Source organism: Monodelphis domestica, chromosome 5 (assembly GCF_027887165.1).
Source record: "Monodelphis domestica isolate mMonDom1 chromosome 5, mMonDom1.pri, whole genome shotgun sequence".
In the NCBI taxonomy this organism is placed as follows: Eukaryota; Metazoa; Chordata; class Mammalia; order Didelphimorphia; family Didelphidae; genus Monodelphis; species Monodelphis domestica.
In genome coordinates, this window is record NC_077231.1 from 293,273,213 (window position 1) to 293,345,301 (window position 72,089).

Here is a 72,089-nt window from a genome sequence, read left to right on the forward strand (position 1 = left end):
TTCTGTGCCAGGAAAGACACTTGAGTAGGTGCCCATGGGGAGAGTCTCCAGGGTAGTCCCCAGATTCTCCATCATGCAACCACACACTTACTGAAGTCCCTAGACCTTTTCATGATCTCCTCTCAAGACCACTGGTGAGAGATGATTCTGCAGTTGCAGTCAGTTTCAAAATAGCAATCCTCCTCTTTCTTAAATCTTCTGCAGCATATTGCCCTTGACATTTTGAGCCTAAAGGATAGAAGGAAGAAGGAGGGAAGGAAATAAACATTTATCAGTATTCATTATGTGCTTGGTCCTATGCTAAGCTCTTTAGAAATATCATGTCATTTGATCTTCACAACATTTTTGGGAGGTGATATTATTTTGGTAGGTGATCTAGTGAATTCCCATTTTACATTTGAGGAGACTGAGTCCAGGAGAGGTTAGGTGACTTGACAAGGCTCACAAAGCTAGTAAGTATCTGAGGCCGTATTTGAACTCCAGGCCCAGGGCTCCATCTGAGACATCAACTGCTGAAACATGATGGTATCCCTCACAGAAATAGCAAAGTTTGGCAGTACTTTATCATGAACTATAATTTCTGTTCAATACAACAAAGAATTCTATGTGCCAGGAGCTCCACTGGGCACTACTGATATGGCAGAAATGAAACAGCTTCTGCCTCAGGGATCTTTACTTTCTACTGAGGGATACATTATTCAAGAAAAGGAGATACAAAATTATACAAAAGAATACAAATAATTTCACAAGGAAATTGTGAGTGTTTGGGAAAGGACTTATGGAGGAAGTGCCATGTGAGTTGGACTCTGAAGGAAGCTAGGAATTCTGATAGTTGGATGGGAGGAGGGTGTAGATGGGGGGGACCCCCTGCACAAAGGCAGGTTAGCAAGGGAATGGACAGTCTTATACTGGCATGGGGATTTTGTAACTGATTTCAATTTTGGATTGGCTAATGTGTATATATGTTTTTGTCTAATGTCTATATTGATTATTTCTGCCTGTTCAGATAATGTTGATCTCTTATTTTAAGGCTCTAGCATAATCCTCTCTCTTTTTAAAATTTAGTACTTTGGGGGGCAGCAGCTGGGTAGTTCACTGGATTGAGAACCAGACCTAGAGATGGGAGGCCCTAGGTTCAAATCTGCCCTCAGACACTTCCCAGCTGTGTGACCCTGGGCAAGTCACTTCACCCCCATTGCCTAGTCCTTATCACTCTTCTGTCTTGGAATCAATACACAGTATGGAAGGTAAAGGTTTAAAAAAAATTTAGTGCTTTGCTTCATCTCCTGGGTGTGACCAGGTGGGGATCTGGTACCCCTAGTGTAACAGTTCAAAAGATTAGATTGTGGTTACTGCCTGGCAGATAAGAGGAGTTGATTCCAGCAATCTAGGCTTGCTATTGGTTTCCATAGGAAATCTGGCAGCCAGTATAGTACAAACCTTGACCCTTAATGACTTTTACTATTTTGTTCGACACTTGAAATGACAGAGATGGCTGGATGATGTTGTTTAGCAGCTGCTGCAAGATGTATGATTTGCATAAACAAATTTATATTTTGATTTACATAAAGACCAACCACAAAATCAATCAACAAGAATTTATGAAGTGTTCACTGTATGCCAAGCATTGGGCCAAATGCTGGGGATAAAAAGACAAAAGTCCTGGTTTCAAATCTGGCCTCAGACACTCCCTATCTTTGTGACCCTGTGCAAGTCACTTAACGCCTATTGCCTAGCCTTTACTCCTCTTCTGTCTTGGAACCAATATTTAGTATTGATTCTATGATGAAAGGTAAGGGTTTTTTAAAAGAGAAGCAAGCAAGCAAACAAACAAACAAACAAAAAAAAAACAAAGATGAAAGCAAAATAGTTTTTGTCCTCAGGGAGCTCATATTCTCATGTAATTTTCTTCACTGTGCTAACAGATCTGTGGTTTATGAATATAAAACATTTTCATCATGTGAGTATTTGGGAAACTCTGAAGATCCAAATACTATCCTGTTAGTGACTTGTTTCCCTTCAAATTAAATCTGAACCTTTTGGGTCAGCTTTAAAAAATTTGTGTTGAACTAGACTTGTGAGGAGATATAGTGTGACATGGGAGAAAAAGCACTGAGTCCTTGGGGATGCTGGGTTCAAGTCCTGATCTGGAACTTTCTAGGTATGTGGCCTTTGATAAGTTACGAACTTCCTTGTGCATTGGTCTGCACACCTGTAAAATGAAGGGGTTAGATTTGCTAGCCTGTGAGGTCCTTTGTGGTTCTAGATCTATGATCCACTTATTTGATTGGCATCAAGAACTCCTGCTGAGGAAGCTGTCTCTTCCCATGGAAGATGCAAATATTTTGTAATTTCTCATCATAGAATTGCCGGAGACATGGAGAGGTTGTTAGGTGTCAGAGGCAGTATTTGCCAGAGGCAAGGTATAACCTGGGTTTTCTGATTTGAAGGCAGGCTCTCTACCCACCTTATTGGGCTGACAAAGAACGGTCTTTATTACTGTTTTATTATTTTGTTCAATGCTTTTTATAATTCTTTTAGAGATTTTGAAATCCCACTTGTTTTTATTATAAGATTTCCAGCTCCATTTGTCCTTGTCGAGTCATTTTCAGAACCCTTTGATTTCATCAAGAGCTCACTGGTCAGGGTAGTGGGGTGGCGGTGGGGTGATATATACAGCTCTGAAGAGAGACCTGGCACACACTGGACTGAGAACTCCTTCAACCAAAGAGTAACTCTATGCTATTGTCAGTGATTAAATGGAGGGAGGGCATTTTATGGCTTTGGAAACTGGAACTGCTTCCAGGAGCTGAACAGATAGTGGCTTTAAATCATTCAAAGTGGTTTTCATTACATTCTGGCCATGTCTACGCAACCAAAGTGAATCACAGGTGGATTTGGGCCATGCAATTCCAGTCAGAAATTCATTGTTGGTTTCCAAGTGGTTTATAACAAAGGCATCCCACTGAAGGAAATCCATTTAAGTGAGTAGGGCTGGCTGTCAACTCAGCTCCTGTTTCCCAAATAAGTGCTTAGTTCCCCGTTAACCACACCAGAAGGCTCCAGCTAGAAAGCCAACTGATGCTTTAAATACACATTAGGATGTCCCTTTGGAAGCCAATCAAACAGTTGCTATTTGGAGCTCTTTTTTCCTTTTCCCAGACTGAGGTGGGTTATATTACTAATCTTCATTCCATGGGAAGATGGTCAACTGCAGGATAGTCAGGGTTCTATATGTGACAATAATGTAGCATGATTATTTTAAAATCTGGATATGCCTTGTTTTAGGGTAGCTAGGTGGCACAGTGGATAGAGTAGTGGTCCTGGAGTCAGGAAGACTTATCTTTCTGACTTCAAATCTGGTTTCATATATATATTAGCTATGTGACCCTGGGCAAGTCACTTACCCCTACTTGCCTCAGTTTCCTCATCTGTAAAATGAACTGGAGAAGGAAATGGCAAACTATTTCAGTACCTTTGTCAAGTTAACCTCAAAAGGGATCACAGAGAGTGAGACATGACTGAAAAATGACTAAAGGACAATAACAATTTAGCAGGGCACTCCACCCCAGGTATTTGATTTTCTTCTAAACATTCACCTACTGTTCCATGAACTTGAAATGACTCTGTTCAGCTTTTTCATGCCTAGAAATCTTTTTTGTTTCATGTTCATGCCCCTCTGTATGCTTTCTTTCCTTATTCACAAGCAATTTTACTTCTCTTTGTGCTCAGGTGGTGATGCCGGGAAAAAAGTTATGGTATCAAGCATGTTGATTTTATGCCCACATATGTGATATTTTTGGATGTGTAGCCAGGAAGAGGAGGGAATTCTATGGAATTAGGCACACCTCCAAAAAACTCCTCTCCCTTGTTTGTATTTGGAAATATATCCCAATGTTTTGATGCTGGTGCAAATCTCATTGGCATTTATTTACACATGGCCTAGAAACTTAGTGAGCAGTTGTTTGTTTATGGCCCCTATTTCTTATTATCTGTGGTTGGGCTTCCTGGGCCACATGTGGGATGCAGATAGTGCTTTTGGTGCCAGAAATTGCTACTGTTCCAATAATAAGAGATCAGCAGAGGGGGAAAAGAAATTAATTAGATAATTTTCAACCTTACATAATGGTTGTTGGATTATTGATGGCCCTTCATCAAATTGCAATGAACAGGGCAATGGTCTGGAGTTGCTAATTAACAACTGGAACCCTGGGGAGGAGAGGCATTTGGAAGCATTATTTTGTTTGGGAATTCCTGGATTTCAACTAGAAGTTGGCTTCAGGTGCCAGGTAATAAGCTGGATATCAGGCAGTGGTCTGGGTTGTGCTCAGATATATGGAGTGGTATCAGACAGCTGGGATTTTCAGACTCTTCAGCCCAGGAAAGATGGGAAGTTCTCTAGAATGAAATTCTGCAATTCAAACAGAAGCAATTGTGATGGAGTCAGAGATTGAAGATTCATAGTGAATGTGAATTCATGGGGGGAAAAATCAATCAACCTAGATTGCTAAGGAATACACTCAGAAGATAGAAAGGAGAACAGGTAACTAGATAAATACAAAAAGGGTGGCCCAGTTCTCAAAGAATAGGGGAGAATAAGAATGTGGGGAAGTTAAATCTCACAGGAGCTGCAGTTGGCAAAGAAAGCTAAAGGCAAAAAGACTTTTTTTTTATTAGAGAAGAGAGGAGAATCAAAGGAGAGATGCTTAGGATAGATGATAATGGATAACCAAGAGAAGGCAGTGCTCTTCAATTCATTTTATTTCTTTTATTTTTCTGTGCTAAGCAGAAAGATCTTTGGGCTGGAAAGGATGGAACAAAATAGCTAATAGGGAGTTGATAGCCAAGGTAAGTAGGGATATAATAATAAAGCCAATAGCTGCCTTTGTTGGGTTATATCAGTCAATTAACAAACATTATTCAAGTTATCTGGCTCAGATAAACTAACCCCCAGGATACTGATAGAACTCCATAATAGGATTGATGGGCCACTGTCAGGAGTCTTTAAAGATGGTTTAGAATGAAAGAGATGCAACTAGATTGAAGAAGGCCATAATCCTTGTTTTCCAAAAATAAAGGGAAGAGAATAGAATCTAAAAACTATAGATTGGGAAGCTGGAATTCAATTCTTGGTCACATATTTAAAAGATAGAAAGAGAATAGTTGGAACAGGACATGATGAATGAAGGATAATGGTTTCAAGAACAGGGCATCCTGGACTGACTCTGTTTCCTATTGTGACTGGATACTAGGCAGATTAGGAGAATTCGTGTGCATATTTATAATATATATATGTGTATATATATATATATACATATATCTCTGTGTGTATATACACATAAAATATACATCACACAAACACATATACATATACTCATCTAAACACATATGCATCTACATATACACTTGCATAGATAAAATACACATATGTACATAGTTTGCATAGATTATAGAAAAAAATTGACAAAATGTCTCATGTTCTTATGGAATAGATGTAGTGATATTTGGACTAGAACAATGGTGTCAAACTCAAGTAGAAATGGTTCCCTGTAGGTTGCATATTGACTTAGAAAACTTCAATTTAACTTTATGATTTATCATATTTTATATATTTTGTTAAACATGTCCCCATTATATTTTGATCTGATTTAGACTGCCTTTGGGAGTCTTCTGGGAGTTTCAAATTTGACACTTCTGGACTAGATGATAATACTCTTAGGTGAGTTGAATAATCATACCCAAAGAATGGTTCCTCCTGTGTCTTGGAAAGAGAGCTTTAAGTGCTTTAAGTGCTGCTTAATTTTTTTTTTTTAATCAATAACTTGAATGAGGCCATAGATATACTTTTTGAATTTTCAGACTTGAGAGAGAAAGTAACAAAGATGACATGGACTCCCCAAAGGTCCTGACAGCCCCAAATGGATCACAACAAATAGAGTTAGTTCTATTTGTACGCAGAAGGCCAAGCTCAGGGAAATGACAGGAAGTTAGTTACAAAAAGAACAACTTAAGACTTGATGTCAGGAAAAACTTAATTGTTCAAAGGAAGAATGGGCTACCTCAGGTTATGACTGTTTATTATTAGAAGTCTTTCTGGACATTTCTGATTACATCTTTTATGGTATATTTAGTACCTGTAAAATATTTCCACCTTTCAGGAGGCCCTAGGTATGAACCATTATAAAGTTCATTAGAATAAGAATTGTTCCCAAATTTCTGGGAAGGGAAACTGAATGAACCAATGGGTAAGAGAGAAGGGAATCCCCCTACATTAGAGGCAAGATGCCTCATGATTTAATTCAATACCACCCACGTACAGGACATCACATGTACCTGTGGGCCCAACTTCAGTGTTAGACTTCTATTTACTCAATAGAAGAGATAAAAAAGTGAAGGACTTGTCTTGTTGAGTATCCAGAATATTTCCACATTTTCTATTACTGATTAACCAAACTGTCAATTAGAATCAGGCCAATGCCATTGCATGGAAAACAATTCAAACTGGTGCTGCATGGCCTGGTGCTGATTAATAGTTTAATGGTATAAGTACCTATAACTGTTTCTACATATGTCCCTGACACAGGCAAAGGACCAGATGGCTTGCAATCAGAGAAGGTTACTGTCTAGGTATTTTGAATTTCAAGGTAAAGCTCTCTCACCAAACTGATTCCCTACCCATGCCTGTCTACCAAAAGAGTCATGGGCACAGAAGTAAGGTGGATATATTCCCCCCACTCCCCAGTTTAATGCTGGGGTTTTTTGTTCATGTGTATAGTGGAGAGCTGAGGTATCAAATAAGAGACCTTTGGGTCAGATGTGGCCCACAACCCTCCCATGTGTGGCCCCGATCAAATTAAAATGCATTGGGGAATTATTTAACAAAATAAAATAAAAATACAATAAAGAAGAGATACCATTACATTTTAAAAGTAAGTCAATATGTGGCTCGCAGGGAACCTTTAAGTCTAATGGCCCTCATTTCTATTTGAGTTTGACTCTATTAATATAGATGATAGTTAGCTGATGTTAGAGTTAGAGAGAGACCTGGGTTCAAGTCCTGTCTCTATAATATACTGTTGTGCAACCATGAGCAAGAAAGCCACTTGTCCTCTCAATACCACAAGTAACTAACATCAGAATCACCTCATTTGATATATGAGGAATTGAATTTCAGAGAGGGTAAAACATTGGTCAGAGTTAACATGATAGCATCAGATCAGATCTAGAGTTCAAATGTAGATCTTCAGATTCCAAGGTTGAAAGGATGGCCATTTAAAATACATTCATTCCTGGAGGCTGGATTGGACTTGCTCTACTAAGATAGAAGGCAAAATCAGGACAACTAGGTCTAGGAAAACAACTTTGATTCAAGATATTGGAAAACTTCTTAAGAATCATCCACCTCCAAATTCAGTTGGCTGCCTTGAATTAATGAGTGCTCATCAATAGAGGTCTTCGAGCAGGATTTAGAGGTTCTCTTGTTAGGGTTGTTGAAGACTGATTCATGCTTGGAGTCGGGTTCAGCTAGGGAACATTGAGTTCTCTGTATTCAATGGCTCTGGGTTTCTGATTTTTTGTTAGTTTGATGTATAGTTCCTAGGCATCTTTTTTTTTTTTTTAAAAACCCTTACCTTCCGTCTTGGAGTCAATACTGTGTATTGGCTCCAAGGCAGAAGAGTGGTAAGGGCTAGGCAATGGGGGTCCAGTGACTTACCCAGGGTCACACAGCTAGGAAGTGGCTAAGGCCAGATTTGAACCTATCTCTAGGCCTGGTTCTCAATCCAATGAGCTACCCAGCTGCCCCCCCTAGGCATCTTTTTTTTAAATGTCTTCCTAATACTGTAAAGTAGGTAGCCTAAATTTAGAGGTCATAGATTTAGATTCAACAGGGACTTTAGAATTCATTTAGTCTAACTCCCCTCCCACCATTTTTGCCGCTTCTCCCCACCAACTGCTAACCCCATTTTATGGCCTCATATCTATTTTGTTTGTGCTTTTATATACATATTGTCTTTCCTAATAGAATACAAGCTTCTTGAGTTCAGAACTATTACACTATTATTTAGGTAGTTTGAGTACCTAGGACAGTTCCATGTATATAGTAAGCATGTAATAAATTCTTATTTACTCATGGTATCCTGGGCTCATAGATTTAGAGCCAGAAGGGACCTTAGAGGACATGGAGTCCAGCATCCTAATTTTACAGCTAATGAAACTTATTCTAAGAGAGAAAGGTTAATCAGCTTGGTCACATCACTAGGAATTGAGGTAGAATTGGAACATGGCCCTTCCTGACTCCAAACTCAAGGTCACGCAGGTTAGTAGCAGAGCTGAGATTCTTAGAGAACCTTTTTTTTCTTCTTTTTTTCAAGGTTGCATGAAAACTGCTTTGGTTGTGTTTAATTAAAAATATCTTCAGAATTAGTAGATAGCACTAATAAAGATTAGCAGAGCAACCAATTTACTTCATCCATCAGGAATGGGTTTGTTTTCTAAATTGCTGACTGTTATCAAGCTGCTTTTCTCCTTTGATGATTCAGATAAAAGGGTTGGTGTCACATAACAGTGCCTGGAAATGTTTCTCCATCTGCCAAATTGATTGCATAGTCCTAGTTATAATTACCTTGCTGTTATAGTAACTTCGATGTATCCATTAGCTATTGAAGCAGTGATTAATTAACTCATTAATGGTATTATTTGGGTGCAGTGCTTTGCATGCAGTAGGTGCTTAATAATAAATGCCTCTTGAATGGAAATGAAGATATACGAGGGGATGACCAAAAGAATCACAGGTAAGATTCTGACCAGTCATTAGCAGCTCAGGTTTCTTCTGTTGGTTAATTTTGTGGGCAACAAGGTGGCCCAGTGGATAGAGCTTTGGACTTGGAGTCTGGAAGATGTGAGTTCAAACCTGGACTCAGACACATACTAGGTATGTGACCCTGGGCAAGTCAGCCTTAACTTCCTCAACTGTAAAATGAGGATAATAATAGCCCTTTCCTTTTATGTTTTTGTGAGCATCCTATAAGATAATATTTGTAAAGTGCCTAGTGCAGTGTCTAGCACAGAGTAGGCACTTAATAAATGCTTTCCCCTCCCCTTCCCTTAATCCCCTGTCTGGTCTCAAGCAGGGAGCAGGCCTAAACTGTGTCCGCAGTAGAATAAATAAATCATTTATTCAGCAATCACTCTGTTCTTAGAACTGTACTAAATGCTGGGGAATATAAATAACAAAGGCAAGATAGTCTTTGCTGTTAAGAAGCCCCCATTCTAATAGGGAGAGATAATACATATAGAGAACTCAGCTTCAAGTCAGAAGGAAACGCTAAGTGGACCTCAAGGTGTAACAAACAGCAAAGCAGATGCAAATGCACCTTCTTTATTGTCATTTCCATTGCTAAAATATGAATGACAGATGCTGCACCATGTGATAATACCAAGAGCTTTGGTGGTCTGAATTTTCTTTTCTGGGGCCTCTGTAGTTGTGGCTGCTGAGAGGGGGTAGTGCTGAATCACCAGAAGAGGGAATTGGCATATAACATGTGTACAAGGACACAGGAAGACCTGAATTCAAATCTGGATTCAGATACTTACTAGCTGTGTGACCTTTGGCAAGTCATTTAATACTGCCTGACTCAGTTTCCTCATTTGCAAAATGAGGAGAAGGAAAGGGCAAACCACTTTAGTATCTTTGGCAAGAAAATCCCAAATGGGGTCAAAAAGAGTCAGACACAAATGAAGAATTACTAAACAACAACAACAATATCTTTGTGATAGGCCGTAAGGAAATATAAGGAAAAAATAAGGAAATAATTATGAAATAATCCCTCAATATTACGTTTTAAAAATGTAAATAATTTGTAGTTCTAGGTTGTTTTTTATATTTTTATTACATTTTACTTTTACCAATTACATGCAATAACAAATTTCCACATACATTTTCTGAAGTTATATGATCCAGACTGTTTCCCTCCCTTCTCCTGGAGCTGGAAAGCAATTCAGTCTGGGTTATGCATGTATTATCACACAAATAGGTTGTTTATTTCAATGTTTGTTTTATTCTGTAACATGGCTACAGCTGAATAGATCTTAATAAATACTTTGTTGACCAGTTGTGTCTGACTTTTTATGATCCCATTTGGGGTTTTCTTGCCACAGACTGAAGAGGTTTGCCATTTCCTTCTCTAGCTCATTTGACAGATGGGGAAACTGAGGCCAACAGGCCCAAGTGACTTGCCCAGGGCTAGTAAGTGTCTGAGGCCATATTGGAACTTAAGAAGATGAATATTCTTGACTCTAGATTGGCCCTCTATCTACTTTGTTACCTAAATGTCCACTAAATGCTTACTGATTAATTTGTAGTCTATGGTGGTAAGGGTGCTGGATGTACAATCAGAGTACTCTAGACTTAAGTCTCCTGCTCTTCCACTTTTTAAATGTGTGGTCTTTATAAGTCAATTAAACTTCAGGGCCTCAGTTTCCTCTTCAGTAAAAGGAAGGAAGATTTACTAGAGGACCTCCAAGTTCTCTTTTAGCTCTGTTAATTAGCTTTTGATTATAAGTCATGACCCTTGTTCTCATTAAGTTGATAATCTAGCTGAGAAGGCCACAAAAATGAATGCATGAAAATTTACGTATTTACCTGCTTTCAGTGGCAGTAACATAAGGGTATCTGAAGGGCCATTAAGGTAGTTGGCTAGGTGGCACAGTGCAGAGAGTGCCAGATGCAGTATCAGGAAGATCTGACTTCAAATCTAACTTCAGACGCTTACTAGCTGTGTGATCTTGGACAAGACATGTAATCTATCTGCCTTAGTTTCCTCATCTGAGAATAATAATAGATAATACTTCCTAGGCCTTTTGTGAGGATCAAATGAGATAGGAGTACAATGGACGATATTTGGAGTCAGGAAAACTTGAGTTTGAATCCTGCCTCAGACACTTACCACTTGTGTGACCGCAGGCAAGTAACTCAAGACTCTCTGGCTTGACCTGTAAAATGGAGATAATAATAGTACTTACATCCAGTGTTGTAGTGATGATCAAAGGGGATGACATTGTAAAACTCTTTGCAAACCTCAAACTACTAACTAAATCGAATAATAATAATAAATACAGTACACTGCACACCTAAAACTTTATAAGTGCTAGATATTTTTCTTATTATTTTTACTTGCGAAGAAGATATCCATAGGCATTATTTTTTCCAATGCTATATTTGAGGTGAAGACAACAAGGGTTATAAACACAAAGGAGGGAAAATTCTCATTGGGCTGGAGCAACCAGGGAAGGCTTAATAAATGAGAAAGAATTTGAACTGGACCTTGAAAAATAGGTGGTTTAGTTAGGGCAAAAGGGGAAGTCATTATAGTTTGTGAACAAGTCATGGGAAAAAAAGTAGAATTGGGATGCCACTTCAAGCATCTGGGATAGATTGAGTTCAATCTAGACTGGATAGAATAAAGTATTATCCAGGAGAACTATGGGAGATAAGTTGGAGGCAACATTTTTAATTAGTAGAGGAATCAAGAAGAGAAATTCTGTTCTAGATGTGATATACACTAACAGGGAGGAACTAATTGCTCGGCTGGAAAGAAAGGGAAACCTGAGACAAAGTGACCACCCATTCCTAGAGCTTGTGATAGAAAAGCTGAAGAAATACAGGCATTGTCTGACACAGATAACAGGTGTTCAGAAAATGGACTTCAAAGGCTTCAGAGGAAAGATACATAGGAGTCCAGGGACTAAGATGTTCCAAGGGAGGTCAGCTTAAGAGTGATAGAAGATGTCCAAGAATGAAATTCTGAAAGCACAAAGAGAAACAATTCCAAAGAGGAAGAAAAAATTGGATTTGTCTCAAGAGACTGATGTGGATGTACAGGAAACCTACAAATCAACTTAAATTTGAGAAAGAAATGTATAGAAGATGGAAACAAGGCCAGATAACAAAGGATGAATATGAGTAAAAATAATGTCAGCAATGGTAAAGCTCAAAATGAGCCATGGCTGTCAAGTGGAACTAAGAATGAAAAAAAAAAGATTATCTTTAGGTATAGGGATAGGAAGGATAGGAAGTGGATGTTATTTTTTTGATATAGCGAAGTCTTAGATGAGAAAATTCCATCCAAATTACCAGTGCAGGTTCTTCTCTATAACTAAAGAGCTGTCTAGGCATTAAGAGATTAAAAGACTTATACAGGATCACAGAAATAGTAGATGAGAAGAGGTGGGAATCAATCCCAGCTTCTTCTGATTCTGAAACTAGCCTTCTATCCATTACATTTTTCACTACAATGGTGGCAAAAGGACAATGATAGATGAAAAAAAGAGAATGTAGAAGTGCTCTTTTGATCTCATTTCATTGTTTCTCTCTGTGGAAAAGAATTATTCCCTTTGATGTGGAAATGGTGGAACAAGAATGTCTATCAACCAGAGGTGATACCCCAAGAAGTAAAGAGAAAGTAAGAAAGCATGTAGCTATCCATGATGAATTCTTGTCACCTGTTCCAGGTAAATGACATCCTTTGGAAAACAAAAAACTGGCAGATGTGATTGTTGAATCACTAACAGTAATACTTGAAAGATTATGGAAAATGGATGTGGGGATGGTGGTGGAGAGTAACTGCTTACCTAACCTTTTAAAAAAGATGGAATTCACATATTGTAGAGAAGTGAGCTTGACATCAACTCTTGTGAAAATTTTATAAGGGAACCCTAAAATGATGATTGGCAGACATCTCTAGAAAGGGAAGCAATAATTCCAAAAGAACAGCATGGCTTCCTAGAGGACATATTAGTTAGATTAATTTTATTTTATTCCCTTCCTTCCTTCCTTCCTTCCTTCCTTCCTTCCTTCCTTCCTTCCTTCCTTCCTTCCTTCCTTCCTTCCTTCCTTCCTTCCTTCCTTCCTTCCTTCCTTCCTTCCTTCCTTCCTTCCTTCCTTCCTTCCTTCCTTCCTTCCTTCCTTCCTTCCTTCCTTCCTTCCTTCCTTCCTTCCTTCCTTCCTTCCTTCCTTCCTTCCTTCCTTCCTTCCTTCCTTCCTTTTCAGAAATGAAGATAATGCTATAGATAGCGTTTAACCTCAAATTTAACAATTTTTTTTTTTTGGCATGGTATCTAATGGAGGAGATGGAGAAATGTGGATTAGATGAGAACATATCAGATGAATTCAGGGCTAGTTGGATGGCTGGACACACAGAGTAGTTGTTAATGGTTCAGTGTCAGTGTGGTAAGAGTTCTCCAGTGGACTGTCCCAGAGAATCTGTGCTTGGCCCTGTGCTTTTTATTATGTTTTATGAATGACAGTGACAGAAGTATAGATGGAATACTCTTCAAATTTTCAGTTAACCTAAAGCTGGGATAGGTCGGGGGAAGCTAATGCCCAAGATGGTAGAGTTCAGATCCCAAGGGGATAGGCTAGAGGTGGTTTGACTCTAATATGAAATTCATTATTGATAGATATAAAATTTTCATGTGAATATCAATAATGAACTTCTCAAGTATGAGATGGGGGAAGACTTGGTTAGACATAATTTTTTTTTTCTGAAAAAGAAAAAAGATTTTCAGATTTGGTAGGCCACAAGTCCAATAACTCATAACTCAATGCCTCAATGGAGACCAAGCTTTGAGGAATAGAGAGGTGACTGACCTGTAATAATCAGTCCTAGTGAGGCTTCTTCCAGTGTTGTGTTTAGTTTTGGGCTCTGGTTTAAGAAGGACATTAATAATCTGGAGAGGGTTCAGAAGAAGGCAATCCAGGATAGTGAAAGGCATTGAGGAGTTTATGCCTATGAGAGTTGGCTGAAGGAACTATGCCTGTTTAATCAGGGGAAGAGAAGAATAAAAAGAAGATATGATATCTAATATTTGGATATTCGGAGGAAGATTCATATTTGGCTATAGAAGACAGAATTATAAGCACTGGATAGAAGATTCAAAGAGGTTTATATAGTTTTGATGTCAAGAAAAGCTTCTTAACAATTAGAACTGTTTCAAAGTACCTAGAAAATGGTGGATTCCTATTACTTGCATCTTCAGGCAAAGGCTATATGCCCATTTGTTATATGTGTTATTGAGGACATTGCTTTGGTATTTCTTAGTGTATGGGATAGATTAGATGGTTACTAAGGTCTGTTCCAACTCAAAATCTGTACTTCTGTGATTCTGTGTTTGATTCTTGAATGCTAAGTTTGGAATTTATCCTGTAACACAATAATTTAAGAAATGAAAATATGAGTTTAATATAATATATGAAGCCAGCACCACTGGGGGACCACAAAAAAGTTCCTCCCCTCTCTTTTACCATTTTTCTTATCTCTTTTTTACCCCTATTGATAGGATGCCCATCTTTTTTTGTAGGGTGTCTGGACTTGTGATTTTATTGACACATGAAACTTTTATTGCAGAAACTCCCTCTATCAATGAAGTTTTGCAACAATTCTTAACAATTAGAAGTTGAGAGTGTTAATTTTTATTTGTTAATTTTTAATAGAATTTATTATCAGGCATCTCAACTCATCTATCACCTTCCTGCAGCACAGAAGGCAACATTTAATTATATATAATAATAACACATATCTTTTATTTTTCTATTTGTCAGTTCTTTTTCTGGAAATAGACAATTCACAAGTCATTCTTCAAATCCTAATTCTGTAGCTGTACAAAATGTTATCTTGGGTTTACTCATTTCACTCTTCATTATTTCATGTAGGTCTTTCCAAGCTTTTTTAGATTAACCTGCTCATCTTTTCTTACAGCATAATAGTATTCTATCACAACCACATGCCACAATTTGTTCAGCCGTTCTCCAATTGATGGGAATCCTCACAATTTCCAGTTTTTTTTGCCACCACAGAGAGAGTTGCTATAAATACAAGACATATAGGGTTCTTTTCCTTTTCCTCCAATTTCTCTGGGAAACAAAATCAGCAATACTATTGCTGAGTTTAAGAGTATAAACAGATTTATAACTCTTTGGGGATAATACCAAAAAGCTCTCTAATGGTTAGATCAGTTTGTAGTTTCATCCACAATGTATTTGTGTCCATATTTTCTGTCTCTGACAGTTCTCATTTTGAACTTTTATCATAGGCAGTCTGACATATGTTAGATGATATCTCAGAATTGTTTTGATTTGTATTTCTCTAATCAGTAATGATTTAGAGCATTTTTTGATTTTTCTTATCCAAAGCTGTCTGTTCATGTCTTTGTCCCATTTATCAATTGGGGGATGGCTCTTATTCATATAAATTCAACAAAGTTATCATTTAGTATAGATACAAAATCTCTATATGAAGAACTATCTATAAAGTTTTCCCTCAATTTTTCTGCCTTCCTTCAATTCTTGGTTACACTAGTTTTATTTCTACAAATACTCATTAATATAAAGTAAACAAAATTATCCTGTTTATATCTCACATTGCTCACCAACTCCTATTTACTCATAAATTCCTCTCATTTCCATGAATCTTTATAGGTAATATATTCCTTCTTCTTCTAATTTGCTTATATCTCCTTTTATGTCTATACCTAGTTTCTGCCAAAATAATTTTTAATTGTCCCAGAAGTTATTTTACCAAAAAGTGAGTTCGTATCCCCAAAACTTAGACCTCTAATTCTGTCAAATGCAAGGTTACTATAATATTTTATTACTATTTGCTCTTTGTTATATTCCATTGATTCACTTTTCTATTTCTTAGCCAGTATTTGATAGTTTTGATAATTACAGTTTAAACTGGTGTTGCTAGACCTTCTTCCTTTACATTTTTTTCATTTCCTCATTTGATATTCTTGATATTTTGTTCTTTCAAATAAATTTTGCTATTTTCCCCAACTCAATAAAATAATTTTTGATAATTTAATTGGGATTGCATTGAATAAATAGATTAGCTCAACTAGGACTGTTATATTAAATATATTGGCTCTACCTTCCCTTGAGCCATTAATATTTGTTCAATTATTTAAATCTGAATTTGCATAAGAAGTATTTTGTAATTTTGTAGTTCCTGGGTTCCTTTTGGCAGGTATACTATTTTATTCTGTCTGTGGTTATTTTATTTTTTTATTTTTTAAATTTTATAATATTTTATTTGATCATTTCCAAGTATTATTCATTAAAGACAAAGATCATTTTCTTTTCCTTCCCCCTACCCCCCGTAGCCAATGCGTGATTCCACTGAGTATTACATGTGTTCTTGATTCAAACCCATTGCTATGTTGTTAATATTTGCATTAGGGTTTCCTTTAGAGTCTCTCCTCTGTCATGTCCCCTCAACCGCTGTAGTCAGGCAGTTTCTTTTCCTCTGTGTTTCTACTTCCACAGTTTATCCTCTGCTTATGAATGGTGTTTTTTCTCCTAGATCCCTGCAGATTGTTCAGGGACATTACACCGCCACTAATGGAGAAGTCCATTACATTCGATTATACCACAGTGTATTAGTCTCTGTGTACAATGTTCTCCTGGTTCTGCTCCTCTCGCTCTGCATCACTTCCTGGAGGTCGTTCCAGTCTCCATGGAATTCCTCCACTTTATTATTCCTTTTTGCACAATAGTATTCCATCACCAACATATACCACAGTTTGCTCAGCCATTCCCCAATTGATGGGCATCCCCTCGTTTTCCAGTTTTTGGCCACCACAAAGAGCGCAGCTATGAATATTTTTGTACAAGTCTTTTTGTCCATTATCTCTTTGGGGTACAGACCCAGCAGTGCTATGGCTGGATCGAAGGGTAGATATTCTTTTGTCACCCTTTGGGCATAGTTCCAAATTGCCCTCCAGAATGGTTGGATCAGTTCACAACTCCACCAGCAATGAATTAGTGTCCCTACTTTGCCAAATCCCCTCCAGCATTCATTACTTTCCTTTGCTATCATGTTAGCCAATCTGCTAGGTGTGAGGTGATACCTCAGAGTTGTTTTGATTTGCATCTCTCTGATTATAAGAGATTTAGAACACTTCTTCATGTGCTTATAAATAGTTTTGATTTCTTTATCTGAGAACTGCCTATCCATGTCCCTTGCCCATTTATCAATTGGAGAATGGCTTGATTTTTTGTACAATTTATTTAGCTCTTTATAAATTTGAATAATTAAACCTTTGTCAGAGGTTTCTATGAAGATTTTTTCCCAATTTGTTGTTTTCCTTCTGATTTTAGTTACATTGCTTTTGTTTGTACAAAAGCTTTTTAATTTGATGTAGTCAAAATTATTTATTTTACATTTTGTGTTTCTTTCTATGTCTTGCTTTGTTTTAAAGTCTTTGCCCTCCCAAAGGTCTGACATGTATACTATTCTGTGTTTACCCAATTTACTTATGGTTTTCTTCTTTATGTTTAAGTCATTCACCCATTTTGAATTTATCTTGGTGTAGGGTGTGAGGTGTTGATCCAAACCTAATCTCTCCCATACTGTCTTCCAGTTTTCCCAGCAGTTTTTATCGAATAGTGGATTTTTGTCCCCAAAGCTGGGATCTCTGGGTTTATCATATACTGTCTTGCTGAGGTCGCTTTCCCCCAGTCTATTCCACTGATCTTCCTTTCTGTCTCTTAGCCAGTACCAAATTGTTTTGATGACTGCTGCTTTGTAATATAGTTTAAGGTCTGGGACTGCAAGGCCCCCATTATATGTGTTTTTTTTTTCATTATTTCCCTGGATATCCTTGATCTTTTGTTATTCCAGATGAATTTTGTTATGGTTTTTTCTAAATCAGTAAAGAAATATTTTGGGAGTTCGATGGGTATGGCACTAAATAGATAAATAAGTTTGGGTAGGATGGTCATTTTTATTATATTGGCTCATCCTATCCATGAACAGTTAATGTTTTTCCAATTGCTCAAGTCTAGTTTTAGTTGTGTGGAGAGTGTTTTGTAGTTGTGTTCATATAGTTCCTGTGTTTGTCTCAGGAGATAGATTCCTAGGTATTTTATTTTGTCTAAGGTGATTTTGAATGGGATTTCTCTTTCTAGTTTTTCCTGCTGAGCTGTGTTGGAGATATATAGAAAAGCTGATGACTTATGTGGGTTTATTTTGTATCCTGCAACTTTGCTAAAATTGTTGATTATTTCGATTAGCTTTTTGGTTGAATCTCTAGGATTCTTTAAGTAGACCATCATGTCATCTGAAAAGAGTGATAACTTGGTCTCCTCCTTGCCTATTTTGATGCCTTCAATTTCTTTTTCTTCTCTAATTGCTACTGCTAGTGTTTCTAGTACAATGTCAAATAGTAGAGGTGATAATGGGCATCCTTGTTTCACTCCTGGTCTTATTGGGAATGCATCTAGTTTATCCCCATTGCAGATGATATTAGCTGATGGTTTTAGATATATACTGTTTATTATTTTTAGGAATGACCCTTCTATTCCTATGCTTTCTAATGTTTTTAGTAGGAATGGGTGTTGTATTTTATCAAAGGCTTTTTCTACATCTATTGAGATAATCATGTGGTTCTTGTTGGTTTGCTTGTTGATGTGGTCAATTATGTGGATGGTTTTCCTAATATTGAACCAGCCCTGCATCCCTGGTATAAATCCTACTTGATCATGGTGGATGACCCTTCTGATCACTTGCTGGAGTCTTTTTGCTAGTATCCTATTTAAGATTTTTGCATCTATATTCATTAGGGAGATTGGTCTATTCTCTGTTTTTGACCTGCCTGATTTTGGAATCAGTATCATGTTTGTGTCATAAAAGGAGTTTGGTAGAACTCCCTCTTTGCTTATTATGTCAAATAGTTTGTATAGTATTGGGATTAACTGTTCTCTGAATGTTTGATAGAATTCACTGGTGAATCCATCAGGCCCTGGGGATTTTTTCTTAGGAAGTTCTTTGATGGCTTGTTGGATTTCATTTTCTGATATGGGATTATTTATTAATTCTATTTCTTCTTCTGTTAGTCTAGGCAGTTTGTATTTTTGTATATATTCATCCATATCACCTAAATTGGTGTATTTATTGCCATATAATTGGGCAAAGTAGTTTTTAATGATTGCCTTAATTTCCTCTTCATCGGAGGTGATATCCCCCTTTTCATCTTTGATGCTTTTAATTTGCTTTTCTTCCTTCCTTTTTTAAATTAGATTGACCAGTACTTTGTCTATTTTGTTTGTTTTTTTCAAAGTACCAGCTTCTTGTCTTATTTATTAAATCAATAGTTCTATCACTTTCGATTTTATTAATTTCTCCCTTAATTTTTAGGATTTCTAGTTTGGTTTTCTGCTGGGGGTTTTTAATTTGATCATTTTTGAGTTTTTTTATTTGCATTTCCAATTGATTGATCTCTGCTCTCCCTAGTTTGTTGATATATGCACTCAGGGATATGAATTTACCTCTGATTACCGCTTTGGCTGCATCCCAAAAGGTTTGAAAGGATGTCTCGCCATTGTCATTTTCCTCGATGAAATTGTTAATTGTTTCTGTGATTTCTTCTCTAACTAAAGGATTTTGGAGTATCATATTGTTTAATTTCCAATTAGTTTTTGATTTGGTTTTCCATGTACCATTACTGAACATTGTTTTTATTGCCTTGTGATCTGAAAAGGCTGCATTTATTATTTCTGCTTTTCTGCATTTGTGTGCCATATTTCTGTGACGTAATGTATGGTCAATCTTTTTGAATGTGCCATGTGTTGCTGAGAAGAAGGTGTATTTCTTTTTATCCCATTTATTTTTCTCCATATGTCTATTAATTCTAATTTTTCTAAGATTTCATTCACTTCTTTTACCTCTTTCTTATTTATTTTTTGATTTGATTTATCTAAATTTGATAATGGTTGGTTTAAGTTTCCCACTAATATGGTTTTATTGTCTATTTCTTCCTTCAATTCTCCCAGTTTCTCTATTAGAAATTTGGGTGCTATATTATTTGGTGCATACATGTTGATTAGTGATATTTCCTCATTATCTAAAGTCCCTTTTAACAAAATATAATTACCTTCCCTATCCCTTTTGATCAGGTCTATTTTTGCTTTGGCTTCATCAGATATCATGATTACCACTCCTGCCTTCTTTCTATCAGTTGAGGCCCAGAAGGTCTTACTCCATCCTTTAATTCTGACCTTGTGGGTATCAACCCGCCTTTTTCTTGAAGACAACATATGGTAGGGTTTTGGATTCTAATCCATTCTGCTATTCGTCTACTTTTTATGGGTGAGTTCATCCCATTCACGTTCAAAGTTATGAGTGTCATTTGTGGATTCCCTGGCATTATGATATCCTTCCCTAATTCTAACCTTTTCTTCTTCAGCTTTACCTTTTAGCCCAGTGATTTACTTTAAATCAGTCCCCCTTGTCCCCTCCCTTGATATGTTTCCTTTTTTAGTCCCTCCTTTTTTATTCCCTCCCCCTCCTCCCTCTCTTTCCCTCCCCTTTTGTTTTCCCTACCCCCCTCCGTCCCTTGGTTTTCCCTTCTCCCTACCCTTGTTTGGTAAGATAGCATTCAAGATCCCAATGGATCTGGGTGTTTTTCCCTCTCAGAGTTGATTTCCCTGAGATTAAGGTTAAGTAAAAATTCTCTTCCTCTCCTTTTTATAGGAGTTTCCTTCCCCTCCCCTTCCCATGTGAATCTTTGTGTGAGAAAGATTATTCTATTTGGTCTTTCTTTCCCCCCTATTTACACATTATATTTTCCCCACATGTAAGTATACATAGATTGATATAAATGTAGTCCTTATAGAAGAGAGTTTGAGTAAAAAAAGAAGATAACATTTTTCTCCTTTTCCCTTTCCTTCATATTTACCTTTTCAGGTATTCCATGCTCTTTGTTTTTCGGTGTTGAACTTTCCACAGAGCTCTGGTCTTTTCTTTGCAAAAACTTGGAAATCTTCTATTTTGTTGAATGCCCATACTTTCCCTTGGAATTATATAGTCAGTTTTACTGGATAGCTGATTCTTGGTTGAAGACCCAGCTCTCTTGCCTTTCTGAAGATCATGTTCCATGCCTTATGATCATTCAGAGTAGAACTTGCAAGGTCTTGTGTGACCCTGATTGGCATTCCTTTATATCTAAATTGTCTTTTTCTGGCTTCTTGTAGGATTTTTTCTTTTGTTTGAGAGCTTTGGAATTTGGCAATTACATTCCTGGGAGTTGTCTTTTGGGGGTTTAGTGTAAGAGGATGTTCTGTGAGCTCTGTCAGTGGCTGTATTGCCCCCTTGTTCTAGAATCTCTGGGCAATTTTCTTTGATTATATCTTGTATTACGATGTCTAGTTTGCTGTTTATTTCTGGCTTTTCTGGAAGTCCAATTATTCTTAAATTGTCTCTTCTCCCTCTATTTTCCAAATCTGTCACCTTGTCAGTGAGATATTTTATGTTCTCTTCTAATTTCTTGGTCTTTTGGCTTTGCTTTATTAGTCCTTTATTTAAAGCCTGGTTTTCCTTTTCAGTTTGGTCAAGCTGGTTTTGTAGATGCGTGAATTTCTTTTGCATTATTTCCCACTTTTCCTCCCAGAAGGCTTCCATCTTTTTGATCATTTCTGATTCATATTCTTCATGGGTTTGTGGAGAGTTTCCATTTCCTTTGGAAGGTTTTGGAGCATTTGCTTGTGTTTCCTATTCTATCTCCTCTGTGTTTTGTATTTTTTCTCCATAAAATGTGTCCAAAGTCGCCCCCTTCTTCTTGTTTTTTTTTTTTTTGGAATTTTGGGTTTTTTGTGCTTCTGTGGAGTTTGCCATCTGTATCTGAGTGGGGAGGATTAGCTTTTCTCATCTCTGTCTGGCATTCAGAGGTTTTAGCCCTAGGAAGATTGTCCTTTCTATGGCTTGGCCCTTGTTTCAGTGCCTCAGCAGGCCAGAAAAGCCATCACTCTGAGGGGGGAGGGGCCGAGGCTTCCCAGAGCTCTGAGGGCTGGTGATAGGATTAACCTCAGACTGAGTATGCCCTCAGGCAGCGACCTTCAGTGAGACCCAGATGGAAGGTTCTGGTCAGGGGTCTACAGGCTCCCCCACCCCCCTGATCTCTCTCTGCCTCCCTGCTCTCTCTGGGTGCCCCCTCGACTGGCTCAGGTTGTTTTCAGGGGGAGGCCCTCAGAACAGCCAGCTCCTGAGGCCCCCCTGCCTGCCCTGAGGTTCCTGCTGCTGCCTCAGACTCAGCACTCTGGGTTGGGGGGGATGGGTCCTGGGACCTTCCCGTTGCCTTCCCCTTAGATCCGAGTGATCTCGGGCTACAGCTCTTGGGGGGCTGTACCTTTTGATCTAGGTCCAGGAGGAGTGTTTCCAGGGTCTATTCTGCTGTTTGTTTTGAATTTCGATGCCCTAGGAGCATTCCATTTGAGATTGGTAGGGAAGGGTTTCTGGAGCTCCGAACTTTAGCTTTCTCTAAGCTGCCATCTTGACCAGAAGTCTGTCTGTGGTTATTTTAAATGAGTTATCTCTTTCTCTTCTTACAGGTATTTGTTAGTAATATATAAAAATGGTGTTGATTTATGTGGTCTTATTTTATATCCTGCTACTTTGATAAAATTATTGATAGTTTCAACTAATTTTTAGTTGAATACCTAGGATTTTCCATATATACCATCATGTCATCTGCAAAGAGAGTTTTATTATGTTTTTTTGCCCATACGGATTCCTTCAATTTTTTCTTCTTTTGGCATTTCTAATACTTTATATATGTATATATATATATATATATATATATATATATATATATATATATATATATATACTCTATTGCATTTTTGTTGTTTCCAGGATGCCTTTATTTGATAGAGAAAATATATTTTGATTATATTACCTTCTACCTTAGAAGCAATAAATGGTATTGCTTCTAAGGCAGAAAAGTAGTAAGGGCTAGGCTATGGGGGTTAAGTGACTTGCCCAAGATCATATGCCTAGAAAGTATTTGAGGCTAGAGTTGAACACAGGACCTCTAAATCTAGGTCTGGCTCTCAATTCACTGAACAACAGAGCTTCTCCTATTTAAATACTATATTAAATAATGTTGTTGATAATGGACATCTTTGTTTCACTTTTGGCCTTATTGGAAATGGGGTTGTTACTTGCCCACGATTCTTTAAAAGAATTCCTCAAGGATATTATTAAAATGGTGATTCACAGAGAGGGAAATGGTATTGCTATGAACCAACATAAGTTCAGCAAGAACAAGTCATGTCACACTAGCTACTCCCTTCCTTTTTTAATTCAGAAGATTTTCCCATGGTTACATGATTCATGATTCCTCTCCCCACTCTTCCCTCCCACCTCCTGGAGCTGACAAGCACTTCCACTGGGTTATATGGGTATCATTGTTCAAAATCCATTTCCATGTTATTCATATTTGTAGTAAAGTTATCTTTTAACATAAAAATCCTAATCATATCCATATTAAACTACATGATTAATCATATGTTTTTCTTCTGCATTTCTGTTTCCACCGTTCTTTCTCTGGATGTAGATAGCATCTTTCTCATAAGTTCCTCTGGATTGTCCTGGATCATTGCATTGCTGCTAGTAGAAAAGTCTATTACATTCAATTGTGCCATAATGTATCAATCTCTATGTACAATGTTCTCCTGGTTCTTCATCAATCCTTGGAGGTCTTTCCAGTTCACATGGAATTCCTCCAGTTCATTATTCCTTTCAATAATATTCCATCACCACTATATATAACAAGTTGTTCAGTCATTCCCCAATCGATGGATACCCTCTCATTTTCCATTTTTTTTTGTCACCACAAAATGCATGGTTATAAATATTTTTGTGCAAGTCTTTACCCTTATTATCTCTTTGGGGTACAAACCCAAAAGTGGCATGGCTGGGTCAAAGGGAAGGCATTTTTAAAAAGCCTTTTGGGCATAGTTCCAAATTGCCCCCAGAATGGTTGGACCAATTCACAACTCCATCAGCAGTGTATTGGTGTCCCAATTTTGCCACATCCCATCCAACATTTATCACTTTCCTTTGTTGCCATATTTAGCCCCCCCTTTTTTTTAACAAGGTTACTATATTGGTTGATCAAAATAATGCAACTGATAATGTATACTTGGATTTTATGAAGGCATTTGAAAAAAGTCTCTCAGATAACCTTGCAAAAAAAGGGGGAGCTGAATAATAATATGGTCAATTCAGAACTGATTGAATGGCCAGGCAGAGAATAGTGATTAATGAATTGATGTCAACCTAGAAAAAGGTTTCTAGTACACTACCTTGGGGAACTGTCCTTGGTTCTGTTCTATTCAATATACAGTATCTATCACTTGGGTGAAGGCATAGATAGCATGCTAATCAAATTTGCTGATAACATGAAGCTGTAATGGTTAGTAAACACTAGATAACAGAATCAGCATATAGGCATGTCAATTAGGTGAAGTATTATAGGAATAAATTTTAGCCACACTTGAATTAAAAAAAATATAAAGTTAACATTTATATTCTGATTTAAAATTTGCAAAAAAAAAACCATTTTATTTTATATTAACTACTCAAGTATTGGTTGTTGAAAGTAGTGCCTGATGATTTTGGAAGAAATAAATCTGGGTATAGTAGCAGCCAAAAATGCTATTCTGAACTTAGGATATATTGAGAGGGAGAGTGTTCAGAACATGGAATGTGTTAGACACACTGCATATTACTAAAGTTAGATTACAACTAGAATACTGGAATCAGTAATGGGTACCATATTTTAAGGATTTATTTTAAGAATTTAAGAATTGATCAATTGGAGTACTCAGAAGAAGGGGAAGTAGGATTGTGGGAAGATTAAAGACCCTGTCATATGAAGATTATTTGAAGGAACTAGAAATATTTGACCTGAAAAAAAGGGTGTTGGCATGGACAAAGATATTATTTCTGTCTAAGCTTTTGAAGGATTGTTTTGTAAAGGATGGAATAGGCATATTCTTTTTGACCTCTGATGACAGGGCTTGGAGCAAAATACTAGAGATACTGAGAAACAGCTTCTTGATATGAGGGAAATTTTCTTAGTAATTTTTCTCAACAATGAGATCTGTCTAAAAAGTAGAATAGACTGTAATATTAACAATGATAATTATGGTAACTAGCTTTTATATAATGCTTTAAAGATTATATAATACTTTATATATGTCATCTCATTTGATACTCATATCAACCTTGTGAGGTAGATATGGTTGTTAATCTTATAAGAAACTGAGACTAATAATGGTTATATGACTTGCTTAGTATCACAGAGCTAATAAACAGCTGAGGTCATATTTGAACTCAGGTCTTATTGAATTCCACATCCAAAAATCTATCTACTCTTTAACCAAGTTACATGATGAGTTGGTTATGATAGTGAGAGAAATTGCTGGAAAAGCCTGGAGGCGATGGAGTATAGAATATACAGAGTGGTTAGTAGTAATTATTAGACTGGAATAAATGAGGAAATAGTAGAGGATGATGTGAGAAGAGGAGAATGAACTTGGGATGAATGGCTTGACAAATAATGTTAAATTGAATCTTATGAAGTCTTTGATTCCGTCTTAAAAAAAAAAAAGTCAGAGACAAAGATGTGATGTGGCTCATTTCCTATTAGCTTTCCTAGTTTTTTTACACATTAGATTCACCCCCCTCCCTCACTCAGCTTTTGCAAAAGTTGTTGGCCATTCCAGAGAAGGTAAGTAGAGATCAAACCTCTTGAGGAACCCAACAGAAAAGTAAGGCACCCTTTTGCTATGCATTGTTGGAAGTTTACAAATTAGATTGTTCGTAATAATTTTAAAAAACATGGTAGTGCATAAAAGCAGGCAAATTTATTCTGCTGGACTAATGGAATGCTTTTTAATGGGAAAATAAAGGGGGAATGACAGCAGGGATAGAGTTTGTTTTCTATCCCTGCAGGGTTCTGGCAGAACCTTAAGTATCCTACAGCTGCTTTAGATTCAGGTGATTTTGTTTTAAAGCTTATACTATGGTGACCTGATATTATCCAAGACTCTCTTTATCATGGGCATAAAACTATACACACAATGGGGTGTACATTTTCAGTGTCATATTCATGTTAATGGGAGCCCTGGGCCTGGCCTGCACTAATGGTGTGGTGTGGCCCTGAATGCCAATTCCATCTCCCCAAGTAGCAGCAGTGATATTATCCATTTCTGCTAACAGACTGAGCTTGTCAGTTTGGAATAACTTGTTTCAGTCCCATCAGCCCTGGCTTGTATTCACTATGGAGAATTCTATTATGTTTCCAGGGGAGGGCCCGGTTCCTAGTCACAAAGGCAATTTTGCTTGCCCACCCCCAAAGCTATGGAAATCCCAAGTTGTAAATGTTAACATGTCTTTTGGCATTTTGGAGATGAAGAAAGACATTGCTGTTTGATGACAATGTGTAAAAGCAATGGCTGGTAGCTTTGCAGGACTCATTAGTTGGGTGTCCATGGGGGAATCATGTTACCTCCTAAAGCCTCAGTTTTCTCATCTGTAAAATGGGGAAGAAGATACCATTTCCCAGCACTATTACAAGGAAAGTTTTAAAGCCATGCAATTTAGTGTTAATGTCACTGTTTTTAGAGAGAAGCTCCCTCTGAATCTGAGAGTCAATTTATAGTTTTATTTTTCCAGTTTTGTAAGCCAATGGATTGGGGTTATAAGAACCCAATTCATTCTTTGGGGTGGCCTCTCAAATCAGTCTTTCTTTGACTCATTATGTCTCCACCTAGATTGTAGCCCTTATATAGTACTTTAAGACTTGTAAAATGCTTTACATATATCATCTCATTAGATACTCCTAACAACCTGGTGAGGTAGAATCTGAAACATCTGAAGTGTCTGAAAAATCTCTAAGTATAAGCCATATCTAGGTCTCTACCTAGGTGGACAAAAGGGTTCATAAGAAAGGAGAGCATTGTCCACTGAAAGAGAGCTGGATTAGGAGTCAGAGGACCTGGGTTTGAATTCTACCTCTGATAGTTACTCCCTGTGAGACTTTGGCTAAGTTATTTAGTTTCTCTGTACCTTAATTTCCTTATCTGTGAAATAAACAGATTACACTAGATGAACTCTAATGTCTCCTCAAATTCTTAAGCTCTAAACTACAATACTATAGAAGCACTAATGGTAATAATGCCTAGACTAGGGATAGGACATTGTTTGTTACACTCCACAAAAGAATATAGAAAACACATAGAAAACAAAGCAGCTCATTAAATAACCCAGGCAGCATTGCAGCCACAATCAGAGTAGCCTCTATACAATTAAAACAATTCTCCCCACTATAGTGACTCTTTTGCCGAGGTCTTACATTCCTCCAGCCTCATAGCACAACCCATGTACCAGACTCTACTCAGAATGGAAGTAAACATGTGGTCGTTAGTGGAGCTAAATGGACATTTCTAGGAATTTTCATCTTTTTTCTTCCAAGGCTTTGTTTAATTCTTCACACACATTGTATGTATCATTGAGGATTGGAATCTTATCAAAGGAGAAATATACTTTGGGCTGTGATGCAGGCAATTGTCTTCCTATTGGAGTCACACCACCAGAATAACACACTAGAAGCTGAGGGCAAGTTTCTCTTGTCTCCTCCCTGAAGCCTTAGTCCCTTTCTTCTTCTCCAGTCTCAGAGGGTGTGTGTAGTAGAGACTTACACTATTCAGGAGCTCTCTTTCTTTGCTATAAGGCTGGGTTCTGGAATTCTAAAACTCGGGATTGCTATAGAAGTGATCCTAAATAAATGCCCATTCTCTGACTCAAAGACCAAATTCTAAGGTTGAGATGCCTAGGAAATCCTCCATTGTGTGTGTAGGTATCAAGGGTTTAAGATCTCATTAACTGGATTATATGACCACTTCTCAACAGCTGGTCTGGGCCTGAGAAATAACCTCATAGTCTTATCCATGCTGGGGATAGGATTGTTTCCCTTGGGCCTTATGGGTAGAGATTATATAACCCTCAGATTTTAAGTGCCTCTATCTAGGGCAACCACGAATCACTCCTATCAATTAGTAAGGATTTTAGAGATATGTACTCTATTCCAGGTACTATGCCAGAAGCCAGTGATACATATATAAGGAATGAAGCAATCTCTAATCAAGGAGAGGCACAGTAGAGTGCAAGACTTAGGGAGTCAGGAAGATCTGAGTTCAAATCCCAATCCAGACATTAGTTGTATGAGCATGAGTAAGTCACTTAATATTTGAGTTAAGGATGGTGGATTAGAAGCAGTATTCGGCTTAACTCTCTTGACATTGCCCTTTGACTTTATTTTATTTTTAAAAAAATCTTCATTTTCTATCTAAGTAACAACTCTAAGACAGAAGGGAAAGGGTTAGGCAAACAAGGTTTGGTGATACAACTAGGAAGTGTCAGGGGCCATATTTAAGCCAAAATCCTCTCAAATTCAGACCTAGTATTCTATCTACTGTGTCACTTTTTAAAAAATCCCTCACATTCCATCTTAGAATCAATACTGTGTATTGATTCCAAGGCAGAAGAGCAGTAAGGGCTAGGCAACGAACGGGGCCAAGTGACTTGCCCAGGGTTGCAAAGCAAGGAAATGTCTTAGACCACATTTGAATCCAGGGCCTTCTGTCTATAAGTCCGGTTCTCAGTCCACTGGGTCACTAGCTTCTCTCTAGTTGGCACTTCTAAACAACATAAAAATAATTCCTCAAATAAAACTTTGGAGTGGCAGAGTCAACAAAAGTTGAGTCTGAGACATTTCTTTCTGGCCTAAAAAACTTTGGAGGTCCATAGGAGAGATCTATAACTCTAGGTTGAAGACATATATAGAATGTACACACCTGATGAATGCAACAGCAGCCACAGCAGTAACAACAGTTTTGGAAGATCTCAGAATAGAGCTGGTAAGTGGGTTAGATAAATTGTCAGAAAGACATTAAAAGGGAACCACTGCTGTAATAGGATACATTTGGAGCTGACTGGCAACACTATTTTCTTGGTCATAGTTCCAGGGCAGAGAAGAGGAGGTGTGGTTGGCCACAGAAGAGCAAGGGTCATGGTCACAGTACTAGGGATAAGAGAAGCACTAGCTCTTGAAGTTGTAGAGGGACAGGAGACCTGGTTACACTTATAGGGATGGGGAATGCTAGCATTCGCAGCTTCAGGGGAAGAGGGTACCTTCCTGGGTAAAGACCACAGTGCAGATCAGTAGTGACCATGTATGCCCCTGGATCACACTTACTTAGAAGCACTGAAGATCTGCAAAACTCCAGAATTACCTCTGAAAACTGTAGCATGAAAATGCCTGAAGATTGGGACATTCCTTCCCCATCCCCAAGTAAGCAAAGCCCAACTTTAACACAAAGTTCAAAGTCAAGAAATAGGTTGAACAAATGAGCAAATAACAAGAAAATAACTTGACCATAAAAATCTACTATGATGGCAAGTAAGACCAAGACTCAACCTCAACAGAGGATAACAACACGAAAAAGTTATAACTAATGTTCCTTAAAAATACTAATTGGATCCAAGTTTAATAAGAGTCCTGGGAAGATTTTGTGAAAGAGAGAAAACTGGTAGAGGAAAAATTGAGAAAAAGAAATGAGAATATTGCAAGAAAATTATGAATAAAAGAATTAACAATTTGGTTAAAGAGGTGCAAAAACAGTGAGAAAAATGATACCTTAAAAACAGCATTGTTTACTAATGCTAAAAGAGGTAAAAAAATTTACCAAAGAAATTAAATTCTTAAAAAACAGAATTGGCTAAAGGGAAAAAAGGTACAAAAGCTCACTGAGGAAAACAATTTTCTAAAAATGAGAACTGAGCAGGTAAAAAGTTAATGACTCCATGACACATCAAGGAATGATAAAATAAATTAAGAAGAATAAAAAAGGTAGAAGAAAATTTGAAATATCTCAGAAAAATAACTGTCCTGAGGGGCAGCTAGATGGCTCAGTGGATAGAGACCCAGGCCTGCAAATGGGAGGTCCTGGGTTCACATTTGACTTCAGACACTTCCTAGTTGTGTCACCCTAGGCAAGTCACTTAACCTCAATTGCCTAATCCTTTCTGCTCTTCTATCTTGGAACTGATACTTAGTATTGATTCTAAGACAAGGTAATTTTTTTTTAAGAAAAACAACTGTCTTGGAAAATAGATCAAGGTTAAGATAATCTAAAAATTAGAAGAGTACCTGTAAACCTTGATCAGAAAAGGAATCTAGACATTATATTTCAAGTAATTATCAAAGAAAACTGTCTAATATCTTAAATACAGAGGATAAAATAGAAATAGAAATGATCCACTTATCACTTCCTCAAATTAGATACTCAAATTAAAACTCCCAGGAATATTACAGACAAATTCTAGAGCTCTAAAGTCAAGGAGAAATTTTTGCAAGTAGCCAGAAAGAAACAATTCAAATACAATGGAATCCCAGTTAAGATCAAATAAGATCTCATGCTTTCCACATTAGAGGATCAGAGGGCTTAGAATATGATATTCCAGAAGGCAAAGGAGTTAGGATTACAACCAAGAATAATCTATCCACAAATAATGCATATAATCATTTGGGGAAAAATGAATATTTAATGAAATAGAGGTCTTTCAAACATTCTTGATGAAAAGACCATAACATTATGCATACACAAGACTCAAGAAGCATAAAAATATAAACATGAAAAAAATCATGAAGAACTGAATAAATTTAAACTGTTTATGGAACATGATTTACATAACTCCTATTTTTCATTATTAAGACAGTTAAAAAGTTTACAAAGATGTGTGTGCATGTGTTTGAGTCAATTATTTTGGAATGATCTTAAAAAAATGAAGGGACGAGGAAGGAGCACTGGGGGAAAGGGGAAAGGGAGAGGTAGAATGGGAAACATTTTCTCACACAAAAAAGGCATATAAAGAAGAGTTTTTTTTACTATATAAGGGAAAATGGGAGTCGGAGGACTGATAGACAATGCTTGAACCTTACTCATTGGAATTGATTCAGAGAGAAGATTATATATACATACTAAGTTGTGCTTTTTGTTGTTTACTCATTTCAGTAGTATCTGACTTTTTGTAACCCCATTTGAGGTTTCCTGGCAAAGATACTGGAGTTTTTTTATTTCCTTGTCCAGATCATTTTATAGATAAGGAAACTGAGGAAGACAGAGTTAAATGATCTGTCCAGGGTCACACAGTTTAGTAGTGTCTACAGCTAGATTTAAACTTAGGTCCTTCTGACTCCAGAGGTTGACATTCTACTGTGCCACCTAGTTGCCCCTCAGTTGGGTAAAGAAATGGACCTCAATCAAGTAGGAAAGAGGAAGGAAGAAGACTATAGCAGGGGATGTTAAAGAGAGGGCATCTTAAAAGAGGCAATGATTAAAAGCAAAATAATTAGGGACATACATTGTAATCATAACTGTGAATATGAATGGGATGAGCTCACCCATAAAATGGAATCAAAGAGAAGAATGGATTAGAAATAAGAATCCAATAATATCTCACCTGCCAGAGACATCCTTGAAACAGAAAGACACATACAGAACTAAAATAAAGGACTGGAGTAGAAACTAATATGTTTCAGCTAAAGTAAAAAAAGACAAAGATAGCAATCATGATCTCAGACAAAACAAAAGCAAAAATAGACCTAATTAAAGGGGGATAATCAGAGAACCTGCATTTTGCTAAAAGGTACTAGAGATAATAAAGTAATATAAAATTTTTACAAGAAATTTTTTGATAAAAGCCTTATTTCTTAAGTATATGGAGAATTGAGTCAAATTTATAATAAAAAATTGAATTGTCCCCCTTTTTCTGAGAGTTGGCATGAAGGAGCAGTGGAGAGTTAATAAGGACCTTAGGTCTTCTTGATATTACCATAGATAATGAGTAGAGTCTATATGTCAAAGAGTAACCTCATAGGAAAAATGAAAGGAATACTCTTAAAGATACTATTGAACAAGGCTTACTCAGGAAAGGATATGTTTAGAGGAGCTAGGTGACTCAGTGGATAGAGAACAAGACCTGGAGATGAGAGATTCTTGGTTCAAACCTGCCCTCAGACACTTCCAAACTGTATGACAGTGGGCAAGTCACTTAATCTCAATTGTCTAACCCTTTACATAAGCACTCTTCTGTCTCAGAATCAAAACTTAGTGTTGGTTCTAGACAGAACATAGGAAGGAGTTTTAAAAATGGATATATTCATATGTTTTACTTCAAACCATAAGAGGATTATTTACAGATGCTTTGTTAGGAAAAATCCAAGATTTTTGAGAGCATAATCATGGATGGAAGGAAGTGAGTGAGGATGTACTCATAGGCTAATTGACTTTGAAGGTCATGGTGAATTCTGGAACAGTTATTAATTGAAGCATTAAGCAGAAGAGAAAAGGGAACCAGAATATGGGAAGAATAGCACGAATGCCTCAAAGGTATGTTATGCCTTTACACAGTGTCCAGCAAAATCTTGGCATATTAATAAAGGGAAGATCTGGGATGTGACAGAAATTTTTGAAACCCATTATTTGTCTATAAATAAGTAGACATTAATAAGATAAGGCTTGGAGAATGTCGAGAAATTATGAAAAGTAAATCTTGGATTTTAGACATATATGTACAACATCAGTTTCACCTATCTCTTATAGAAGACTAAGGTTATTGTTACTTTATCTTAAGAAACCAAATAGAATGTTACAGAAAAAGAAGTTGTTGCTGATATTTTGGAGTTCAGTTAGAAAATGTCTTTCTATTAGATACTTTTCTCTATGGAATCAGAGAAAATGCATTTTTGACTTTTGATTTATAAGAAATGAGTCTGGAAAATACTGTTTTGCTTTCATGACTGGAAAGAAATTAGAGAAAATAAAAAGAAAGGAGAGGGGGAGATATTTTGCTGGGAAGCTAGTTTATCCTTCATTATATATGAATAAGATTTTTGAGAAGAAAATTTAATTAGTATATTGAGAAAAACTGAATAGTATAAAATGACATTTTCAGAAGTGAAATGAGATGCCAGAAGAGTGAGAGTTTGAAGTAAATCTGGCTTTGAGTTGAGAACAATACCATGATAGAATTTCTGGAGACCATTTTTTTTCAGCATCAAAATATTATAAATAATTATCCATCCTTTTTTTATCATTGATTTAATTTGTTAATGAATTGGTATTTAGTAATTTAATGGGTATTTAATAATAGCATATTAAGATATTTCCTGGATAGAGAAATAGTATTGTAGAAATATCTGTGCTTTTATTTCATCATCTGTAAAAGAAGGATAATAGTAGAACCTACATCACAGGGTGGTAATGAGATTAACAGTAAATAGTATATGTGAACTGCTTTAAGGAACTATATAAATGTTAGTTACTATTATTCATATTTGGTATTTCATAGACTTGGTGAAATAGGTAAAAAGATAACAGTAGTTTGAGGTAGGGGGTATCTAGTGGCTCAGTGGATAGAGAACCAGACCAAGAGTCTAGAGGTCCTGAGTTCAATTTTACCTGAGACTCTTCCTACTTATGTGACTTGGAGTAGTTGCTTAACCCCAGTTGCCTTGTCCTTCCTGTTCTTCTGCCTTGGAACTGATCAATTCTAAAACAGAATGTAAGGGTTAAAAATAGTTAGAGATGAAGATTCTCTTGTATAGGAAAAAAACGAGGTCCATTGTACAATACCCCAGATCACCAATTCACTACAAGGACAAAGTGTTAGATCCACCTACAATGCCCGTTGATGGGAGTGGGAGCCATCTAATTTATTTTGTTGTCTTTGTTGTCACAAAGATTTAACAAATGGCTCTCCTTATGTCTGTCAATGAAGGCCCAGTGCTTATATCAACATCATCCAAAAGAGAATATTTTTAAGTTCCAATCAAAAAAGTCATCTTCCTTGGCAGGTAACCAAAGGGCCTGCTTATCTCACCTGATTGTCTTTGGTATTAACCCAATAACTTGAGCACATGTGGGTTAGGTCACGGTGAAATTCTTGATCAGGCACTAATAATCTCATAATAAGTGAGATGTCCCTGGTTGGGATAAAGGGGTCTCCAATAGAAGGGTGACAAACGAAATACATCGTCAGACTTGAGACACCATTTTTTGGAGCAAAGAATGACTTATTCCTTCACTACATAAAAATAAATTTAGGCTTTCTTTACAGATTCCTTTACCATTGGTGATATCAACATTACTCTGGGGAGATTTCTACCTTGTTCTTTTCTTAGCCTCTCTTCTAAGTAACATTATGTAGGTGCATTTGACAACTTTTTAGACACTCATCCAGGGTATCGTGCCCATCTACCACTTGTCGATAAATCAGAATGAACATAACCAATGCTATCTCTAAAAAAAAAAACTTGGAAAAGCCTTATCAATAAATGATATTGTCACCACGAAAGGCATGTAGTATAAATGCATTTTCTGCCATCCATACATTAAAATCTTGCAAGAGCAGGGGAAATAGAAACTGTCTTCCTAATGGATCATAAATCTTGGAAATGATTTGAATTCATGGATTAAATGTCAACTTTGAAAGCATTTGGTGATTTATTTTGCATCTTAGAAGAAAGAACATTTTGATGGCAAATCAAATTATTGCATTTTCATATTCTGTATTAGCTCTCTTTGGAATAATAGTCTTCAAAAAATAACATGGTGCATTTATATTTTTTATTTGTTTTTCTCTTCAGCTAAAAAGGTTGTGTTTTGTTTTTTGGGATCAAGCTACTTACTAGAGCACCAGCCCTTTGGAGCTCTATATTCTGTGATCCATTGGGAGAAGGAAGAAAAAAAGTCTTAGTGTTTGAAATAACTATAGAGAATGAGCTCCATTCACAGGACCATAAGAAACTGTAGATTTTATTTCACATGACCCAATTAGGAGCACTGAGCTATTTCAACACTTGATAGACCAGTGGTTTTGTCATGAGAATACTGGCCCAAATATCACTTGAACAACTAGCATTTATTAAGCACCTATTGAGTGAGCTAGGTGCTAGAAAAACAAGGAAACGCACAAAATAGTCCTTTCTCTTAAGGGACTCTTGGTTTACTGACTTCACTAGTAAACTTTTTGAGAAATGCCAAGACTGAAAAAATTATTTCCCGGTGGCCAACTTGCATCTGAATTTCATTAATTGAGGTGGCCCTTAGATAATTCGAATCAATCTAATTTAATCCATAACACTTGGCAGTATGTACTAGAGCTTATTTGGAATTAGCCTAGACTTCAAGGATCCAGGGCCATTTCCACCCAATTATGAAAGATGGAAGGAGGCTGTAAGTAAAGAAGGATGTGGACTACAGCATAGGAAATCAAGGAGTCGAGATTTCTATTGGCTAAGATGGTGGAGTCAGATCAATATGGTGGTAGCACATTAGACTGACTACTTCAGTTCTACCATTCTGCAGTCTAAATTTCAGGCACACCTTCCCATACTTCCTCTCCTTTATTGTAGGCCAGACCTAAGTTAGACCAATCCAGCAAATTTAAAGTTTAAAATAAAGTAAGAATTTGTGCATTGTAGGATCTAGTTAAAAACCATCTGAATGTAAGGTCCTGGGTTCCAATTTGGCATCAGATACTTTCTAGTATGTGACCCAGGGCAAGCCACTTAACTCCCATTGCCTAGAACTTACTGCTCTTCTGCCTTGGAACCAATATACAGTATTTCTTCTAAGACAAAAGTAAGTTTAAAAATTTGAATTTGATTGAATTTCATTCAAATGAATTTTCATTCATTTTATGGGGCAGCTAATTAGCTTGGTAGATTGAAAGCCAGACTTGGAATTGGGAGGACCTGGCTTCAAATCTGGGTTCACTAATTCCTAGTTGTGTGATCCTGGGTAAGTAACTTAACTTCAATTGCCTTTCTTCTGTCTGTCTTAGGACTGATGCTAAGACTAAAGGTTAAGGGCTTTAAAAAAGAAAGAAAAGAAAAACCTCTTTTACTCATATGCTATTAAAAGTAGGAAGCCTCTGAAAATGATATAAAGTTGCTTCTCTTTTCCTCTTGCAGAATCAACACAGCAGACAGTAAGGAAAGTACTTCTCAGTGGGCAGAAGGGGTTACAGTGAATCTTCTGATCCCAGGCTAAGCCTTTAATATAGGAAAACCTCTGCCATCTAAAAGGGCCAGGCTAATTTACCCGCTGCTCAAGTGACTGTCCAGTACATAGAATTCTAGGTGGGGATGCTCATAGAAAAATGAGAAGAAAGAGGCAGGGGCTAAAAGGAAAATAGGAAGAAGTTGTGACTCCACACCCAAATGAGGAGGTTTAACCCCTGCATTTAGCGGCAGAAAAGCATAGCATAAAGGCCAAGCCTTCCTAACAGCCCCTATTAGAAAATAAGCTTATATCTCACATTTTCTTCAAGACAAATTCTATGTCTTTTGCTTTTTCTCACACACTTTATTCTTTCTCTCATCTCTGTGCCTTTGCCCAGGTGTGTCTCCCTTGCCTGGGGTGCCTTCCCTCCTCACCCTGGTCTCTTATAATCCAAAGTCTTCTTCAAAGCCCAGCTCAAAGTCTACATCCTCCCTATGACTTCCTGATCTGTTCTGCAGCTGGTGCCTCCTTCCAAGAATCAGCTTAGCTTATTTTTTACAGACTTAGAGTGCACGTGCTCCTCACCACAGAATGCCAGCTTCTCAAAGGTAAGAGGCATTTCATTTATTCCTTCGTGGTTCCTATAGTACTTGATATAGAATAATAATAAAAATGGTATAATAGCATAACATGAGTTAACATTTATTGTTAGCATTTATAGAGCACTTTAAGATTTGCAAAATGCTTTACAAATATTATTATTTCATTTTAGCCTTATAGCAATGCTGAGATATAGGCATTAATGTTATCCCCACATTACAGATGAAGAAACTACGACAGAAATTAAATGACTTTCCCAGAGCCACACACCTAGAAAGGGCCTGAAACTGGATTTGAATGAATATTTTTATGACTCCAGGCCAAGTGTTCTATACACTGTACTACCTAACCATCTCTAGAGTAAGCTCTTAGTAAATGCTTGCTGATTGGTCGAATAGTCCTCTTTCTCTCCCCTAACCACTTCTGTTCACGGAAAGTCAGCTTTGTTTCTCAGATGGGATTCATGTTTTGTTCCTTGGTCAGGTAGCCATGATATTACTCTGAAATAAAGGCTTGGGGAATTGAGAATGGTACATCTGTACCACTATAGTGTCAGCTCATGGAATCACAGGACCACTGATCTAAACCTAAAAGGAACCTCTGAGATCATCTAATCTAATTCCCTCATTTTATAGGTGAGGAAAATGAGACCCACAGAAATTATGTGACTTCCCCAAGAATTAAGCATCAGAGGTCATTTTGGAACCCAGGTCTTCTGATTCTGGATCCAATATTTCCATTAGATTGTCTCTTCATATTTCATACCAAACATAGAAGAGAAAAGCTACCAATTGTCCAAATTTTGGCTTTTTATAGCCCATTCCATTATGGTTTCTATGACTTCTTGAGTTTGGAATTAGTTATGAGGTGACATACTGCAATAGAATATTTGGCTCTTTGGGCAGTTTCATTTCTGCTAGACTTTTGAAGTTAATACAGGGCAAATCAAGTTAATTGCCTATGTTCTAACTCAATGAAAGTCCAAGAGGATTTTTTTTTTATCTTGGTTCTCTTGGAAGTAATAGTGATCTCTGACATTTCCACAATGTATGATGCTTACAAGCATATGTTCATGGGATTCTGAGAAGGAAAAGATCTTAAAGATCATTTCATACAACTCTCTCACTTTACAGATGAGGAAAATGAGGCTTGTAGAGGTTATTGTTTGTACTAAAAGAGAATGGGGGAGCTGGAAGGGATATAACACACCCTTACTCTAGCACCTTCACTTCATATGTAAGGATTAAAAATAATATTTCTACCCAGATATATATTTTATAATGTTTATTGACACATAAAAGAACTAAATTGAAGGAAAAAAGATGTCTATGATCAAATAGTCAATTGGTGGTAGTTCTAGGACTTAGAACAGTGGTCTCCTGATGAAGAAATGAGTGCACAAATTCTTACTAACATTCTGATTTAGCTTTATGTGAATACCTGAATGTTGTGTGATTTTGTTAGGGTGGAGAACTCCTAGATCAGTGATGGCGAACCTATGGCAAGGGTGCCAAAGATGGCATACAGAATGCTTTCAGTGGGCATGTGGCTGCACCCCTACCCAAAGTTTGTTACTAGAAAGGTAGAGGGACTCAGGTGAAGCTGCTCCCTTTCCCCTCTCTGCCATGCCTGAAGACATCTTTTCACATTCCCTGCCCTTCTACCAAGCATCCCAATGGGAACACACATGGGTGTGAAGGGAGGCTCATAGGTGGCTGGAGGGGAGCAAAGTGCTCAGGCCATTCTCCCCTCTCTTTACTTGCTAAGGACATTCCTTACATCACCCATGCCTTGGTCCAACAGTCCAATGGGACTCCCTTCCCTGTGTTGGGTAAGGGAGGACAGGGCACCCCTAAAAGGTTTGCCATAACTGTCCAAGGGGTTCCAACCATACTGGCCTCCTTGATGTTTTTCAAAAACCTCCCATCTTCATATCTTTGTACTTACTGCTTCCCCTGCTTAGAATGATTTCCCTCCTCATCCCTGTCAATATGAATCTTTGATATCCTTTTAGATGGAACTCAAGCATCACCTCTTCTAGGGGCTTTTCTTGCCCTTCCCCCAGTCTATCTTCTCTATCTAAGGCTACCCTCCAGTTATATTTATCTATATAAATATATTTATATGTTTATATATAATTTGTGTTTATGCTGTCTCCTTTAGTAGAATACAAGATCTTTGAAGACAGAGACACTTTTTGTTCTTTATTTCTATTCCCAGAACTTAGTGTGGTGCCTGGCAAATAGGTGTTCAATAAATGCATGCTGGTTAATTGGTTCTAAACTCATCCTGCCAATAAAATATATATCTAGTCTATAGCCTAGAGGAAAAGATGTAAAGAGTTGCCTAAATCACATTGTGTTTCAATGACTTGCTCAGGGTAATACAGCTAGAAATTATCAAAAGTAGGATTTGAACTGAGGTCTTTTTGACTCCAAACACAGTATTTTCTCTAATATTAATGATGTATTTATATAGTTTAACTACATTTTGGGTTAAATGGATTTTTGTGGTCTAGCCTTGGACTTAACACTATTTCCCCACAATGTTCCAGTGGAAAAAATCCCAATTTCAAGGATCAATTTAAAAATTAAAACAAAAGGCAACAACATAATAACCATCTTTTATTAATCCCAAACCTTCAGAAATTAGGGTCTATTCATTTAATAATGAAGTCACATTCTAAGTGTCCAAACTGAAGTACCTTTTAAATCATCCTAGGATGACAAAATTTTCTTTAATACATTTTTTCAGTGAATATTTGCTTTATTTTAATGATCTGAAAATAATTTATGCATGCTATCATATATGTATTATGAGTATTTGTATTCATATTCATATTATATGTGTATGTAAAGCTTAAAGTTTAAAACTGCCCTCAGATTTGGGGATATGAGAGGAGTGTGTGTGTTTATGTACATATAACTTGTCCATTAACCAGATCATCCAATTCCTTGGCCATAGGAGATAGCAGTGAGCTTACTTACTATCCTAAGCAAACTATCCTCGACAGAAGAGAACACTATGAAGCCAGGCTATCTTTAAAAGCTGGGAAAGGTAACAGAGATGAATAGTTTCATTCCTCTGTCCAAAAAACTCTCAAAGAAAAATACTTTTGAAAAATGGGATGAAATGGTGTCTAGTGATTTGGAGTTAGCTTGAGGCCAAAGTCTCTGAGAGGGTCCACTTTTGATGTGCCTCGATTAACACTCGGCATTTCTGGGACTCTTCCAATTTACCAAGTATATCCCAATTATCTGTTCCCTAATCTTTTCAATATCTCCAAAGGGCAGAGAAATGAAAAGAATTATTAACCCAAAAATACACAAGAAGGAAAGGAAGCCTTGAGAGGTCAAACAGCCAGCTTAAGAGACTGGCGAAAGAAGAGCAGAATCTCTAGACTCCTGACCTCTGTGCCACTTATGTCTTCTTTCTGAATTACTATTTCTTTCTGTGCCAATAATAGGGTGTCTAGAAGCTGAATATGTCTTAGCTTGTGTCTACATATAGCAAAGATTCCCCTAGTGAATCTTTTTTTTTTAAACCCTTACCTTCTGTCTTGGAATCAATACTGTATATTGGTTCCAAGGCAGAAGAGTGGTAAGGGCTAGGCAAGGGGGGTGAAGTGACTTGCCCAGGGTCACACAGCTGGGAAGTGTCTGAGACCAAACTTGAACCCAGGACCTCCCATCTCTGGGCCTGGCTCTCAATCCACTGAGCCACCCAGCTGCCTCTCCCCTAGGGAATCTTGATTAGAACAGATGAACAGAAATGGGGTAATTGAATTTGAGAATAAGGCAGTCTTATATTTTGATTATTGTGACAGAGATTTTTATCACTCTTATGGCCCAGTATTGATTGTGGAACAAGCAAAAGGGTATAGATCTTAGGGGTTATCTCATAATACATGGAAAGAATACTGGTTCTAGAACAAGAGATTCTTTGGCTTTGGGCACATGGCTTCTCTTCTCTAGGGTTTAATTTCTTCATCTGTAAAGTGAAGAAGTTGAATTAGATGACTTTAATGTTTCCTCTAGCTCTAACTCTACCATCAACCATGAATCCTCCCTTCAACTTGCCTGATGAGTGCACATCCATCTCTCGAATGAATGAATGAATGAAGTAAACATTTACTGAGTGCCTACACTATGTTGAACATTGAAAATATTATCTCATTTGAATGAACATCTACACTTATAAAGAAACTGATGCCACAGAATGAATTTTTTCATCTAGTTAGGCTGTGGGTTCCCCTTCATCAAAAGTCTTTAAGTAAAGGCTGGATGTCCATTTGCTGGGTTTATTACAGGCATTTTTTAAACAAACATGGACTAATATAGATTGCCAGAGAAGTTCTTTCTAATCCTGAAATTCAGGATTCTGTATATATACGTATATATATATACATATATAATCTGTATACATACAGATTCTGTAAAAGAATTAGATTCAATTTTTGAATAGTTCTAAGTAATTATTTATTCATATTTTATTATTCATTTTTAAAATTTCTTATTTAATTGTATTAAGTTAATATTATTATTATCTTTTCTTTTGTTGAACCAAAATCAGATTCCCTCTAGCTCCTACTCATTAGTACTAGTTTTGTCCTCTGGAGTCCCAACAAGTAAAAAAAAAAAAAGATACCCTTGAAACATGTAAAATTAGCTATTTAAAAATATCTTCCTTGTTCCATTTCTCATTGCTCTCCATTACCCTCTGTGATTACCTCTCACACTTGGAAGCAACAAGGTATAGGGGAGAGAATGTTGGACTTAGAGTTCAGGATGACTAGGATTGAATCCCTTCTCAGACACTTCCTCACTATGTGAATCCTGAGTCACAGAATCCCTTTTGTTGTTATTCAGTCTTTCAGTTGTGTCTGCCTCTTCGTGACTCTATTTGGGTTTTCTTGGCAAAGATATTGACATTCTTTACCATTTCCTTCTCAAGTTCATTGACAGATAAGGAAACTGAGGCAAAGAGGGTGAAGTGACTTGTCCAAGGTCACACAACTAGTAAATATCTGAGGCTTGATTTAAACTCAGTAAAATGAGTCTTCCTAACTCTAAACCTGGCAGTCTGACCATTGTACCACCCAGGTACCATACATAATTCCTTTGAACCATAGTTTCCTAAATCATATGATCTTAGACAATTCCTAGCTGTGTGACCCTTGGCACAGTGAGACTCAGTTACCTCTTATGTCTCTTTTAACCTAAAATCTATGGTTCAGGCAAATTGGAGTCATATAATTTGATTATCTCCAATAGGTTGTATAAATGACCTTCAGTAAATATATCTCCTAGAAATTTAGCTAGAGAAACCTTCAACATTAATAATGAATTCCTTATTAGATTAGGATATCCTATTACATATGATTGTGATATTTCAATTAGTCTCTTGGGACTATTGCTGCTCCTTGGGGTTCACTCCTTATTGGAATTCCCTAGGCAGTGAGTGGTGTGTTTAGGTGTGTTTGAATTCAAGAGAAAATTTTTGACTTATGCACAGATGGTTGGGTTTATTCTTGGTTGAGCATTTGGAAGTCGATCAGCCCTCCAGTTGCACACACTCATCTCTGCCATGATTATTCTGGGGGAGGGGCAAAACTTTAGAGAGAGGCATAGTAGCTTTAGCCATAGCTTATTCCAACATAAGTTCCTTTTGCTGCCTTTGACACCAACAACTAATTCCATTGAGAGCTTTGTAGTAATTTATGTTAATTTCTTAAAAAGACAAATTGATGGAAGTTATATCTAATAATACTCTCAAGCAAACTCTGAATTTCTAATTCTAAAAATAGAACAATTTGGGAACTTACTGGGTGACTTTTTCTTGTCAAGAACTCAAAACACTTTCTTCAATGGCTGCCTTACTAGGGCATGGAGACAGCATTCTTTTTCTTTTATTAAAAATTTAATCCTTGCCTTCTGACTTAGTAACAACTCTAGAAAAAAGAGCAAGGGCTAGGCAAACATAGTTAAGGGACTTGTCAAAGGTCACACATCTAGGAATTGTCTAAAGCCATATTTGAATCCAGGTCCTTCTGACTCTAGGCCTGGTGCTCTATCCACTAAGCCATTTTTCTGCCCCTAATGGCATTCATTTCCAAAGGTTATGGTAATAGATCATGAGACTTGCAAAGTCATGGCACTTAATAAACACAAATTTTGGAGTGGGAAGAAACCACATTGGTTTAGATTGGTATAAAAGCAGAGTTAAAGGAACCTCAGAGGCCATCTACTTCAATAAGTTACAAGGGTAAGTGATTGTTTTTATCAGCTAGCATTTATATATATATATATTTTTAAAAAACCCTCACCTTCTGTTTTGGAATCAATACTGTATATTGGTTCCAAGGCAGAAGAGTGGTAAGGGCTAGACAATGGGGGTTAAGTGACTTGCCCAGGGTCACAGACCTAAGAAGTGTCTGAGACCAGATTTGAATCCAGGACCTCCTGTCACTAGGCCTGGCTCTCAATCCACTGAGCTTCCCAGCTGCCACCTATATAATGCTTTAAGGCTTATGACGTGCTCTATACATTTTCCTTTGATCCTAACCAAACCCCGGGAAGAAGAAACAGAGGCTGAAAGTAGTTATGTGATTTACCCAGAGATCCACTTCTAGTAAGTGTCTGAGACAAGATTTGAACTCAAATCTTTCTGATTCTAAGTCCAGTGCTCTTCTCCACTGTGCCCTTTAACTGCTTCCTGTGTATAGTAGAAACAATATAGGAAAGTGCTTATAATGCATAGATCCTATAAGATCTTTTCCAAGATGTCTAGTGTTGGTGATCTACATCAGTAGTGGCTCCCAAATTGATGGATGCTTGGATCTCTTTAAGTAGAATGGGGAAAATTTGAGTACTTCTTTGAGGTTGAGGACAGGAATCATGTTACTCTTATACAGATGGAAAATCAGAAGCATTGAGTGATAAGAGACTCAAGAGCCTTGTAGTTTTTAGGGGAGAAACAAGGAGCAGAATTTAGACTTAACAAGAATAGAATTGAGGGGGCAGCTGGGTGGCTCAGTGGATTGAGAGTCAAGCCTAGAGATGGGAGGTCCTGGGTTCAAATCTGGCCTCAGACACTTCCCATCTGTGTGACCCTGGACAAGTCACTTGACCCCCATTGCCTAGCCCTTACCACTCTTCTGCCTTGGAGCCAATACACAGTATTGACTCCAAGACGGAAGGTGAGGGTTTAAAAAAAAGAATAGAATTGAGTCAAGATGCAAGACCTCTTCTGAATCCAAGAGGCAGAGTCACAGGGTCAAGGCATTCAGATGGCAGGCGAAGATGGTGGGTGGACAAACTCCATATGGGCACAGTGCAAATAGGACTTTTGGCTTCAACTGGTGTTTTCAGTCTCACCCACACACTCCATCTGTGTGTATTATCTTAAAAATGAAGCCCAATCTAAACAGATCCTTATAACCACATTGCATTTAACAGCTTCTGCTTATTACATGGTAGATGCACAATAAACACAGATGTCTGATGGCGCCTTTTTTCACACCTGCTACCTCTTAGAGTTTCATTAGAGGAGAGTAATAGTAATGAGAAGTTCTTGCTTTTATACATCCTCTGCTGTAGGCTTACATAGTTGTTACAGCATTTTCCTCTCCAGCGTGACATTCTATACTCATGAGAACACCACGAGGCAAAGACAATACCACATGCTCCCCATCCCCATTGTCAAGTATGAAGACTTAAGCTCAGAATGGTTAAATGACTCGTTTGAGGTACCAGAGTTGGTCAATGGTACAGCTAAGACTAGAACTCAGGTCTCCTGACTTCTAGACTATTTAGTAATCCACATTGAACATGGATGGAATAAATGGAAAGGACCTCTACCTACTGTTCTAGTCAAGTCAACAGGCATTTATTGAGGTCTTATGTGCCAGACACTGTTAATCATTATTAAATGAGATATTGTATTTTCTTCCATGGGTCACTAGCCTAGGAGAGGTGCAAAATAAATACTGCAGGCTTTATGAATTTAATATAAATTGTACCCCCTTATTCTGGGTGAAAAAACATTTTTGGAATATCAGCCCCACCCTTTGGGCGTGCATTCATTCTATGGGAGGACCGCTAGAGGTCTTGTGGCTCTTTGGATCCTGGAAGAGGCTGGCCCCAAGTCCCATGTCACTCCTGGGCTCTGACCTGAACTGATGTCAAGTCTGTCCAAGCAGAGAGACTCAGAAGGAGTGATGTGACTGGCTTTATAAGAGGCGGTGGAGAAAGAACTGTCTTTTTTGGGCTGGAGGGGATTGTGACGGGAGGAGACTTGCTAGCATAGCCACTCTGGTTGGCGGACTGCAGCAGCCTGGCAAACTGAGATCAGTTAGGTGCAGCCAGGTGATCATGTGGCTTTCTTGCTTTCTCTTTTACTAATAAATAATTATAAATTAATATAAAGTCTCCAAAGAATTTTAATTATAAAATGGACCAAGAAGAAAAGGAAGAAATAATCTAAAGGGACACCTCAGAAAATGTAATTATAGTGTAAAGATTTAAAAAGGATAATTTTGGGGTCTTTATGCTTTTGGGAGAGATTTTAGAATTACATGTCATTGTCATATTTATTTGTCATTGATGATATTCAATGAGATTCAATGAAACATTTTTCACTGCAGGAAGGGCTACTATTGTGTACCAGTCAGGTATATGCTAGATGCTAGGGTAGCAAGGAATAGCTAGGAGGGCAGCTAGGTGCAACAGTGGATGGAGCACTGGACTTGGAATCAAGAAGACTTATCAGGGGGCAGCTGGGTAGCTCAGTGTGTTGAGAGCTAGGCCTAGAGACGGGAGGTCCTAGGTTCAAATCTGACCTCAGACACTTCCCAGTTGTGTGACCCTGGGCAAGTCACTTGACCCCCATTGCCTAGCCCTTACCACTCTTCTGCCTTGGAGCCAATACACAGTATTGACTCCAAGATGGAAGGTAAGGGTTTAAAAAAAAAAAGAAGACTTATCTTTATGAGTTCAAATTCAGCTTTAGACACTTACTACCTCTGTGACCCTGGGCAAATTGATTAATCAGATTTGCCTCAGTTTCCTCATCTGTCAAATGATCTAAAGAAGGCAATAACAAGCCCCTCAAGCATAATTGTAAAGGAAGCACCAAAAGGAGTCATGAGGAGTTGGACGTGACTAAAATGACAGAACAATAACAACAAAGGGTAAAACCGGAGAACCTCTGAGGACCCTTCTAATTTTGAGAATATATATTCTGAAATGCTCCATAAGGATTAAGAAGAATGAAAACCGAGAAGAAGCGATTTAATTTGGCAACTTAGAGATATCGATGGCCCAGGAGAAAAGAGCTTCTTTGAAAAAATATTTTATATTTAAGTACAAAGGCTTTTCCTCCTCCAACACTTCCAAGTATGTGTTCCCAAATGGAGAAGCCTTCATTGTGGAGATAGGAATTGTGATAAGTCCTGAATTGGGATTTGGTTAGACAAAAATATTTAATATCAAATGCCTGAGAAACAAACTAGGGGTCTTGTGACAGTAGTTGGAAATCCAGATTCAGAGTGCAAACTGGAGTCAGAAAGCCCTGAGTTAAGTTGGATTCAAGTCCCAACTTTAGTAACATTTTGATTTTATGACCCTACAAGATTTACTTCTCATAACACTAGGAATTCTTTAAGATTATAAACAGAGGAGCTATGCATTAGTAGAGAGAATTTTCTCCTTTCTTCCTCCTTTCAAAGAAATTATAACCTCAAAGCCTAAATGGTGACCAACTCATATCTCTCTAGGGATGTTGAACAGAATGAAAACTAAGCGGGGAATTAATGAGATATTCCTGGGGTCCATAGAAAATACAGGAGGTGACCAAGTTCAGCAAGCTGTTCTGGATCAATATGGGGACAGTCTGCCCCCCCCCCATATTTGTACCCAGAAATAAGACTTTTAAGTACAACTTGTAACATCCCAAGACATCTCACCTGATGAAGTCCACACCACTGGAACACATCGAACACAAATTAAAAGGTCAAAGTAGAATTCAAAAGTCAAATATATCCTGGATTTCATTGAAGTGTTTCTTGATGATGTCTCATCACTTGCTTTTGCCCTTTTAAAAACAAAACCAAATGCCAGATGAGATTGATATTGGGTGTGGGTGAGTGTTCCTAGTGCCTGGAGGGTTGGCTTTGGAGTAAGAGAGATCTAGGTTCAAATACTGCCTTAATACACACTGGCCATGTGACCCTGGGGAAAGTTTTATGTTGCAGAACAAGATTACATCACAGGTCAGGACAAAACAATAACAAGTCAGATAATTCAGGAAGGAGAAAGGAGGAAACAAAGACTTTTTGGAATCCTCAAATTTTGTATAAGAAGACTTATTAGAAACTTTTACTATATCTGAAAACAACAAACCATTTTAGAATCTATTTGTTATGATGTCTCTTATCTGCCTTGCTTTCCTTTAGAAAACTCCTTATTTTTTCCAGTTATTATTTGTACCCATATTGTCATCTCCATTCTGCCAAAAAATCATGTGCTCTTCCTTCACCTTTCCCCTCCTAAAACCTTTGCCACTCCTCACATACTTTGCTACTCATCTGTTAGCACAGATGGTGTCTGCCTGTTGACCAGGTGTTGATTCATTTTTTCTTATTCCTTTCTTTGCTTTGAGTTATTTAGATTAATTGCTTATCAAAATAGTTTATTTCCTTTTTAAGTTTTTATAGTGGTAAGGTTCTTTTAAATTCCTCCTTTTTATTCATTTTCCTAAAATATTATCTTTGCTGAGCTGTATTTGATCATCTCTGGAGAAATAATGGGCATGGAAATAATTAAGAATGAGTCTGTCAAGGAAGTATAAAAGGGCTACCAGCCTATTCAGACCAATTCCTCAAGATGCTCAATGAATCACCCAATCAAGAGTCAAAGTAAGAATGGAGAATCAAGAATCTTTGTGAGGTGGTGGCAAGAGCAAGCAGAATCTTGAACACTGTCTCTTCCTCTTACAATAGCTGAAAGCCAATTTACTGCACTTAGAGATCAGAGAGTTCTAAAAGGGTCATTTGAGTTAGAACTAGAACAGAATTAGTCCTACTTAACAGATAAGGAAACATGCTAAGAGAATTAAAATTATTTGTCCACGATAATGCAAGTAGTAAATGGCAGGGTCAGAGTTTTATACTAGGTCCTCTAACCTCAGATATTATTTTCTTTCTAGAGAATCTTGAATACTAAAAGAATTGGGAACCAGCAGGGACCAGATGAAATTGATTATTTTAACTATCTCATATACATACAATTCATCCTATTACCAGATGTTTATTAAGTACCTATTATGTGTTAGCTATGATGAATTCAAGATAAAAATGAAATAGGTCCTGCTTCTCAAGGGATGTAGAGCCCTCTGCCATCTTGTTGTAACTTGAATCAAACCATCCTTTCTACCTCTCATTATGGACATAATAATCAAAGCAATACTGCCCTAATTTTTGGAAAGTATTTCTTATTAGACTGATTCATGGCTCCACTTAACAATCACTTCATTCCCAAAACTTGTCCTGAATACCATTTGCCTAAGAGTGTAACTACTCTCAATTGGAATGTAAGTTGCTTGAGGGCAGAGCCAATCTCTCTTTTGCATTGGTATCCCTTCTTTCCTCATTGAGAAAGCAAGGAATTTGTTGTAGTTTATACATTGCAGTCATTCAAAACTAATTTCTATATTAGCAATGTGAAAGAAAACAGATAAACCCTACCCAGAAAATAAAGTAAAAAAAATCAGTATGCTTTAATCTGTATTTAGACTCCATTAGTTCTTTCTTGGGAAGTATATATTATTTTTCATCATAAGTTCTTTGTGTGAGGTGATACTTGTATTGTTTTAATTTGCATTTTTTAATCAATAGCAATTTAGAGCATGTTTTATGTGACTAGGAATAGCTTGAATTCTTCATCTGAAAATTGCCTGTTCAGATCCTTTGAACTTTGGTAAATTAGGGAATAACTTGTATTCTTATAAATTTTACTCACTTCTGTATAAGGCTTTTATCAGAGAAATGTGCTATAAAATTCCATTTATTTTCTGTTTTTCTTCTAATTTTGGCTGTACTGGTTTTGTTTATCCAAAACCTTTTTAGAGGTGGAGTCCAAAATGGCCATTTAGAAGCAGTGAAAGTAGAGTCCTCTGGGAAAACCCTTCCACACCAATCAAAAACAAAGTGCTTCAAGGGGGACATAAAACCAAATCCAACAACAGGACAGAACCTGGGGACCCTTTTGCTTGATTCAACTTAAAAGGTATGGAGAGAAAGTTGAATTCTTGGGTTTAAGGAAAAGAGGGAAGGTCCCAGGGCCCCTCCCTCACCTACTGCTATGAGACTCTGCAGTTGCTGGGATCTTGGGGCCAGGGCTTCAGCCTAGAGGGAATGCCTTGCTACAATAGCTACTGGAGGCTCAGGGCTCTGACAACACCTGGCAGGGAGACAGCTAGAAGAGAGGGGCAGAGAGGATGGCAGCCTGGTTGAAGCCTTCAGCCACCACACTCCATCTCAGGCCTCTGCCTCTGGAGGTTTTGACCTCAGGGCACATCCAGCTCTGCAGATGAGCTTGATCCAGCTTAATCCTGTCTATCAGTAGTGCAGATAAGAAGCCCTCAGAAAATAGTGTCTTAAAAGCCAGAATTGACCAGTTTGAAAATGAGGAAAAGAAAACGAAAGGTGATCTACAAACAGACTAAAAAGAAAAGGATAACTAAAAAGCCAAGGATGAAATTCAGTGTTTGAAAATTAGAATCCAACAACTAGAAGCAAACGATTGACAAGACATTAAGAGTCTATAAAACAAAATTAAAAGAATAAAAAATGATGAAAATATGAAACATCTCATTGATAAAACAACAGACATGGAAAACAGACCCAGAAGAGACAATTTAATAATTATTGGACTACCAGAAATTATGACAAAAGAAAAAGCTTGGACATCATTCTACAGGAAGTTATCCAAGAAAACTGTCCTGACATTTTTGAACAAGAGGGTAAAATGGAGATTGAAAGAATCCACAGATCACCTCCTGCATTAATAATCCCCAGTTGACAATGCCCAGGAATGTTATAGCCAACTTCAATATTTCTCTTCTTTGCTCAGAATAACCCATAATCTCCTGGTGCTAGAGGGAAAAATTATATTCACAGTGTTAGGCATAGCAAAGCTGAACTGGTATTTCTATGCCTGAATACAAACATACATAGAATTGATGGATTTTTTTTTCCAATCTAATCCTACTATGTTCTGTGTACACTGTTTTAAATAGTATACAAAGAAAGAAAATGCCTGTCTTATGTATAGCCTTGAGGACTATATATTCAGTGTGATAGTGTGGAGAGCAGCCAATGCAAAGACATGGAGTTGGGAGATGGAGAGGGTCTTGTGTAAAGAATAACAAGAGAGCCAGTTTGGCTGGACTATAGACTGTGTAGAAGAGAGAAACATGTTCTAAAGCTATAAAGACAGGAAAGGAGTGGGTGGTGGAGAGCTTTACATCAGAATGATCCTTGCCAACAATGAGGTCTTGGAAATCATCCAGTCCAATATCCTTCCAGCTGTGCTGGACAAGATGTACATGGATGACAGCTGGCAATAGGACATGGAAATAACTTCTATCAAGCAGGACGGAAAAGAGTTTTGGTTTAGGGTGCAGATTGGTGGAGAGGGAAAGGAGAGGGAGAAAGACACTAAAAAATATCCCAAAACTTAGGTGATGATTATGAGAAAGCAAGACTGCGGCTTACTTAGATCATGGAATATGTGCAACCTAAGGTTCAGAAACAGACCTGCACACATGGATGAAGCTTTGAACCATAGGGTAGGTTTGGACAAACTCACAAAGGGCTGAGGGATCATATTGTAAACCATCCTCAGCAGCATATTTGACTGCTGTTTGAGGAGATAAACCATAGAGACATCTAAGAACAAGAAGGATGATGTAGCTAAAACTTAATTAACATCTAATATGTGCCAGACATTAAGTCCTTTAAAATTTTTATCTCAGTTGATTCTTATAATGATCCAGGAAGGTAGGTGCTAGTATTATTCCCATTCCATAGTTGAAGAAACTGAGGCAGACAGAGATTAATTAAATTGCCCAGGATCATACAATGAGTAAGTGTCTGACATCATATATAAACTTAAGTATTACTGACTCTATAGTGACTAGATGGCTTAGTGGATAGGACTCTGGGCCTGAAATCAGGAAGACCTGAGTTCAAATCTGGCCTCAGACACTTAGTAGCTGTGTGGCCTTGGGTAAGTCATTTAACCTCTATTTGTCTTAATCCACTGGAGAAGGAAATGACAAGCCACTCCAATATCTTTGTCAAGAAAATCACATGGACAGTGTGGTCTACCGGGTCGTGAAGAGCTGAATATGACTGAATGTCAGGCTCAGCATTCTATCCACTGTGTCACCCACCTACAAATGAACCTGAAAGTTGGAAAGGAAATGTCTAGTGGTGTCAGACTCAAATAGAAATGGACCTTTGATGCCTCATATTGACTTAGAAAACCACAAATTAATATTTTCTATGTAACAGTGCAATTTAATTATTTTGTTAAATATTTCCCAGTTATATTTTAGGGTTTTTTAAGCTACATTTGAAACCCTGCCCTGAAGAACAAATTTCTTATTTCCTTCTTTTCAAGTTCAAGGATTAACTGAGTAAAATGCTGGTATATATTTAGATGGCTATGACTATAAAGTCATGAATGAACATCCCAGGGTTGAATCTCTATGAAATTTGAAATGGCATTCTCTTCACTGTTTATATTGAATGATGGTATTCAAGGCATTGCAAATAGAAAAAAGAAATTGATTCTGTGAATAGCAGCCCTTCCAATTAGCCCATTGTGGATCAGGTAGGTGGCTCAGTGGATAGAGAGCCAAAGTTAGACCCTGTCTAAGGGTCTTAGGTTCAAATCTGGCCTCAGACCCTTTTTAGGTGAGCAAGTCACTTAACCCCAACTGTCTAGCCCTTATCATTCTTCTGCCTTGGAACCAATATTTAGTATGAATTCTAAAGCAAAAGGTAAAGGATTATAAAAATTTAACCCGTTTCTCCCTAAACATCTCTGAATCTCCTGTAGCATGTGCCTGACTAAAACTGAAAAGGCAGTGAAGAGCTCTTTTAGGACTGATGCTTGGGTTTGCCATCATAGTGGTAGTCTCTCGGTGACCGAGAATGACGATTGTCTTTGTGCAGTTTCATCTACGGTGTACCCTCATGTGGCTTTGGAGTCCAAAGGCTGAGGCGCACAGTCTGTGGCACATGGGGCCTGGGACGCCAGTTGTTATGGGAGGTGCGGTTGTGGCTCATCTTCAAAGGTGGTGGCGGCATGGTGAATGTGGGCTTGCCAGCTCCTTCTGTCAGAGGCAGCGAGTTCTAGTTGCTTTGGTGTCATGCCAGCCCACTTCAAGTTGGACTTTAGCTGATCCTTGAATCTTCTCTTTGGTCGGCCTTGTTTCCTGAGTCCGGCTGACAGTTCACCATAGAATACCTGTCTTGGTATTCGCGGTGGGTCCATGCGGATGACGTGTCCAGACCATCGTAGCTGGGTTTGGAGGACCAGGACTTCAATGCTGCTGGAGTTGGCTCTGTCGAGGACTTCCTGGTGGGTGATTCGGTCCTGCCATCGGATCCTCATGATTGACCGGAGGGAGCCTTGGTGGAATTGCTCCAGCTGCTTCATGTGCTTCCGGTACAGTGTCCATGTCTCGCACCATACAGGAGCAAGCTGAGGACCCTGCGTTGTACACTTTGAGCTTCGTCGCAGTGCTTACACTGCTGTGTTGGAGGACTTTGGAGCGCAGCCGCCCGAGTGCCTGGCTGGCCTTTTGGATCCTGGCATTAATCTCATGGTCTAGGGACCCGTCGTTGGCGATGGTGCTGCCCAGGTACTTGAAAGTGTTGACGTTAGAAAGCTGCGTGCCGTCGATTGTAATGCATGGCTGGTTCGTTGGCCTCCCTGGGGCAGGTTGGAACAGCACCTCTGTTTTGCTGAGGCTGATAGTCAGGCCAAACAGTTTTGTTGGGTGGAGAACCTGTCCTCAATGGTTTGGAGATGATTTTCTTGGTGGGCCATGAGAGCACAGTCATCTGCAAAGAGACTTCCAGGATGAGTCTCTCTGTTGTCTTTGTTTTTGCAGTCAGGCGGCGAAGGCCGAATAGTGAGCCATCCAGTCGGCATTTGATGTAGATGCCCAGGTCTAGATCCATCACAGCATGTCGTAATACTTGGGTGAAGGATAGATTGAATAGTACTGGAGCGAGGACACAGCCTTGTTTCAAGCCATTGGAGATGTTGAAGCGATCAGAAGTCTGTCCACCAGATAGGACTTCCCCTGTCATGTGGACATGAAAGAGCTGGATCAGTTTGATGAATTTTGCTGGGCAGCCGAGCTTGCTGAGGATCACCCACAATGCGTTCCTGTTCACTGTGTCGAACGCCTTTGTCAGGTCTATGAAGACAATGTAGAGACTCGGGTTCTGCTCAAGGCATTTTTCCTGCATTTGCCTCACCATGAAGACCATGTCGATGGTGCTGCGATCTGGTCGGAAGCCACATTGTGATTCAGGCAGGTTCTGCTCTGAAACAGATGACAGGAGTCTGTTGAGTATAACACGGGCGAGGATCTTTCCAGCAGTGGAGAGTAGTGAGATGCCTCTGTAGTTGTCACAGGCTGCTCGTGAGCCTTTGTTCTTGTATAGGGCTATGATGGAGGCATCTCTGAGTTCTGGGGGCATGTCTTCCTCTTCTCATATGCTGGTCAGCACTATGTGGAATGCCTGGAGCGCCTTTCCATTTAAGGCCTTGTACACCTCGGTTGGGATCCCGTCTTTACCGGGTGCCTTGCCTGCACTCATTTGTTGAATGGCTTTTTGGACTTCCTCTATTGAAGGAGGGACATCAAGTTGTTCAATGGTGCAGTTTTGGGGGATCTAGTCAAGGGAGCTTTGGTCGACTGAAGAGGGTCGGTTGAGAAGCTGACTGAAGTGTTCTTTCCACCTGTTGCTGATACCTTTTTTATCTTTTATGAGAGTGTCACCTTCAGAGGATAGCAAGGGAGTGGTGGTGGGTTTTAATGGCTCATAGACAGTCTTGAGGGCACTGAAAAATTGTTTGTAGTTTTTTGTATCAGCAAAATGCTGGATTTCTTCTGCCTTTTTTTCCCACTGTCGGTCTTGCATCTTCCTGATCTCACGCTGTGCCGTGGCTTGGAGAGACTTGAATCTGTCCTTTTTAGGAGCAGAGTTTGGGTTATTTTGCCACTCCATAAAGGCTTTGTTCTTCTTGCTCAATAGGTCTTCAATAGCAGTGTTGTTCTTGTTGAACCAGTCCTGGTGGTTGTGTTGTTTTGGGCCTAGGACTGCCTTTGATGTTTCCTTCACTGCGTCTCTGAACTGGTTGCATTTCTCGGTTGAGCTTCCAGTGAGTGGTCCCTTGGCAGACAGCTTGTCTTCCAGGCAGGACTGGAATGTTTGCAAATAAGATGGATCTCTAAGATGACTCACATTGTAAAATGCGCGAACTGTCTGGGCACAATTTGGATGGCGAGGCGCAATGCACATTTGAAGAGTCGCTTTAACCAATCAGTGGTCTGTCCAGCATTCAGTTCCTCTCATGGCTCTGGTGATCTTTACATCCTGGATGTCTCGCCGGCGTACAATGATGTAGTCAATGAGATGCCACTGTTTTGATCTTGGGTGCATCCACATTCTTTTATATTTGTTCGCCATTCTGAACACAGTGTTCGTGATGGTGAGTTCGAACTCTGAGCATTTGCTGAGTAGCAGTAGGCCGTGGTGTTCATTTTGCCCATGCTGTGTTTGCCGAGCACTCCTTTCCATCTTTTATGGTCCTGGCCAACGTGGGTGTTGAAGTCTCCCAGTAGTGTCAGCTTGTCATTTGTGGGCACTGAGTGCAGGACGGCACTCAGGTCAGAGTAGAACTGCTCGATGGTCTCCTCTGTGCTGGTCAGTGTTGGGGCATATGTGCTGATGATTGTGGCATACCGGTCTTTGCTGAGAGGCAAACGGATCTTCATGAGCCTCTCGCTGATGCCCACAGGCAACTCTGGCAGCTGTTTGAGCAAACTGGTCTTGATGGCCAGGCCAACACCGTGGATTCTGTCTTCCTTTGAGGCTCTACCTTTCCAGAAGAAGGTGTATCCAGTGGTGGGTTCTCTGAGTGATCCCTCTTCTGGTAAGCATGTTTTGCTTAAAGCTGCCATGTCGATATTATATCGCACCAGTTCTTTACCGATTAGAGCTGTTCTTCTCTCAGGTCTTGGGGTATTCTCTCTGTCAAGTAATGTCCTGAAGTTCCATGCTCCTAGTAGGAGTTTCTTTGTATTTTTTCTTTGATTTCAACTGCTTAAAGGGATGACCCGCCAGCCGCGGTATGCTGACCGTGTGTTTGTAGGGCAGGCAATGTTTGGGACACCTTTTCTAGTCCCCTCCCTTGATTAGGGTGAGCAGTGCTGTCCTAGAGAGGGCTTCTCAGTCGCCCAGGATGCTGCTGAACGTCCCTGCTGCCCGCAGGGCCGAGCGACCACTGGTCCATGGGCCGCCTACGTGCAGGATCGTGACTACAAGTGCCAGTGGTCACCTCCACCTGTTGCATCGCCACTCCCCCATCGCCGCAGGTCTTGAAGAGGGTGGACGGGGTTAGGATAGATGAGTGTGCACAAAGATACTTCTGCGTGAAGGAGATTTAAGTGGAAAAGCCGATGCACAGAGACAGTCCCACTCTCTCGGCGTTGGAAGTCTGGGTCCAGTGGCACGCAAAGTCGTTACACCTGGAGACTTCCTCAGCTGCATTGGATGGCTGTGTTGTCTTTTGTGCTCCAACACGCCCTGAGCACTCCACAGTGCTTTGCTGTCGCCCTCTCAGCCTTTGGACCTTCTTATTGGTTTCTTCCGTCTGTTCCGCCGAAGCAGTCTTCACATGCTGGGTGAGCAAAGCCCTGGTTCACCAGGGGTCAACGACCCGATGGCTACCCTCACAAGGTTTAGCCGGCCTGTCGAAGCCGTTGCCTGGGGTCTGGCCGCTGCCACATGCTAGCAGCTACTGGGAGCCACAAGTGAGAGCTGGGTGTCAGGTGGGGGTCAGAGGCTGGAGAGCTGCCCTAGGAGGGCATGACAAGCCCTCCATACCAGAGATATTACCCCTCCCTGAGCACCCCATACACCACTCACACAAAATCCATATGAGTATTACTGGGAAGAACTCTGATTGGATTGTAAGAGATACATTATAGGAATATTTGAGATTAAATAGGACTACTGATATCTGCCAGTGGCAATACTTCAAAACAGGACTCCCATTTAATTAACATTCTCATGTCTTTAATGATGCTAATCTAAAGCAACGACATGAATTTCTTTACTAGATTAGGCAAATAAATTAGGCCGCCTGTTAGCCACACAAGGATGGGTCTTACTTTGAGATTCACCCCCACCATTTATCAATCAGCCTAACCATTGGCCCAGACTCAGGCCTCCTTTAGCTGTGTTGCAGGGATTGGGAAGAAATAGATTTCAAATGCCCTGTGGAAGTTATCGCCAAGGTTTCTGCTAGAGATTCCTCTGAAGATACTCTCTTGGAGAGAAGGGCACCCAAAGAGGCTCTCTTTATGTATAGACTCATAGTATAATGAATGGATGAAAAAACATTATTAGGGACTTACTCTGGCAGATCCTAGAGATGTAAATATAAGCAGACAAAGCAGATATTGCCCTCAAGGCACTTAAATTCTAATGGAGGAAGACAACCCATTAAGGAGATGGAGTGCATGATGAGGAGGTGTGTGCGTAGAGGACTGAATATAGCATTGTGGTTTAGAAATGTCTGGGAAATGAAGTGTTAGCCTGATTCTGGGAAAGATGAGGCAAAAGTCAGTCATCAGAATATAAGCATTGATTTAGCCATATTGAGATGTAATTTTATCTAATCTAATTTTCCCATAGAGGAAAAGACAACTTGGAAGCGCAGAGTTATTCTGAAAATAGAGGAGGTCAGCCACAGATGACTGTTTTGAAGCATTTCAAGGAGATGCCTGATGAGGAGAATTGTAATCCTATCAAAGATTAGGGAACTGTAAGGCTGCCAGGAAAAAAAAAAGCAACACTCTCTCTTCTTTCCAATAAACCTCCATCTGGTTTGAGGTAACAAGAAAAGACTTGGATTTCAACTGGGAGGGTATTTCTGAATACTGCTCTCAATAAGAAAATGGGTCCAAATTAGAGCCATTACCTTTACATGCATGTAACCCTAATAGGTATTTTAACAAGCCTGGAAAAAATAATGTTGGGAGGGTGGATCTGGCTTATATAGGTGGGAAAACAAAACCACTTTGGCAATAATTAATCAGGAATGAAGCCATAAGAGGCTGTGTTATTTGGTGCAATAATCACAAATCTGAGAGCCAAAAGATGTGGATTCAAATCTTGTGACCATTTGCAAGTCATTTAACATCTCAGAGAGTATTGGCTTATCTATAAAAATAAAGCCCATAATTCTTGTAGTATAACAGGTTTGTTGTGAGGGAAATGCTTTTCTTCAAATATTAAACTGTATACGTTACTGGACATGGTAGTACACCCTATAATCCCTGCTTCTGTGAAGGCCGAGGCTTGTGTCCTGCTTGAACTCAGGAGTTCTAAGCTATAGTAGAGATAAAGGTACCTCACTTTCATTGACTGATCTATTTGCTGTTTAACATACTCAACATTTTCTCTTCTGCCCTTGTGTCTTTGCATAGTTTGGCCCCATCATTGGAATATACTTCCTCTTCACTTTTGCCTGTTAGAAGACTTAGCTTCTTTCAAAACATAACAGAGTGCTCCCTGTTACATGAGACCTTTCCTGACCAGCTTGCTCCCAGATATTAGGACTTTCCCCAAGAAATTAACTTGTATATTTTTGTTTTTACTGTTTAAAAATATACATATATATGTATATCAATCTTTATTAGCATTTAAATATATTAAAAATGAATACAGTAAAAGCAGGAATTTCATTTATTCCTAGGAAGACTTGATAAATTCACAGAAATGGAAATTTACATGAATCAATATCTCTTTTGCATTTGTGCATCTCTTTTGTATTTTCTTATTTGTGTATACATTATTTAACTTAATAGAATGTGAGCTCCTTGAGGAAAAGGAATTTATAATTTGTGTCTTTGTATAACTAGTGCCTAGCATAGTTATCAGGCACATAATAGACACTTAATAAATGCTTGTTGATCGATCTGATTTTAGTTTTTGGTCTAGATCTCTGTTTTCATGGGTATAGGAATTTTCCCCTGAGGAAATTATGCCAATGAAGATTGAAAATATTCTGCAGTGGGGAGAGAGTTGATTAGGGTATAAGAGGATAAGTGACTTCTTTAAGAGGTTAAGTGAGTCTTAACTGATTGACTCTTTGGAGAGAAATGAAAAACAACTTACATCTTCACAGGTTTAATTATATTGTCATAAAAATTAAAACTTATTTCTTATAAAGCCACTGTCCATGTCATGATCAATGTCCATTATTTTCTTGGTAGCATGGAATTGGGAAGGAATTAAATAAATTTGTGATTAGAGTAAGAGATTGGAATCAGGAAAACCTAGGTTCAAATCCTGTTTCTGATATTTACTGGCCTTGTGTCCACTGGCAAATCGTATGTCTGTGACCCATACAACTCTATAAATTATTGATGGATGGGAATCTATCCTCAGAAAAGAGTTCTCTTATGACAAGATCCCAGATCTCAGACTTTTGAAATTGTATCTTCATAGATTGTTAGCACTAGAAATGATCTTTAAAATTATATTGTCTGATCTCCTCATTTGACAGATGAACAAACCTTTAACGTTTCTTAAGAGAGTACTTCTAACTTAAAAAAGAAATGATCTTTGAAATTAAATTGTTCAACCTCCGCATTTGGTAGATGAGAAAACCTTCAACTTCTCATAAGAGAATGGCTTTAGCTTCAAAAAGATTTGGACAGGTCAGTCAGATTAACATGTAATCACTACTTTAGGAAATGAGCATATTATTTGAAATTCATACCAATCAACGAGATTTTTATTAGGTCTGAATTAGTACCAGGAACTGTATCTTATTCTGGAGACACCACAACACATGAAATTTCCCTGTATTCTGATGGAGGGGGACAACAGGCATACATATATGTGAAAAGACTGAGAAGGTACTAGTAGTTGTGGAAAGGATGGACATGAATGACCTCTTGCAGAAGGTGCATAGGCTGACTATTATTTTTTTAGACCTTACCTTCCATCTTAGAACCAAGAGTAATTATTGTTTCTAAGAGAAGAATGGCAAGCATTTGGCAGTTGGTGTTAAGTGACTTGCATAAGTTCTGAGACCAGATTTAAAACCCAGGACCTTCCATTTATGGCCTGGCTCTCAATCCACTAGCTGTCCCTAGACTGATTCTTAAAATTTTAGATTACAAGAGATAAAGTTGAAGACAGCTAGACTTCTGAGTAAGAATGCCCTATAGCCAGTGTATGATGGAGCATCGTGAGTGCAAAATAGTAAGTTAAGCTAGTAGGACTGAACTACAGAATTTGTGGAGGGAAATTATATATAGACTAGAAGAGTTGTGGTATGTGATTGTAATGGAATGCTATCATGCCATAAGAAATGATAAACACCCAGCAAGACATATCAAGTGATGCAGAGTGAAGAGAGCAGAACCAGGAGAACCTTGTACATAGTAACTGCAATGAAGCATTATGATCAACTGAGAATGACTTATCAAGGCAGAGATCTAGGACAACTCCAATGGACTCATGCCAGAAAAGGACATCCAGCATCATACACCGAATATCAATTGAAACATACCATTTCTCAGTTGATTTTCTCCATGAATTTGTCTCTAGCACAAGCATCATGTGTCTTGTTTCACAACATGATGCAGGCAATATTATTATGTAATTATATATGTTAAACCTATGTACAACTCTGCCTTCTATGGGAAGGGAAAGGGGTGGGCAGAGAGAAAAAAATTTTTTTTAAGTTTATTAGTTTCGTGTTGAATAGGAGACAATTGAAGAAAAAAGGAAGGTTAATGATAAATCATATTGGAAAAGAAAGAAAAGAGCTCTGGTGAATCATTTAAAAATTCAAATAAGGGAGCAAAAGAAAATGCAGAACGGGATCCTGACAAGCAAAGTAGTGGAGAACTACCATGTTAAATTAGAAATATATATGTTTTAAAAATTGTATGTAATAGTCAGAATTTCACATGTGACCCTTTTTCTGTTCTTTGATGTGGAAATGTTCATGTTTACTGATGCTTATCAAGTTCATAGTAATAAAAGAAAAACAGTTTTAAAAAAGACTAGAGAGGTAGGAAAGGGCCAGGTTGGAATCCAGATTACCTACAGAAAAACACTTGTCCAATTTATTCTTTCCCTTGACCTTTCTAGTGTTGAAGGAAATTTTGTAATGAAGCCTTAATGATTCTCTCTTTATGATGACACCAGATATTTAGAGGAGGGTGAGTAACCCCTCCATGACACTGGACAGCGTAGGAATGAGCAAACAGAAACTAGTAGGGTCTCAGTCTATTAAAGGGGACAAAGATGTGTCTTAGCTGGTTGGGTTTGTGACTAGTTTCTCCCTCTCACTGCTTATATTGACTTTTGTGATAATCGAATCCTTTATTTTACAAACTTAGCCTTGGAGACAGAATAATGAATGGATCATTGGCTGAGTTGCAGTCAATAGGCTATTATAATTTTCCTTAATACAGCAATATTGAAGCGATCTGGGCTGTTTGGAAGCTTACAATTTGCTGAATAATAAGTATAAAAATGGATATGCATAATGATGAAGGCACACATCTAAAAAGAGCCTCATAATTAGAGAAAGAAGACACCGAAGGGCTGTAAGGAGGAGAAAATTGGCCTCGAGGTTAAGTTATTTGGGAACCTAGTGAAGATCATGACTGCTCTGTGCTTGTATAAAGGGAAGTGAATTATAATGAAAAGAACAACAAACAAAAAAACTGGCCTCTTTTATCTGAAATAATTTCCATTTAGGGGATTTCATATTAAATTATGTGAAAGGGATAGTTCTAAGAGACATGCTAAAACTTTTCAAGGTTTCTGAACTGAGGTACCAGGCATCCTTGGTGCCTTGTATGATGAGATTATCCAGCCAGAAATTTAATGTGTAAAGGGGCCGTAGAGTTCACCTAATCAGGGGTGTCAAATATACAGCCTGTGGAGTACAATACTCCAGTATAGTGTGAACCAGATTAAAATGTAGCTCTCATCTGATTTAAATGTTAATTTATGGTTATTATTTTTAAAACCTTACATTCCATTTCAGTAGCAACTCTTAAGGTGGAAGGGCAAGGTCTAAGCAAATGGGGGTAAGTGACTTACCCAAGGACAAACAGCTAGGAAGTGTCTGAGGTCAAATTTGAACCCAAGTCCTTCTTGTTCCAGGACTGGCGCGCTATCCTTTGTATCTCCTAGATGCCTCAAATTATTTTAAAAAATAAACATATAAACATATGTGGTTTTCTAAGTTGTAATGTGACCCACAGCAATCCTTTACCTCTGGGCCTCAGTTTTTTCATCTGTGAAATATGCAATTAAATTGTACAATGTAATTCAAGAGATAAGTGAGAACCAGAATTCAAATCCAGATCCTGTAACTCATCAGAGTCTTTCCACTTTACTCCTGTAGCTAACATTTTATGTCATCTGCAAAATTTAATAGAAGGTAAACAGTATAGCAGTGAAAATAGTCCAGTTTCCCTTTGCTTGTCGTTACCACTGTTTACAGTGATAAAACACAATCACTTTAGTTTTTCATTTGGTGGGTTTCATTTTCTGGCTACTTTTTGTTCCCAGGCTGGCATATTTCCAGAGACCAGAACATTCTGGGGAAGACTCCCCAGCTGCCCAGATGGTGTGTTTTCAAGAAATGCAAATGAATTTTGCAATTAGCTTAGCAAAATATAATTAAGAAGGTAAATCTTTAGAAAAAAAATTATTCAATATATGAGTATATATATCCTCGTTCCACTAAGCACACCCAGGCAAGTTTTGTTCTGCAAAATCTCCCTTGTCCCTTTGCAGCAAACAGGTTTCTCTAGATGGAATATACTTTGTCCTTGCCTGGGCTGCCAAGAGATTCTAATAAAGGATTTGTCAGCCTCTTACAAGTGACAAGGGTAAGTTCCTGGATTGTTGGATTGGCATTCATTTGGCTGCCTGTGTCTACATACTGCTTGCCCTTTTCCTTTATTTCTGCCTACACACTCTAGGTTAGGGTCAAGGGTGGGACGACTAGGCAGGAAAACTCAGTGAGACTCAGACACTGAAGCAGCTATTCCTTCTTCTCCTGGACCAAAAGGTCTCAAGTTCTGAACCCAAACCTCGAAAGAAAAGGAATATCAAACTCTAAGCTCTTTTTTATATCATTTGAAAAATCATCTTTTCTCATTCACATTATACTATCTTTTCACTAAAAGTGCTTTGTAGCATATGAAGAATGGAAGGCAGGGATAAAGATGTTCTTCCATCTCTTCCTAGATGTTTTTGTACCAAATGCTCTGTAATATTTGAATAATCTTGGTCAGTTAGCAAATTGGAGTAACAATCTTACAAATTAATTAAGGGAGCGTGTCAGAGGACTAGAATATTTAAATAATATTTGACAAAATGATATCTTGGAGAAATCATAACTGTTTAAAACAAAAGATAAATTTCTAATTCTAGCTAAATCATGAGGGTTTTATTCACACTACCAAAGGATTTTTAATATTACACATTAAAAATAGAGCTCTTTTGGTTAATAGGCTTTATTAGACATAATACAATTAAAATGAATATAGATGTAATTTTTTAGGATCATGTATATCTATTCTCCCCTTTCTCCAATCTATCCACTGCATAATTGGCAAAGTCATCTTCCTAAGGATCAGGTCTGACAATGTTACTACTCTGTTCAAAAAAGGGTCAGTAGCTTCCTATTGTCTGTAAGATACAATATAAATCAATAAGCCTTGGATTTAAGAACTCCCTAATTTGCACCCACTTGCCTTTTCAAATGAGATCAAATGAGATATTTTTCAAGTTCTTGGCACAGTGCTTGGCACACAGTAGATGCTTAATAAATACTCTTCTCCTTTTTTTCTTTCCCTCTTTCCAGCCTCACTTGATACTGCTCCCCTTTATGTGCTTTACATTCTAGTTAAAATGTGCTATTACTTGTTCCCTAAACTTGTCTATCTTCTTTGTCCCTTTGTGCAAATCCTTTCTCATGATTGAATGAATTCATTTCTCATCACCTTAATTATGACTTTCTTGGTATTACTAATTCTCTCTCTGTCTTGTTGTCTCTCTCTTTCTGTCTCTGTCTCTGCCTCTCTCTTTCCCCCACCTTATCTTGTATTTATCTGTAGACATGTTATATTCTTAGATCTCAGCATAATGCCTTGTATATAATACTAATATAAGACATCATTTGATTTCTTTGGACCTATTTTTTCATCTGTAAAATAATAAAGTTATACTAGATGATTTCCAAAGTGGCTTATATCTCCAAAAATATTATACAATGAATTGATGTACATGGAAAGTAATCATTCTGGGGTAACTCACAGTGTGGAAATTTCCTTCCCTGAAGTTGCTAAGACCCAGAAAGCTGTCCTGTTGCATAAATCTTAAATAACTTCCCCATTGCCACAAAGCTAATTAAAAGAGATATGGAATTTGAATCTAGCTTTTCCTGTCTTTAAATCAAGGTCTACTTATATTATGTTCCCTTTAAATTCACCTTGCCTAAAGAAGGTGTTTATAAACAATATCTATTAAATTTGAATCTGATGATTTATACAAAACAATTTATTGTGATATACAGAAATTTTATTTTGTCAGTCATAAATAATTTCTTTCTGTAGCATGAGGGATCAAGAGCTGAACAAAAGTGGAATTTATATGCCCTTCTGGACTGTGTCCTTTCTGTCTCCAAATCTTTTGTCCTCAGCTTCCGATTTCATTCATTTTTTTCCCCTGTGTCTCCTTTTATGGATATGGCTGCCCTACCATCTTTTGACAGTTTCATGAGACTGTCAAAGTAAGAGACATTGATTAGAAGTGATTTAACATTTTTTTTTTTGCTATTACACTGGTATTCCTTCTATCACATCTAATGATACAGCCATTTTTTGGGGGTACAGATATCACAGGAAGAGACAAGTAGTGATTCACTGAAGCATTAAATGAGAGGTTGTTTAGCCCCTACTTGGACACCTCTGCTGACAAAAGACTTTTTACTTCTCTTGGAAGCCTGTTACATCTTTGGCAGATCAAATTTTTAGGAAGATCTCCCTTAGTTTGAGCTCAAATCTGTCTCATTGTAATTTTCATTTCCTAGTACTAGTTATTCTAGATTATGAACAAGGATAAGTAATACTTTCCAAAACAAAATTTCAAACATTCAGTGACTGAAATCATGCCATGCCTTCTCCTCATTTTCCAAACTAAATACTCCTTTTTAAAAATCAGAGTTTTTTGATGGATTTATGAGAAAGAACACTATCCCCATTCAGAGGAAAAACTGTGGGAGTAGAAACACAGAAGAAAAACAACTGCTTGATCACAAGTGTCAATGGGGATATGATTGGGGTTATAAACCCTAAATGATCACCCCAATGCAAATAAATATCAATAATATGGAAATAGATCTTGATCAATGACACATGTAAAACCCAGTGGGATTGTGTATCGGATATGGGAGGGGCTTAAGGGGGGAGGGGAGGGAAAGAACATGACTTTTGTAATCCTGGAAAAATGCTCTAAATCAATTAAATAAAATAAAAAAAATAAAAATTGTGAGTTGACCAACCAAAGATGGCTATATTCATGTAGTAGAATCTTATGTGCCAGAAGAAAAGATAAATATGAGGAATTTAGAGACACATGAGAAGACTAGTATGGAATAAGACAAAATGAAGAAAGCAGAGCCAGAAGAACAGCATACACAAGGATTACAATCATGTAAATGAAAGCAAGGTTAAATGCCCAGATTACTTGTGAATAACAGTCTGTCTCAGAGAACAGATAATTTTTTTTCTCTCTCAAATGAGGGATGGGGGACTTTGGATGTGGAATATTGCATGCAGTGTTGGGAATAACTGTTCCATTTTTTTGTTTTACTTAGTTGTTTTTCTTATTTAAAAGGAAGAATTTGATTGAGGGGTGGTTTAAAAACAATAAATCAATAAAAGAAAAAAAATTTAAGAAAGGTTTTGGAGACTTGGTTTCTCAGTGTCAACATAACCAATTTAAAAGTTTAAAAGTTCTACTAAATAAATCACAGGTGGAGTTTTGACCAATATCACATCATTGATCTTGTTTAACTTTTTCTTCGCTTTTGGATGGTTGACTGAATTTATCAAACTGGCCAGTTGCTTTTTCATAAAAGACATATCCTGAAATCTCAGATTTGCAGGATCTGCTAGTTCCTTTTGCCTTCTGTTTTTATATATTCATTTATATGTTATTATCTCTTACTAAAAAAAGTATTTTATGGAAAACAAGGATTGAACTTGAAGACCATCCTCTATTTTTAGCTATTTTCTCATTCTTTCAGTTCTCCAGAATTCCTAGGTTTAATGTCTGATTTGTATAATCTCATGTTCTGAACAGCCACAAATAGGCTATGTCTGTTGAGTTCTGGCAAACATTTAATAAGAACTAGCACTTATTTGACTCTTTGAGTTTTGAAAAATGGTTTACAAATGTTATCTCAATTAATCTTCCTCTGATACCCCTGGGAGATAGGTGTATTTATCCTATAATAATTTTACATCTGTGGAAATCGAGACTGTCAGGTTCAACTAGTGTCTAAGCATGTATTTAAACTCTCTACCAATGGGCCATCTAGTTGGAAGTGACCAGTATAAAGATGTGGCACCATAAGGTCTCTATGAAACAGTTCAACTCCACAAGTGCTCAAGCTCCTACTCTAATTAATCTAACTTGCCATGGAGATGTTGGGAATGCAATGACAGGTTCAGTTTCATCCTTTATTCCATCTTGTTTTCAAAGTAATTGTCTTTCAGAGGAGAGAGAATGCCGGTCAGGAAGACCTGGGCTTAAGTTCTGCTATGACATGTCCCAATGATGTGACTACTAGCAAATCACTCACCATTTTTGAGACTCATGCAAATCTCGCCGAGTATAATTTATAGACAGAATTATCTGCCTGATATATCAAGATGGAATTTTAATAGACTATTCAAGCAGGAAGAGACTTTATTCTTTTTAAGTTAAAATAATCTCACTTTTTGTCTTAGAATTAATTATATCATTTCCAAGGGGAAGAGCATAAGGTTTAGGCAATTCAGATTAAATGACTTACCCAGGGTCATACAAATAAGAAATGTCTGAGGACAGATTTGAGCCTAGGTCCTCCGAACCCCAGGCCAGGCTGTCTACTATCCATGCCCTTGGAAGGGACTTTAGAGATCACCTGGCCCAACTGACTCATCCAGCATAAGAGAAAAACTTTAACTTTTCACTCTAGATGAGCCTTGACTCCTCTAAGGAAGTCAATTAGCTTCCTGAGCCTCAGGACAGTCTTTATGACTCAGCTACTAAGTTGCAGACAGGGTGTTCCTGCTGGGATAAAGATCACATCTCCTTGGATGGATGGCTACATTCAGGAAGGAGTTACACAATAGCCTGGCAATTACCTATCAATGGCTCAGGGTTGCTAACCTGTCTGATTTTCACTATCTCTTCTTGCTCCTTGGAAACAATTGGAGAATGAAATGAAGGTCAAGTACAGGAGAGGGAACTCTGCAAGCCAAGAACTACCTTATTCTTTGGACACAGGCACTTCTTATGCACCTTGCCTTAAACTTATCTCAATGACAATATGTGCAGGTTATATATATACACATATATACAATATACCCATATGTATTTATTTCTATATAAAAATGCATAGTGTATAGATTTACTATAGTCACATAGCATATGTATTATATATAGTATACTACATGTAGCAATAATATATATTTATCCAATTTTTATTTGTTTATATAATATATATTATGTTTAATTAAATAGGATACATATGTAGCATACACACTATATATTATAGATCATACAATATACTATATATGTCATGTATATATGTGTAGGTAAATGTCTACCTTTTATATATGTATATAAAGTCATTATGAATATATGTGTGCATTTTAATTGAGATTGATATATACACATTTATATGCACAAATATTTCATAGAATTTTAAATCTAGAGCTGGAAGATTATCTAGGTGATTTCCCTCGTTTTATAGAACGACAAACTAAGGTCACAGAAGTTAGGTGACTTTCTCAAGCTCAAAGGTAGGATTTGAACCTATATCTTCTGACTCTAGCACCAGAATTTTTTCTATTGTACTATTCTGATTAATAGAATACAAGTACATACATGCATGTGTACAGTATATTGATATATATATACATGGCAAATAGTTATATATTTACATAAATATATACTGAGCAGCAAATCTGGAATTAAGAAGATCTGAGTCAAAATTTGACCAGACATCCACTGTATGACTCTGGGCAAGTCATTTAACTTCGGTGCTCCTCAGTTCCTTCATCTTCAAAATGAGCTAGAGAAGGAAATGACTGATCACTCCAGTATCTTTGCCAAGAAAACTCCAAATGGGGTCACAAAAAGTCAGCCACAACTGACGAACAACTGAATGTCACACATACAGCTACATGAGTTATAGGTGGATTAGAAATATGCTGAATAAACTTAGCCCAGTGGGAAAATGTATTCTCCAACAAACCAGGTGAACTTCTCAGGTGTCCCATTCCCAAAATGAGGTCAATGTCCTGACTTTCTCTGGCTTTTCACATGTCATAAAAATAATGAAAGTTCTATAATTATTGAACATTCTTCCTATTTGCCTTTCTTCCTATATCTCTATCCCCATCCTAATGAATCAGAGTACAGAATGGGCCACAGCTATGACCTCTAGGGATTAATAAGGTGATTCAGAGAGTCAGGAAAGAGAATAGAAGCCCATCTAGCTCAGAAATATAACTCAGCAGGCAAATAGGAAGACAAAAAGGACTAGGAAAATGAAGAGTGATTTTGTGGCTTTCAGCATGGCTACTTGGACAGTCATTTGGGCTTTAAAAATCAGGCAACATGGCTGTTCATGTCTGCAATAGACTGACCTGAGTAATGTGGGAATGGATGGTTAATAGAATGAAGAAGAAACTCCCTCAGTTGGATGCTCTGTCTCTGCCATTAAGGCACACTGTACTTTTGTGATTAATGACTTTGTGAGTGACAGCCAAAGGGAACAGGGAGTCCAAGAACAGGTAATAACGGAGATAATATTATGGATCATTGTAGTAAATTAAATTGTGGGCAATGCAATGGAAAGAAACAACAGGGGAAAAAAGGCTTGCCTGGCCCCATCACCATTTTCTGAGCCAAGTAAGTATCAGCAAAAGAAACTGTAGACTTGTCACAAACTGATGCAGATGTGATGAAGAAATCTCAGTGATCTTGGGAATGGAAGTGAGGACACAGCAAGACCCAGATCATGGCAAACCAGATGGGATCTAGTCTATAGAGATTTTGATGTTCTGTTTCAATTCAATGTCACTGACTCTCCCCCCTGCATAATTATCATGAGGGTAGATTGACTGATGAGCAAAGCAATCCATATCTCCAAGCCAGGGCCATTCTCTAAGGCTAGAAATAAATGTCACATCCGGTATAGGAAAGGTCATTGGAAGGGAAACGTTGATGAAACCCATTCCATTGCAGTATGATTTAAAGGCATGAAAAAACTTTCTTTCAAAGCTGGAAGCTTTCAAAGGCTCTTATCTGTCCTCACAGGCTGAGGTCTGAATCAAACAGTGCTTTGCAAGGAATTGGGGATGAGACTATGCATATGTGTGTCCCCAAATGTGTTTTATTAGAACAGTCTCATTTGTCAGAAATTATACTTGGGTAGGTACAATCTGGATGTTTCCTCCACTGCAAATGGATAATGAAAAACATTCAAGTTTTCAGAACAGTAAAATTAGTGATTTTGGGGGAAACAAAGTTTTGGGGAATCCTGATCTTAATTCTACTAAATCATCATTGAAGGGAATGTTTCCAGAACACATTCATTTACTGAAAGATCGTCCTTTAGAATGGATGCCAATAATCCAGGTTTCCTGAGACTTAAGCTCTATGCTTCCAAGGGTCAGAGTCCTGAAATCTTAGCCACTTCAACCAATGGCCAGGTCAAAGAATGTCAGATCAGTTCTACTCACTGTTTTCCACATTGCTTCATCTCCCATCTTACCATCTTAGTGCTGGCTATTTCCAGTGCCTTGATTGCATTCCCTCTTCACCTCTGCTTATTGGAATCTTCATTTTCTTTTTCAAGAATTGGCTCAAGAGCCATATCCTTCATGAACCCTTTCATCATTTCCCCCCTTGTTTGTGGATTCTTTATTAGAGTTACCTTGTAGTAATGTTGCCTATATTCTACATATACTTGCATACGCCCATGCCTTTTCCAGTTTTCTGTGGGAGAAAGCTCCCAGAGGACAGAGACTGTTTAGTTATGTATCCCCAGCACCTATCCCAGTATCTGAAATACATAATAAATGCTTATTGCTCACTTGCTTGATAGAAGGCAGACTCTTGTTTGTCAAAGTAATTTGTGCATTGCACTGCCTAGCTAGATCCTGCTCTGAGACCTGACTGACACAACTGCTGTTCAGACCTTGGCTTTGCTTCTGTCCCCAGGCATGGTGGTTCCTGCTTCTGACATGATCTCAGACTTTCTCTTTGATATATAGAAGTAGGCTGCAGGCTAGTTGACAGTTTTCCTCCTTTACTTACCTGGCTTCTTTCCAGTGCGTTAGGTCTAGGTGTGTTAACCTTGGTGTTTCTCTGTTGATTCCCATTCTGTTCTGTCTTCTGACTTAGAAAAGATGTAACTTCCTTTGAAGCTCCTTTCTGCTTTTGGCATGCTTTTTGAACCAATAGGTGCCATACCTACACCTGACTCTTTGCTGCTCCCATATGGCTGCTTTCCTCACTACTCTATGGACACCACAGGTTAATTCTGGGAGTTGATCATGGTATGACAATATCATCAATATCAACTTGTAGAGGGAATCAGGACAACTAGTCCAATTCTCTCATTTTATAGATGAGGCAGCTAAGGTTCAGAGAGGGAAGTGACTTGCCTCTAGGTACCTAGGGCTTTTAGTTCTGACTTTTGGGGCCAAGTAGTACCAAGCTAATTTCTCTTCTGAGAATGAAAGTTTACAGTGGCAAAACATAAATAACTAGGCTCCATCTTCCTTTCCATTTCAACATGATTCTACTTTTAAAAGCTGGTTTATTAGAATTTGTTCTCCTTGAGCATTTATACATCTATTTCCTTTTCTCTTCCTACTCTCTTCTTATGATTGTAACAAACTTGGTTGGCTAGTTTACATATGGAGCCCAGCTGATAGCACTTTTGGATCTTTAGCTATTCTCAACAACACTGGGCTATCTTGGTAACTTCATAGTCCCATTTATGCCCCAAAGAGAATCACTTAAAACTTATCCTAAAAGCTCTTTTCACATTATGTAGCCACAGTAGTACTGGGAGTTGCCTCCTGTAAAGTAAATAAAGCCTCATTGATTTCTCTGAGGCCACATAATCTATTTTGCAGAATTTTTTTCCCATAGAGTTCAAATCCCTATATGTGGCTTCAGATTGATGAGTAACTGGCATATTGGGCATAAGAGCTGTCTGGTTGAAAATAGCTGGGACGGTTGGTCAGGCTGCTTTCAGCATTCCCCTTGTTATCCAGCCTACTTGTTTATAATTTTAAAGAGCTCGGGTCTTCTCTGTCTTGTCAGGCTTGCTGCAAAATGAAAATGAAAGCACTCTACTTCCCTAAGGGAACAGAATACAGCTAACAAGGTGGAAATATTGGCCTTATCTGTAAACATTGCCTGCTATGAATTTCTAGGTAAGGACTGAAGGCTATCAACAGCTATACTAAGGTATTCCAAAAATCTGCCTACATCTGATGTGGGTTGCCTATAAGAACTGAGATGTGTAAACCTTAAAATTTCTTAGACTTATAAATGTTGGAAATTTCACCATTGGGAAATTTCATACTTGAAAATTTTCTTACTGATAGTCTATTGGAATGTGAACCCCATTGGCATGGGAGGTTCCTTCTCCTCCCTTCTTAAGATTACTTTAGGACAGAAACCTTTTGCTGAACAATGGAAAGGGCTGCAGCATAGATCAAAATTTAATTATTCCAATCTCCACCCTACTCAGGGTAACAGGATTTAGGAAGGGCTGTAGCAAAGGATCAAGATTTAATTATTTGAGAATATGACCTTCAACAGACAGGTGCAAAGCCACAGACCTCTGGGCAGTCTTGGGTTAAGCTAGAGCCACCATTGGCACAGGGAAGACATGGACAGTGATTGGTAGATGTGAGAACTGAGGGGAGGGAACTTGGATGTTTTCCTTAAAGATAGCAGGGTCTGAGGACTGGGGGGGTGGTTGGAGAGGTTTTGCTCTGAGAGGTTGTGCTCTGAGAAGCTTGCTCTGAAGGAAGCTGGAGGTGGAGGCCCCTGAGACTGTTTCTCCATTTTGGTCTGTGATAGGAACTGATCTCTTTCCTTTGCCTCAGCTATCTAAGGGCTTGGGCCTTTTGGCCCAGCCTAAACAGAGGGGGTATTTAAGCCCTATTCCCTTCTCTCTCTCTCTCTCTCTCTATCTCTCTCTCTCTCTCTCTCTCTCTAATACTTTTCTTCCTCCTGTTTGTAATTAAACTCCATAAAAGGATGACTGCTGACTTGAGTTTTCATTAAGGAATTACATAGCTGAATTCCTTGGCGACCTTAAATTAATATATATCAGTCTTTTAAAGTGATTTCCTTGTCACAGATGTAACAGTCTCTTATATTTATAAAGCTATTAAGATTCATGAAGTATTTATATCTCAACAAACCTGTGAAGTAGACAACATGAGGTTGTACTATCACTATTTTACAAATGAGGAAACTGAGTCTCAAAGAATTCATAGGAAGCCAGATTTCAAACGCTGACTTCACAATCATTGTCAAACCTCTCATTTTACAGATGAGGAAACTGAGGCATAGATTAAAATAACTTTCCTAAGGTCACATAGCTAGTAAGTATTTGGGGTGGGATTCAAATCAGTCTTCTTACTCCACCTTCATTGCTTTATCCCTTACTCCATGCTCCTTCTTGGTTACATGGTAAATCTTATAGATGGATTTTGAACTTTGGTGTTCTGATACTATACTTTTCAACATGCTGTGATGCTTCTTACAAGTGTGTATCTTTTCATTCCAGCATCTGTACTATTTGGGAAGATAATTATTGTACTTTGTATTCTCTGTGTCTAGTGTCTAGTCTTGCATGTAGTAAATGCTTACTGGTTGAATAAATCAATTCAGAGAGTAATAATTTGA